This window comes from Setaria viridis, chromosome 3, assembly GCF_005286985.2.
Source record: "Setaria viridis chromosome 3, Setaria_viridis_v4.0, whole genome shotgun sequence".
NCBI classification, from domain to species: domain Eukaryota; kingdom Viridiplantae; phylum Streptophyta; class Magnoliopsida; order Poales; family Poaceae; genus Setaria; species Setaria viridis.
In genome coordinates this window covers 45,551,951-45,607,975 of record NC_048265.2, presented here as the reverse complement: position 1 = coordinate 45,607,975, position 56,025 = coordinate 45,551,951, and the positions used below count along the sequence as shown (strand labels likewise).

General features: G+C 45.7%; 1 protein-coding gene across 3 annotated transcripts; it reads right to left on the bottom strand.

Annotated features, from left to right (window-relative positions):
* Positions 1–22,093: 22,093 nt before the first annotated feature.
* LOC117849672 (uncharacterized) lies at positions 22,094–55,667 on the bottom strand. Of its 3 annotated transcripts, none has more exons than XM_034731311.2 (4): positions 55,496–55,667; positions 55,031–55,258; positions 23,049–24,591; positions 22,094–22,834 (listed from the first exon to the last, which is right to left on the bottom strand). In XM_034731311.2, exons 2-4 carry the CDS (start codon positions 55,249–55,251, stop codon positions 22,238–22,240), a joined length of 2,361 nt encoding a protein of 786 aa, XP_034587202.1. In that variant the 5' UTR covers positions 55,252–55,258; positions 55,496–55,667; the 3' UTR covers positions 22,094–22,237. The 3 variants fall into 3 exon arrangements, with proteins under 3 accessions (XP_034587202.1, XP_072148992.1, XP_072148993.1); XM_072292891.1 differs by having other exon boundaries at positions 55,031–55,399; positions 55,496–55,661; XM_072292892.1 differs by lacking the exon at positions 55,496–55,667 and adding an exon at positions 30,950–31,051 and having other exon boundaries at positions 55,031–55,172.
* Positions 55,668–56,025: the final 358 nt, after the last annotated feature.

Sequence of the window (56,025 nt, the reverse complement as noted above, 5' to 3'; positions counted from 1 at the left end):
TTACCTCAAAGAAAAGACCTTGTTAAACTGTCACTAGGTGATAGTTGGGTAACAGATATTCGAGCAGCGACACATTCAGTGAATCAGAGAAGTTTAGACAATTTTCTAGAATTTACATCAAAGGAACTGGTTGATGGGAATCCCATAGGGGAGGTATGCTCATCACAGGAAGGGATGAACATAGCAGAGGAAGGCTGTTCAACGAAGAAGATGAAGGGTAATTTTAAATTTCAAAAAGATCAAACAACTTACACAAACAATTCAATTACTTGGGTGGGAGAAACTGGTTTCATTCATGTGGGACCACACTCAGTGTTTCAATGTGCAAGTGGTTTAAGGCACCTCCTTAAAAATAGAGGGAAACTGAAAGGGCCGAGCATTCAATGCCTAGCCAGAACACAAGGAGGCGTCTGGGAAAGAAGTGGAAAACGGGCGCGGGACTCAGAGAGGAATAAAGGTAACGGTGTTCAGTACACAACCTTTGGCATCCCCACTAAATCACTTGAGTGGCATAGAAAGGAAGGAGAGTGTCAGGCAACAAAGGAAGATGCTAGAATGTTGAGGCGAGGATTTGGGGCAAGAGGAGCAGCAGGGGCCAGAGGAACCCATGGTGGCCGGGTAAATCGAGACCGACTACTAGAAGGGTTCCAAAGAGAAGGTCCAGGAGGGGGACGGCGGTTTGGAGACAGCCAGAGAAGAATCATGGAGCCCATAACAGGAGGAAGAGAAGGAATTGGTGGTGGATATGGAAGAAGCTTTGCAGCAAGGGATGGTTCTGGCATGGAAAGGAATAGAGAAGTTCAACAACAGGGATATGGGGAATGGAGAGGTGTGCAGGGGGGATCAAGAGAGGCTGTGGACCTGAGAGGAAGAGGAGGATGAAGTAGATGGCAGGAGCATCCACAAAGATTAGGGGTAGAGAAGATAGAGGGAAAAGGAAAAGAAGTGGAACATGAAGAAGCTGCAAAGAGGAAGATGCAAACAGATGAGGCTGAATAGAAAAAGGACCAATGGGAATGAAGAAATGGATATACAAATGGCAGAAGCAGAAGATGGAGAAGAAGAGAAGGGAAGAGGAACCAAGACAGGGATTAAGTGTTCAAGATGTACAAAGAGAGGGCATGTGGCTACTAGGTGCAATAATCCAATACATTGTGTTATCTGTAGTAGTGAGGATCATGTCAATCACAGATGTCCTCTATTAAAGCAGCCTAGACCAGTGGCACACGCCGTGGGGTATGCTGTACATGGTCTCGGTTTCTATCACATTCCTCACCCACCACTGCCAAAAAATAAAAAGGAATCCAAGAAAGCACTGATTAGAATTGGAGGAGGAGAGTTATCCAAGGAACAAGTGGTCTTACAACTACAAAGATTATATCCTGGAAAATGGAAATGGGAATTAGAAGAGAGTGAAGACAACACCTTCATTACTAATTTCCCTTCAAAAGCTGAGCTTCAGAGGGTAATAGCTTTTGGAGGGGCAGATGTGAGAGAAGATGGAGTGCAAACACGCGTGAGAATGGAATTTGAAACCTAGCAGGAGAGAGAGGAGGGTTTTCTCTTACCTAAAGTATGGGTAAGAGTATTTGGGCTGAGGAAATCATTAAGGGAATACATAAATTTGTGGGCAATTGGATCAATGCTAGGTTCTACACAAACTGTAGATATGGAGATGACAAGAGAGAATGAATTTGGAAGGATTTGTGTAGCAATCCTAAACCCCCTGCTTATTCCCCCACATCTGGATGTGGTGATAGGGGATCACTACTTTGAATTAGAGTTTGAAGTAGAAAGGAGGGGGATTGATGAGAATGGAAAGGAAACAAACTATGACTGGAAGGGAGATACAGAAGGAGAGGGAGAGGGAGAAGATAGGGAGGAGGATATGATGTAGGACGACCCAGATTTGAATAGGGAGTTAAAGAGAAGGAAAAACAACAGCATGTCCAAAGAGAGCGAAGGTAATAGGATAGAGGATGTGCATGAGGAGCAGGGCTGGGTCTAGAAGGAATCATTAAGAGATAAAATGCAAAGGATGAATGAGAGGGAGTTTAATCTGTTCTTGAAGGAGAAGGCCGAGGAAATAATGGATAGAGCAGTAGATAAAATGCTGGATGACTTATCAAACCAAGTTATGAATGACAAAAATGAAGATCAGGAGGGGGAAAGCAGTTGGGAAGAAGCAGGGGGATCAGACGACTTGAAGAAGATGGCTGCAATTCCTGAGGTCGTAATAACACCAACAAGGGCTAGTCCAAGATTGGCTAACTCAGGGGATGAGCACATCCTAGCCAAGATAGAGAAGATGGCAGCTCGAAAGAATTTAGAGCTCAATGAAGCTAACACTGAGACTGAACATTGCTTTCCATTTCTTTTGAATAATGCTATTAGTAGTGTTAGTCAATTAGGTGTTAGATTAGGAGAAAGTGAAAAGGAGATGGTAAGTGTGGTAAAAGACATTCTTATAGTAGAAAACAGATTGTTAGATCAACATATAGATTTTGATAATCAAAGTGAAAAGAATCTAGACAGTGATAGGGAGGATGAGGAGATAGAAGAAGTAGAAAGTGGAGAGATTCAGAATTTTTGTGGGGATCTGCTGGAAGAAGTCTTTGAGGAGGATAATAGCTACTTAGAATTTTATTCTAAGATTGAAAAACACAAGTCTTGTGCTAATTCACAAAAGAGAAAGACTTGTAAGATCAATTTTCCCAAAACTAATATTAGCATTGTTTCCAAATGAGAGGAATCTTCTGGAACAATAGAGGTCTAAGTGACTTGGCTAAAACAAGATTTCTCTCAGAAACATCTAAAGAGTAGAACTTAGCTTTCATTGCTCTTCTAGAGACAGGAAAAAGGGATTTTACCCAAGACACACTAAATAAGTTATGTGGGGGAAAAATTTCATATGGCATTGGACTGAACCGCATGGGAGATCAGGGGGTATCTTACTAGGAGTAGACCTGGACGAGTTAGACATAGGTAGTATTGATGAAGGAGATTTCTATGTGAAGCTCAGAGTAAGGACAAGAAAATACAATTTCCATTTCGTTCTGGTGGCTGTCTATGGGGCAGCACAACCAGAATTTAAGGAAGCCTTCCTTACTGAACTAGTTCATACTTGCAGTAAAGAAGGTTTACCCATCATGCTTAGGGGAGATTTTAATATCATAAGAAACCCAAGTGAAAAAAATAATGAAAGGTTTGAGGATAAATGGCCTTTTCTTTTTAATGCTATCATAGATAGCTTAAATTTAAAAGAGATACATATGTCAGGAAGGAAATATACATGAGATAATTCCTTAAAAACCCCAACATACGAGAGGCTGGACAGAATTTTGGTCAGCACGAAATGGGAAGAGAAATTTCCTTTAACCACGGTTGATGCCTTGAGTAGGGAAATTTCAGATCATACACCTCTGCTGCTTAATACTGGACAGGAAGGGGTAAATAGGAAGCAACCCATGTTCAAGTTTGAACTAGGATGACTGTTGAGAAAAGACTTCTTTGAGCTAGTATCTGATGTGTGGAGCAAGGAAAGAAAAGGGTCCACTCCCCTTCAGAAATGGCAAAACAAGATCAGAAGGCTAAGGCAATTCCTGAGAGGGTGGGCAAAAAATTTAAATGGGGAGTACAAAAAAGAAAAACAAGAACTACTTGCAAGGGAAAATGAATTAGATAAAAAGTTAGAATCACAACTGCTAAGCAAGCAAGAAAGTGATTTAAAGCAGTGCATTCAAGACAGACTAGTTCAGCTGCTGAGAGAAGAAGAAATAAAATGGTATCAAAGAGCTAAAAGAAACAAGATACTAAATGGAGATAACAATACTAAATATTTTCATATGTTAGCTAATGGAAAGGACATGAAAACCAGAATTTTTAGATTGGAACAGGAAGAGGCATCATAGAAGGGGATGATAACCTCAAAAAGTACATAACTAAGTATTATAAAGGCTTATTTGGGTCTGAATCAAGGAGTATCTGTTCTATGAATGAATCCTTGACAGAGGATATCCCTCAAGTAACAAAAGAAGAAAATGAAATCCTGATTGAAAAGTTCACAGAAAAGGAGGTCAGAGAAGCTATTTTCCAAATGAAGCATAACAAAGCTCCGGGGCCTCATGAATTCCCAGTGGAGTTCTACCAAGTATTCTGGAGTCTCATTAAAGATAACCTAATGGCCATGTTTGAAGAATTTTACAAAGGTAACCTACCACTATACATCTTAAATTTTGGGATAATAACTTTAATCCCAAAACTTAAGGAAGTGAAAATGATCCAACAGTATAGACCAATTTGCATCTTAAATGTCAGTTTGAAAATCTTCACAAAAGTGATGGCCAATAGATTTTCTTTGGTAGGTGATAAAGTCATTAGGCCATCACAGACTGCTTTCTTGCCAGGGAGGTATATTATGGAAGGGGTTATTATACTTCATGAGACCATACATGAACTGAGTAGGAAAAAATAGGATGGAATCATTCTTAAATTTGACTTTGAGAAAGCATATAACAAAGTTAATTGGCCTTTTCTTCAACAAGCATTAATAATGAAAGGGTTTTCAGCTAAATGGTGTAAATGGATAGAAAATATAGTGACGGGAGGAAGTGTGGGGGTAAAGGTAAATGCTAATGTAGGACATTTCTTCCAAACAAAAAAAGGACTTAGACAGGGAGACCCTTTATCTCCAGTGCTATTTAATGTAATAGCTAATATATTGGCTATGCTTATTGCCAGAGCAAAATATAACAACTAAATCAAAGGCCTAGTGCCTCATCTGGTAGATGGATGATTATCTATTCTCCAATATGCAGATGACACATACTCTTCATGGAAAATGACTTAGAGCAGGCCAGAAATCTGAAATTGGTACTATGTACCTTTGAAAAGTGGCCAGGCCTCAAAATTAACTTCCACAAGAGCGAATTGTAATTTTTTGGGAAGGCAAAAGATCAAGCAAAAAATTATGTGGACATCTTTGGATGCAAGGAAGGAGAATTACCATTCAAATACCTTGGAATCCCAATGATGCATCGTTGCATTACAAAGAAAGATTGGAAAATGATTGAAGAAAGATTCCAGAAAAAGCTATCAAGTTGGAAGGGCAAATTAATGTCAGTAGGAGGCAGGTTCGTGCTAATAAATTCTGTTCTCTCCAGTTTACCAATGTTTATGATGTCCTTTTTTAGAATACCTAAAGGAGTTCTGAAAAGACTGGACTATTATAGATCTAGATTTTTCTGGCAAAGTGATGAACACAAAAAGAAATATAGGTTGGTCAAATGGAGTATCCTCTGTGCACCAAAAAATGTAGGAGGTTTGGGTATATCCAATATGGAAGTTCTAGATAGATGCTTGCTAAGCAAGTGGTTATTTAAACTTCTAAATGAGGATGGGGTATGGCAAAAGCTTCTTAGAAGAAAATATCTAGTGAACAAGACCCTATCTCAAGTGACAAGGAAAAGGGGGGATTCACATTTTTGGGCCGGCCTCATGGAAATAAAAGACCAATTCTTGTCGATGGGTACTTTCGAGGTACACAATGGGAAAGAGGCCAGATTTTGGGAAGATGTTTGGATTGGAAAGACAACATTGAGGGAAAGATATACATCTTTGTATAACATAGCTAGAAGGAAGGATGATATTGTGGTCAAAATTTGTGGATCAGTCCCTCTGAATGTCTCTTTTAGAAGAGCATTAACAGGTCACAAATTAAATAAATGGCTAGAATTAGTGACAGAGATTGCTACTCATGGTATAGATGAACAGGAAAGATTTATATGGAATCTAAATAAAAACAAAGTTTTCATAGTAATGTCAATATACAGGGAGATAATGCAAGCCGAAGGAGTACCATCCATGTGTGTGACTTGGAAACTAAAACTACCACTAAAAATCAAAATCTTCTTATGGTATTTGAAAAAAAGGTGTGATTCTAACAAAGGACAACCTTGCTAAGAGGAGATGGTAAGGAAGCACCATGTGTTGCTTTTGTAATTCAGAAGAGATAGTGCAACACCTCTTCTTTGATTGTCATCTTACCAGATTCGTTTGGAGTACAGTATTCTTTTCGTTTGGAATTCAACTGCCTGTTAGTGTCTCTAACTTGCTGGGTTCTTGGACTAGAGGATATCCTCAAAAAATTACGAACCAGATGATTATAGGAGCTATTGCACTTTGCTGGGCATTATGGTTGAATAGAAACGATGTACTGTTCAAAGGCACGATCACTAACTCCTTTTTGCAAGTAATCTTCAGAGGGACATATTGGACAAGAACATGGGTAGTGCTATCAAAGGAGGAAGAGAAAATTGTTCTGAAGAAAAATTGCAGCAGGCTTGAAGTAACTGCTATGGAGTTCTTCAACAAGTATGGCTGGAACTTTAGGAGGTGAATTCTTCAATAGCTGCGCGTTAGCTTAGTTGGTGGAGAGTTGTATCAGAACTCTGAGTGCTGTTTGGAGGGTTGAAGGGTTTGCCAGTAGTTTGTTTTGGTGTGATCCTTAAGTCATTGCTCAAATGCTGAGCTTCTGTCAGGTCTTGAGTCATGGCGTAAATGTTGAGTTTCTGTCAGGTCTTGAGTCATAGCTTAAATGCTGAGTTTCTATCAGGTCTATGTAAGTTGGCTATAGGCATTCATTCGTGGTTAGCCGAGGCTGGATGATTTTATCCTTAATCTAAAAAACATGGCAGTGGCCCTCCATGGCCGGTAGCTCTCAAGAGGATTGGTGCCGAAGGGAGGCCGTTGGTGGTGCAGAGGACGGCTGGTGGTGCGAATTGCGGGCACACTGGCGGTGGCACAGATGGCTGGACGACGACGCCTGTGGTGAGGTAGGCCGAGCAGCTACCAACAATAGGCATGGCTGCTTGTCGGGTTGCTGCAGGCAAGGGTGGGATGGTGGCGGTGATGGTGCTCACCGGGATTAGCGCCTAGCAGCAACCTCAGCGCGCGCGTGCGGAGGAGGAGCCTGGGGTGGAGGGGCAATCGTGTAGCCAGAAAACAAGTGCTGCTCGAAGATCGTGCGACAGGAGAGGATGGGAGTGGAAAGGGAGAGGTGGAAAATCCCCTTTGTAAACGGGAGATGGAAGGGAATAAGGGGATTGAGAGAATAAATAAAGGGGAAAGGGGAATGGAATAGAGATCTGTTGGAGCAGTTTTTCTTTCCCTCGATTCACTTTATGGCTGAAAAGAGGATAAGGAAAGGGGAAGATTAATCTACTGGAGATGCTCTAACTATGGGTTGGCATACTCCCTTCGCCCAAAATGAAGTCATCCTAGGAATATTAAGACATATTAACAAGGAGGTAAAATGACCTCGATTGCCCATATTTATTAGTTATATTTAGTGCTAATTGAGTGTTGCATGACCACATGCACATCCACACATCCCAAATTGAGTATAATGACTCTTTTTCTAGGACAAATTTTGAATCGTAGAATAACTTGTTTTTGATGATGGAGGGAGTACACATGTTGCGATAAGTATAAATTTATCCTGACACCATTTTCACTAGCTAAAAGTTGCGATCAGCGTAACTCTATACCGACCGATGGTTGGTTGCTTAAACAACCTGTATTGACCACAACGAAGTTGCTATACTAGGGCTATAGTAGCATGGGTGTTGGTTCAGAGTTAGCTATTCACCAAACACTTAAAGAAAGCACACACAAATGGGAAATAGAACTCTCTTAGGGCTTGTATTTCTCCAAAAATGTGAACCCTTGTACAACAGGGATGCCTCCCCTTTTATTGGAAGACCAACCAACTTTTACATACCAAATTTACTCTCATTCAACCACTACGTTCTAGGAATATGCTGTACATTTTAATAAAGAAAGAGTCTTGATCCAACTTGTACACCCCAAACGGGTCACGCAATACACGCCACCAGGGTCACATTTGCAACCATTCACGTTGCGAATGTGACCCTATTCCTTCACACCTTTGCCCGGATGATCTTGAATGAGTCTTGTATTCTTGATTGCGAAGGTGCCCAGGACCTCCGCATCTCCCCTCCGGGTTCGCCCTGTACCTTCGCTCCACTCGACTGAAATCGCGCACCTACAACTACACAAAAACAAATGCCTTGTACCTTTGCTGACGACCCGTTAAAGCTAAGTAGCAATTAGACGACATTAAGGGCAGACGAGTGTTGGCGCTAGAAATCGGTCAACCGAATCCCAGCGACCGACACACGACCCGGGAGAATCTGCTTAGCTCCTATTCGGGTGAATGCCCTGGTGCGGTTCACGCGGCGTGCCAGCCAATCTGACCTGTTGATTGGCAACGGAGAATAAGTGTCAGGTCTAGAAATCACGATCGGCTAAATTTCCGATCTCGATAGAGTTTATCAGCGAATCGGCCGATTTACTGTAGTAATGAAATCGGCTATAAGGCAGCCTGATTTCTGTAGCCTTGTAGACAGGAGATTGCTAAAGTAATCGGTACAAAGCTATGATAACGACACTAGGAACAGATCTAATCGGCAACAGATAAATTTAATAGCAGAATAAGGAAAGAGCCGAGACTACCGATTCCTAGCTGGATAACTGGTGATAAAGACTAGAGAAACAGGTAAAACCTATGGATCTAGCAAATATCGATAACTAGTGAATAAATCTAAACGAAACAACAGTGATGCGCCCGAAGTTAAAGCTTAGATATTACTCGATAAGCGGAACTTACAGAATCGGCAGGAGATCAAGATGATGCAGCCATGCCAACCCGTACGAACTCGTGAAAAAGAGGAAAGTAACGGCGAAGTCGCTTGCTTGAAAGTAAGTATGAGGAAAAAGTAGTTTGTTGTATTGATTGGTTGATGATTACAGATTTGCAAAGGCAGCTATTTATAGCCCCGCTTAGATATCTTCTTAACCGACTAGAATTCTATCCCTAATTCAAACAGAAAACAAATATTTACAAGCACGATTCGTGCTAGGTTGGTTACTCCACGCTTCGTGGGCTGATTTCCACCTTACCCTTCTACTCCTTTCTAAGCCCGTACAGGCCCAGTTAGCCCATCCTCCTAATCGACCGATTCTTTATCGGCAAAAGGCTACCGATTGGGACTCTGGTATACTCGACCCGAAGCGAAACAGAAATCACCGGCCGATCTCACACTGTAGCACCATTTGGCCGATTCCCAACTGTACTTCTCCGATTCCCTCTCTTCTTGGCGCCGATTCTACTAGTGACGAAATCTGGCGTCAACACATGCCCCCCAGTTTCGGAGTAAAACATAGTCTTTTACTTTGAAATTCTTTATAACGTCCCCTCCGAAATGGCCGCAGTGAAAATATCCTTCCGTTTCGCGGTCTTCCAGCCGATCATTGCAATTTTTCGAAACGGGCGCCCACGGCAGCCACTACTCCCGAAAAACTCGAAGCGCTGGCGCGGTGAAAATTCCATTTTCCCCCCCCTTCAGGCATCCTTTAAATAGCGCTTCACCCGCACCTCATCTTCAAGCTCACGTCTCTTTTCCCAAGCTCGCGCCTTCTTCCTCCTTCAACATCTTTCCCTTGCCGCCGAAGCTTCCTAGCTCTACCTCCTGTTACTCTTCCCTCATCTCTTCCAATGGCGGCCCCTTCCGGCAGCTCTCCCGCACGCGACGCCCCAGAGGAAGCACCTCCGGTGGTGATGGCGACAACCGTCACTCCATCCACAGATGAAGGAGTCTCATCAGAGATCCCAATGGCGATCCCTATCGTGACCCCGTCGTCCGCATCCGCACCGGCGACCACACCGATCACTCAGAACTTCATCCCAGAGGTAAATACCGAATCTTCCCCTATCGGCAATATATTCACCTTAGATCTGTTTCTTACTTTTCTACACTCCCTTCCTTTTTTAGGTAGTTAGGCATCGAATTACCATTCACCTCATGGGAAGCCCCGGCCTTGTTTGTCTCGGTCCCATGGGAAACCCAGATCCAATAGATCTCATAAATTTGGAAACCGACCGGATACCCTTCAAACTGTCTGATATGAACTTAGATCATTGGTTGGGCACTTTTAGATCCTGGCCGAATGAAACCCCAGGTTGGAGGGAGTGGTACCAACGGGTGGCCGCTTCAAAAAGCGTCTCATGGGAAGAGCTCAAAATCGGCCAGTGCATCAACCTTTCATTATCTCAGATGGAAAAAAATGAGCCGTTGGTAATGGCGGCTTCTTATTTTTGGTCTGACGCACTTAATGCCTTCTTATTTGGACACAGTCCTATGACCCCAACACTGGCCGATGTGGTCCCGTTGACCGGCCTTGACATATCCTCCCCGGATACACCCTTCCACCTTTTAGCCACAACGTCACATCGACTGGATACAAGGGGAATCGGCGGGTGGAAGGGCTTCATCAGAAGTAATAAGAGAACCGGGACCGTTGAGAACAGGGAGCACACAGCTTTCCTGATGATGTGGCTAGAAAAGCACTTCTTTTGCGGAAGAGCTACCGGCCCGACAACTAATACCCAGGCCTTAGCCGAAGCATTGTCCAGGGGAAACCTTATCCCCCTTGGGAAACATCTGTTAGGGGCCACGTACCATATGCTCCATCAAATCGGCATAAGACTATCCAAGGGAGAGCCGATCGGCAATCAAGGCGGGCCTTGGTGGTTTGTCAATCTATGGTTGAACCTTTACATGAGCAGAATCACCCAGCAGCCGGTGGACCGCATGACGTTCCCCAATATCGAATCGGCGGAGGACCCTACCGAACGCCGCCGATGCATGTCCTTTGGCGAAGCAGCGTCAGCTTTTCCAGGTTGCGCGTATTCTGCTACAAAGGTAGCCGAGTACTTTCGATGCTTCTACAATGGATTTAATGAAGATGCAACCATTTGGTTTCCGTATCAGCGAGACGACCCAGTCTTTGAACTCCCCACTTGCTTCGATTCGGCTTCCGGCCGATTTGATGAAGATTTCTATGAAGAGTTGATCAAGCCAGGACTCCTACCAGCCAACTTCTTCTCGGGGAAGGATGCCCCTACGTACGAATTCTACAATCCCTCTGCTGCAGCACGTCAATTTGGCATGGGTCAGCTGCCGATTCAAGTGTACTTTGCTGGCCGAATCAAGTTTAGAGATGAGCTCACATCTGGCCTGGATTACAGTCGGTTGCGAGACCGCGTTCCGGACTCCAGTACAATTAACTTGAACGACTGGCTAGTAGCTCCATTTGCTGTCCAGCCGTTCAAACTCTGGTGGGCCGATTGGAAGCAATTTCTCTTCTGCAACTCAGCATCGGCATACTGCAATCTTCTGGACTCGGCCAACATCGACCCGAATGCCGAGGTACTTTACTTAGCCGATTTTTATTCCTCTTAACATGATTGAGTACTAATGTTTTTATTATTTCTTCAGGCTGAGAATCGGATCCCTCCAACACACAGCCGCAGCGGACGGCTAATAGAGAGTCATCCATATACTACTTATCCCCTTATCGGTTATGACGCTGCGTCTGTTGGCGTGATTGCTGGCCGATCAAAACAAGTTCATAAGAGGACCACTAAGAAGACCAGTCGCCGAGTCCGGGCTCATACGGAATCGGCGGATCCTCCTGTGCGCGTATCGGCAGAAACTTCGACCGCACCACCTTCTCAGGTCATTCAAGGTGCCGATACTCAAGCCATCACGCAAGCTGGGGCGGCCGCCGTGTCGTTATTGTTGGAAGCCATACAGGTAAACCCGAGTTTTATTGCCTCCGATTGTTATTTTGATATTAACCCTTCTTTAACCTTAAACTGCACAGAGCACCCCTGTGGAAATACAACAATCGGCAGCAGCTCGACCGGCCATCGTCGCGCCCCCACTTCCATTCGTTGAGGTATAGTACTCATCTTACCAATTTCTTTTGGATATTTACGTAATGTACTTGTTCAAACCTCTAACACAGGCCATTGGCACACCAAGCGCTCCTCGACCGCCGATTTCTTCTCAGGGAGCTGGTCCAAGCACCGCGCCGATTATTGTGGAGTCTTCTTCATCCGATGAACCCATGGCGCAGGCCCCTGAGCAAGGCATGACGGCTTCACAAGTGCAGCATGAGGAAATTCGCTTCAAGATGGTAAGTTTCTATTTCGGCTTCTTATCTAGCCGATCTGCTCTTACTCCCCGCTGATTCACCCTCTCTCTCTATTTTCTTCAGGAACAAGACACTCCCGACAACAGCCTCTTTTCCTTCGCGGTCGCCTTTTCTGACGACGAAGAGGTTGCCTCTCGTCAAGTTGCCTTGAGCTCCGTTCCTGATGACGTCCGAGCCAAACTTTCCAGCATCCGATCCCTCCTTCAAGGGGACATTGGCCGACTAGTAGAAGACGCTTCACCGATTCGGCAGCTCTTCAATGACGTCAGCGGACGAGTACCTGAGGAAGCGGAGGAGGCCTTAGCACCGGCGGCCTTCATCGAGTCCATGAGGATCCCAGTCTTCAGGGCCCTTCGTCATATGGCCGATCGTGCTAAGCTGGCCAAGACTCGTGAAGAGGAAGATGCGTTCAAGCGTCAAGCTCAAGAGGCCCATCGGCGCATCCATGTTCTGGAAGACTCCCGCCCGGCAATTATCGGTGAGATAGACCGCCTTAAGCGTTGAAGGGCGGAGCTTGCCAAGGAGATGGAGCAAGTGACCAAAGCAATCAGCGCCGAAGAGAAAAAACTTCAAGAGCTACCTTCTGTTATTGCCGATCTGACACGGGAGAGGCAGCGTTTTGCTCACGAGGCCCTAAGACTCCACCGCAGCGCATCGGAGGTCCCTGGATCAGCAGACGAAGACCAGCGGGTCCTTGATTCTGCCGATCAGATCCGGCGTCGGGCGATCACAGCTATCGATACTCTTCTGGGTAATCTGTAAAACACTGATCGTTTTGTACGGACATTTACTATCTTTTTTGACCGCCCTTTCTATTTACTGCTTTCCTTATTTCCGATGGGACGTAGCCTTACCAAATTTCCACGCATCTCTTTCCCATAAATACCGGCCTAGGCATTTCCTCCCGATAGTAACGTTTTGGCTTTCGGTTTTACTCTTTCTTTCCTCTCATCGGTGCGACTTCCTGTCATGGCTTCGTCAGCGTCTTCTTCTTCTGTCAACCAGGTGAAGTCTTGACCTCGACTCCCTTTCTTTTTAGATCTTAGGAAGGGAACCCCCCTTCTTAACTCCTTTTTTGTTTTAGCCTCAACGTCTTAGTCCCGAGCTCGTGCGTGCCATTGAGCTTATCCATTCTGAGGACCCACTGACGCCGGAGGACCAGAAGCTGATCATGGCTCATCGAGAGGAGCTTCGAGATCACGTCACCGCGGAGGCTCGTGTGGTCTTGGACTTTGTGGAGAGCAACGGTCACCGGCGATCTCCAATCGACAGGAGTCATCCGCTTCCTCCGCGAGTCGTCCTTGAGGACGCGGCGGCAGGGACTTCGCGCCCGATCATGGATCGGAGCCACCCTCTCCTGCGTCAAGTTGAAGCGGAGGCTTCAATGAAAGAAATAGAAGAAGAATACCTCCGTCTTATGATAGAATTAGGTCGGGCTGAGAGGGAGCGCAAGAAGAAGAATAATTAGTTATTGTATTTTTTGTTCTAAGGGCGACTAATGTTTTGTCGGCCATGTAACTCATCGTCCGTACCGAATGAATGCAATCGGCCGATCCGGTCGACTATGTGTTTGAACCGATTTGTATCGGTTACGCGTTTGAACCGATTTATATCGGCTATGTGTGGTCGTATCATGGTTATTTTCCTACGCTCCGACCCATATACTGGGGTAGTATCTTTTTAAGTATCTTCCATTTAGAGCTCTAGTGAATTCCTCTCCTTCTATTGTTTCCAAAATGTAAGCATTTCCTGGAGCGCATTTACCGATTTTATACGGCCCTTCCCAGGTAGGGGACCATTTTCCGAATTTAGGATCTTTCGACCCAATCGGCAACACTAACTTCCATACTAAGTCCCCAGGGGAGAATTGCTTGACTTTGACCTTCTTATCGTACCACCTGGCTACTTTCGTTTTGTTTTCTTCGATACTTATCAGAGCTCTCAATCATTGGCCAGCCAAATTGTCAAGTTCCCTTTTCATAAGTGATGAGTAGTCATCGGCCGTTAGCTGATCCTGGAGCGTGATACGCCTCGATCCCGCCCTTGACTCCCACGGCAGTACCGCATCGTGACCGTACACCAATTGGTAGGGAGATAACTTGGTAGCCCCATGACAAGCCATCCGGTACGCCCATAAGGCCTCTGTTAAACATAGATGCCACTTCTTCGGTTGTTCCTCGACTTTTCTTTTGATCAATTTGATTATCCGTTTATTGGAGGATTCCGCCTGACCATTGGCTTGGGCGTAGTATGGAGAAGAATTTAACAATTTGATTCCCATATCGGTCGCAAATTCCTCAAATTCCCCTGATGTGAACATTGTTCCTTGGTCGGTTGTTATAGTCTGAGGGATACCGAATCGGTAGACGATGTGATCTCTTACGAAATCGGCCATGATAGCCGATGTCACGGCTCTCAACGGGACTGCTTCTACCCATTTAGTAAAGTAGTCAGTAGCCACCAGAATAAATTTGTGCCCTTTGCTTGATGGTGGGTAAATTTGGCCGATAAGGTCTATTCCCCATCCCCTGAACGGCCATGGCTTAATGATGGGATTCATGGCCGATGCGGGTGCCCGCTCGACATTTCCAAACTTTTGACACTCCTGACAACCCTTATAATATTTGAAACAGTCTTCAAGGATCGTTGGCCAGTAGTACCCATTATTCCTGATCATCCACTTCATCTTATGTGCCGACTGGTGTGCTCCACATACCCCTTCATGGATTTCTCCCATCAGAGTCTTGGCCTCCTCCGTCCCAAGGCACTTGAGAAGGACTCTGTCGATCGTTCGGTAGAACAGGTCATCTTCGAGTAGTACGTACTTGGTGGCATGAAAACGTACTCGTCGCTCCACCTTTTTCGACGGATCCTTCAGGTAGTCGGCAATTTCTTTACGCCAATCATCGGCCGTGAGTTCTAGAGCCATAGCGCCTGGAATCGGCCGATACCCAGATGCATGCTGGGCGAGTTTGTTGGCGTCTTCGTTGCGGTCTCTTGGGATGTGCTCGATTACTGCCGATCGGAATTCTTTTAAAAGTTGTAAGCAATCTTCGTAATAAATTCTTAATACGTCATCTTTGCATTCGGACCTTCCGGTCAGTTGATCCACAACAAGCATAGAATCTCCGAAGACTTCAACGGAATCGGCCTTGACTTCCCTTAATAGTTGTAGGCCTTTTAATACAGCTCGGTACTCCGCTTGATTGTTAGTAGCGGCGGTTTCTATCGGCAGAGAAAAATCACAGCTTGCCCCCCGAGGCGATATGAGAACGATGCCGATTCCTGACCCGGCCCCACATGATGACCCGTCGAAATATAATGTCCACGGTGCCAGTTCTATGAGGGCAATCTCCGGTCCGCAGTGCTGGGCGACGAAATCGGCCATGACTTGACCTTTGACGGCTTTGGCCGATTCATACCGCAGGTCAAACTCTGATAAAGCTAGGATCCATTTGCCGATTCGACCTTTCAATATCGGCAGTGATAGCATGTATTTTACTACGTCGTCTTTGCACACGACTACACATTCTGCCGACAGTAGATAGTGCCTGAGTTTGGTACATGAGAAGTAAAGGCATAGGCACAGACGCTCCACCGGAGGATATCTTGTTTCAGCATCCAGAAGTCTTCTACTGACATAATAAATTACCCGCTCCTTGTTTCAAACTCCTGGACTAGAGCCGATCCAATAGCCTTGCCATCGGCTGACAAGTATAGTTTAAACGGTTTACCAGCTTGAGGGGGAACTAACACTGGTGGTGAGACCAAGTATTGCTTGATATCTTCCAAAGCTTTGCGCTGCTCTTCTCCCCATATAAATTCTTGGTCTGGCTTTAGCTTCAGAAGCGGCGTGAACGCCTAAATCCATCCGGATAGATTAGATATAAATCTTCTGATGAAGTTCACCTTGCCGATTAGAGACTGTAGTTCGGTCTTGTTCTGTGGGGCTACGACTTTGTTGATGGCCGCTATGGTCTTCCGATTGATCTCTATGCCTCGTTCGTGTACCATGAACCCTAAGAACTGTCCGGCGGATACGCCGAAAGCACATTTGTTGGGATTCATCTTAAGACCGTGTTTTTTGGTACACTCTAGCACTTTTCGCAAATCGGCCAGATGTTCCTCGTGACCTTTAGACTTGACCACGACATCATCGATGTAAATTTCTACCAGAAGGCCAATGAGTTTGTGGAATATGTAATTCATAGCTCTCTAATATGTAGCGCCAGTGTTCTTCAAACCGAAAGTCATTACCACCCACTCGAACAAACCAAGGTGGCCTGGACATCTGAAGGCCGTTTTGGGTATATCCTCTTCGGCCATCAGTATTTGATTGTACCCGGCGTTTCCGTCCATGAAGCTAATGATTTTATGCCCCGCGGCAGCGTCGATCAGTACATCGGCCGTTGGCATGGGGTAACCATCCATCGGTGTGGCCTGATTAAGATTCCTGAAATCAACGCAAACACGTAGCTTCCCATTTTTCTTGTATACTGGTACGATGTTAGAAATCCACTCGGCATAACGACATTGCCGAATAAATTTTGCTTCGATTAGCCGAGTTATTTCGGCTTTTATGTCTGGTAGAATTTTAGGATTGCAGCGTCGTGCGGGTTGTTGGTACGGCCGATACCCTGGTTTTATGGGTAGCCGATGTTCAACGATGGATCGGTCTAAACCGGGCATCTCGTGGTACTCCCAATCAAAACAATCCTTAAATTCCTTTAACAAATTTGTCAATTTACACTTGTATTCTGGATCTAAATTTGCGCTAATATAAGTCAGCCTTGGTTTGGTACCATCACCTAAGTCTATCATCTCTAATGAATCGACCGATGTGAACACGTGCCCTAACTTCCCATCTTCTCGGGCGAACTGATCCATCTACTCTGAGTCTTCGGAGCCGACTGCTCGGATCGGCTGTAGGCCAAAATCGGTGACCTTCAGGAAATCGGTCTCCCATACTCTGCCGGATATGCACCTGACAGTTTCGCAGCTCCACTGCTGCGTGTCGGCTGTCGCGATGCTGTATGCGGAATCGGCTTTGACTACCTCGATGTTATCACCGACCCATTGTACGAGACATTGATGCATTGTTGACGGAATACAACAATTTGCATGTATCCAATCCCGGCCGAGCAGCATGTTGTAGGATCCCTTGCCATTAATAATAAAGAAGGTGGTAGGAAGGGTCTTACTGCCGATGGTGAGGTCGACGCAGAGAGCACCGCGAGCGGTTGACACGTTACCCTCGAAGTCCTTGACCATCATGTCCGTCTTGGTCAAGTCGTCGTCGCTTTTCCCAAGCCTCCGGAGTACGGCGTATGGCATAATGTTGACTGCAGCTCCTCCGTCTACCATCAGTCTAGTGAGGGGGTGGTCGTCAACATGCCCTTTAAGGAACAGCGCCTTCATATGTTGTCGTTCGTCGTCTTCGGGCTTTTCGAACGTGGCCATCATTGGCTCCAAAGCCAACTGTGCCGTTTGTTCTTCTATCGCCGATATATCCTGTTGATCGGTGGGAGTCATGAATTCCATCGGCAGTATGAAAACCATGCCGATCTCGGCTGCCGATTCGTCACCCGCCGATTCGTCGTCTCCTTTATCGTTTCTTTTGGGGCGCCACACCCGGGGCCTTCCTTCCTTCTTGTCCGTCGCGCTTTCTTCTTCTTGCTGTTCCCATTGGCGGAGACGTTGGATTCTCCGTTTTTGAGACTTGGTCAATCCGTCGGGATACCACCTGGGGTTTATTGGTCTTCCCCCTGACCTGGCGCGTTCCCACTCCGGTTCGCGTCCTAACGGGTTTTCATCTGTCACCCGAGCATCAGCCATCTCTTTGAGCCGGCTGTGATCGCTGGCTTTGTTGTCCGATTGGTCGTGCCGATCAGTCCTGCCCCCCTGCCTATCATGGCGTCTATCTTCCGACCGATCATATCGGTCACTTCTGCCCCCAGCCGATCACGCACGGGAGGGCGCTGGTCATCTTGGTTGCGCCAATTCCTGCTGATCGGTTCTGGCCTTCCGTCTCTGGAACGAGACCTGTCAAACGGCCGATTGCCACGATAAGGACCGTTGCATTCTGGGCAAGTATCGGCCGAAGGTAGCCTGAGGTTATTTTCCCAACAATGAATGAAGAACGGGCATCTCCAGTGTTCTTCGTGCCGACGCATTGCTTCTTCTCGGGACCTTGAGCGTTCATGCTGACGTTGGTACTTCTGGAGCAGGAACTGGGAAGTAATGCGTGGTCCTTCTGACTCACCATCGTCATCCTCTATCCGTCGCTTCCCCTTGACATCTTCAGGCGTAGCTTGATTTCTGGGATCGACAGTGCCACTCTTTTTGGCCGAATCGGACGTCAGTAATTTTTTTTGGAGTGAATTCTTCCCCGTATCAACCATGTTGGTAGGAAAGGGGTGTTGGTCAATCTTCATTGGCTTGGCCGATTTTACCGGCACTTCAAATTTAAGTCTGCCTTGCTCAATGGCCGATTTTATCAGCTGCCTGAAGATCTTGCACTCGTTGGTGTCATGGGATGTGGCATTGTGCCACTTGCAATACTTCATCTTTTTTAACTGTTCGGCAGAAGGTATTGTATGGTACGGCGAGAGTTTAATCTGCCCTTCCTGGAGGAGAAGGTCGAAGATTTTATCGGCCTTAGTTGTGTCAAAACCGAACACTTCCGGATCCTTCTTGCCGAATGGGCATGATATTGGCTTTTTTTCCCTTGATCCATTCCGCAAGTCCGACTTCAACATCCTCTTCATCCTCCAATTCTTCCAGGAATGCCACTTTCTTTTGGAAACTCCTCCGCGGATCGAAAGGACGTATCTCCTGTCTAGACAATCGGTGGACAATCTGGCTCAGGCTCTCGAACTCCTGCGAAGCATATTTTTCTTTGATGTGGGGCAGAAGGCCTTGGAAAGCTATATCGGCTAATTGTGCATCGGTTAGAGCCAGGGAGTAGCACTTGTTTCTGATCTCCCGAAACCTCTGTATATACGAGGATATCGGCTCATCACTTCTTTGCCTTAGGCTGGTCAAATCGGACAGCTTCATCTCATGCACCCCGGCATAGAAGTATTTGTGGAACTGTCTCTCTAAATCGGCCCATGTAATAATCGAGTTTGGCGGTAATGTCGTGAACCATTGAAAGGCCGAACCAGACAGAGATGACGAGAACAACCGTACCCGCAGGGCGTCTTGCGTAGCTGCTTCTCCGCATTGGATGATGAATCTATTCACATGCTCTACGGTCGAAGTATCATCCATCCCCGAAAATTTGGTAAAATCGGGAACTTTATACCGATGGGGGAACGGCAATAAGTCATATGTAGACGGGTAGGGTGTTCTGTAAGTATAAGTTTGCACTTTCGGCTTCAAGCCGAATTGTTCTTGCATTACCTCCACAATACGTGCCGACCAATCTGGCTGTTGTTGGTGAATTATCGGCTGAGGTATCGGCACATGCTGGTAAATCGGAGGCTGAATAAATGGAGGCTGATTGAAAGGTGGTATCTGAGTGTAAGCTGGCGGTGTAGTAAAGGTTGGCTGTTTGAATGAACCACTCGTTTCATCATATAGCATGATCTCTGCTATCTTGTTGACCTCCGGAGCGACAGGCTGGTATGGTGGTATGGTCGGCCGAATGGCCGCCTGGAAGGATGCCTGGAATGGAGGGTTTCCTTGACTGGCCGATTGATTCAGACCGGCCGTGGCTAAAGTTGCCCCCCAGGGTGATGGGCTAACTGGAGGGAATGGTGCAGAGGACAGTTGAACGGAGCCATATCCTATAGGAGCTGATGATGAGGAGGCACCTGATCCCCCGATAGAGAATTGAATCGGCTGCGAAGCCGAATTTGGATAAGTCTGATTTGGTGGAATCGGCTGAAAATATGTCGGTCCCCTGTACCCTTGAGGTACCCCGCCAACGAAGGAGTTGACAACAGCGTTGTGCACCATGTTGGAAAGTACCAGGGATTGATCAATGAAGGTGTGATGATTAGACTGTTGAATCATATCGGACATTTTGTTCGAATCCTCAGAAATCGTGATCTGGCGGGGAGCAGGGAATGGAGTCTTTTTGATGGTCTCCCCGCTTCTGGAGCGACTGAAAGACTTCAGGCAAGCTTTCCGGAACTGAGCCGTATACTTGTCCAGCTCTTCCTTCTGGTCGTCCTTCAGATCTGCTTCCGTCACCTCGATGACGTTATCTTCGGAGACTTCAGCAGCTTTCGACATGATGGCGGTTGTATTGGTCCCACCGGGCGTGCCAAAAGTGTGTTGGCGCTAGAAATCGGTCAACCGAATCCCAGCGACCGACACACGACCCGGGAGAATCTGCTTAGCTCCTGTTCGGGTGAATGCCCTGGTGCGGTTCACGCGGCGTGCCAGCCAATCTGACCTGTTGATTGGCAAGGAAGAATACGTGTCAGGTCTAGAAATCACGATCGGCTAAATTTCCGATCTCGATAGAGTTTATCAGCGAATCGGCCGATTTACTGTAGTAATGAAATCGGCTATAAGGCAGCCTGATTTCTGTAGCCTTGTAGACAGGAGATTGCTAAAGTAATCAGTACAAAGCTATGATAACGACACTAGGAACAGATCTAATCGGCAACAGATAAATTTAATAGCAGAATAAGGAAAGAGCCGAGACTACCGATTCCTAGCTGGATAACTGGTGATAAAGACTAGAGAAACAGGTAAAACCTATGGATCTAGCAAATATCGATAACTAGTGAATAAATCTAAACGAAACAACAGCGATGCGCCCGAAGTTAAAGCTTAGATATTACTCGATAAGCGAAACTTACAGAATCGGCCGGAGATCAAGATGATGCAGCCCTGCCAACCCGTACGAACTCGTGAAAAAGAGGAAAGTAACGGCGAAGTCGCCTGCTTGAAAGTAAGTATGAGGAAAAAGTAGTTTGTTGTATTGATTGGTTGATGATTACAGATTTGTAAAGGCAGCTATTTATAGCCCCGCTTAGATATCTTCTTAACCGACTAGAATTCTATCCCTAATTCAAACAGAAAACAAATATTTACAAGCACGATTCGTGCTAGGTTGGTTACTCCACGCTTCGTGGGCTGATTTCCACCTTACCCTTCTACTCCTTTCTAAGCCCGTACAGGCCCAGTTAGCCCATCCTCCTAATCGACCGATTCTTTATCGGCAAAAGGCTACCGATTGGGACTCTGGTATACTCGACCCGAAGCGAAACAGAAATCACCGGCCGATCTCACACTGTAGCACCATTTGGCCGATTCCCAACTGTACTTCTCCGATTCCCTCTCTTCTTGGCGCCGATTCTACTAGTGACGAAATCTGACGTCAACAACGAGGCTAAAGTTTAATCCGATAGGCTTCGCGGCAGTTCCATTCCTAAATAGCAACTTGCGAGGGTGACGATCAAAAACCTTGATCCGCATCCCCAACAATGAGTCCTCACAACGAATAATGTATTGGTAAGAGCATATCCACTATCACTACTGGGGAGAAAAGTTAATTGATGATCTGGATAAAAAAATCTGAAAACAGGGTGCTCTCAGGATCAAGAGTTAAATTTAAAACAATATCTTAATGAACGATTTGGTTTTTTGAGAAAAAACTTTTTATCTCTTTTATGCAGACTGTTTTAAGGAGAGCATATTGGCTGCGATTTTGGTCCCTGTTACAGTTTGAGGATATAAGGGAGACTATTCCTTTAGCAAGCAAGGCGTTGGAGGTCGTCGCCTTGGACTTTTTGCCAACAATAAATGGAGAAGCAATAATAGACTTTGCTTTTGATTTCTTCCTACCATTTGCGTACTATACCTTTTCTATCTGTAATCAGCCTGTGAGCTGAGAGTATTGTTAAACCTTGATTGTGTGCGGCGGAATATTATCCTTTTCTAAAAATGTCCCATGCATAGAACTCACGAAAGTTTGTTGCACCAATTTCAAAACATCTACACTACCACGAGTGTATCTAGCAACATGCCACCCTGAACACATCCAAGCAACTCATGCACGTCAATACATCATTACTCTACATCACAAATGTCATTACTAATAATTTTTTCATCACACATGATCTTAGATCTTGTATTCAGAATGTTGATCAATAGCACAATGTATGTCAGGATTTGTAGTCCTAACCAAATGTAATGCTCAATTCTTGAGATCAGAGAGGAGAGGCCTCATGGTGTTCTTTAGTCCGAAATCAGTTCCAGCAAAAAGCATGCAGCTTTCAAGGTTAGACATGATTTCAGAAGCATTAGACACTGACAGCACAAATTCCTTGTTTCTGAAGTGTTGGGCATACTGGTGGCGCTGCATCATGGGTTCAACAATCCGGCAACAAAGCTTCACAATTCTCAGACTCTCAGCTGTTTCCTGACAGTTGTCTTCAACTATCGCCTTCATCTTTGCGACAAATGCAGCAGGTCCTACGCCTACCTTTTGGATAGCATCATCGAAATCATCTGCACTGATCAGTTTGTCTCTTATAACCAGAGCAAGGGATAAAAATGCTTCCCGCATTAACTTTGTAGTGGTGGTCTCGTCCTCGTTTCCTCCATCAGATGGCTTGTTTCGTTCTGCTGTTGAAGAAGTTTCTTGGATCTCTGTGCCGTCTTCTTGTGTATCATTGTTATGGTTCTCTTCGAGGTTTCCTGGTGCAGAATTTTGCTGGTTTTCCTCGTCTCTTGGTGGTGAAACTCCGTTTTCAGGTGCTACTCTTTTGGTAGACAGTATTTCTGCGAGGACCTGCAGCAGCAATGCTACTTAATTGGCTTCAAGGAATAGTAATTGGAGTGAAATTCAAACCGCTACACACACGAGGTACTGATAAATGAGGGAATAAACAGATGTTTGTGTTAATATGCTTGCCTGTATTATTCTTTACTTTTTTTTTAAGAAAAATGTCTACTGCTGTGCTGCCAATGTATTTTGGATTATATTGATAGTCTTGCACACTCACCTTTGGCAGTAACGTTTCCTTGATCCATTGTTTGTCCAAATCACAGTAATCGCACATGTTCTCCAGGATTTGTGCTGCTATTGCTCTGTATGTGGTGTTCTTAGCATCAAGTATCACACTGAGACGATCCATGATGTCGTTTTGTATAGTCATTATGAGGGCAGAGTTACATTCAATCTTGGTTGACAGGAGCACCAGTGTTCTCCCAGCCATTGCTTTGCGAGGTTTTAGCTCCGCGACGGGTTCTTCGCCTTCTCCATCTGCAAGGAAGATCTGCAACTGCTTCTTGATGAGCTTTCCTTTGGTTTCGTTGCCGAGGTTGATCGGCAGATCCAGTGCCAGCTGTGTGAGGATCCCCATGGCTCCGATCTGCAGCTCTTCATCAAAATGTTGGAGAATGCTCTCGAGGTTGCTCATTGATTGCTTGTTAGTGCAGATCTCCCGGCGCAGCCTTCTGCTGGTCTTCCCTGTAGTCTGGAGGAGCTTGTACAATACCTTCAAGGATCTGCTTACGACGTCGGCCCAGTTGATGTTGTTGCTTATATCTTTCATCAAGTTGGCAGAAGAGAGGGGTGCCATGACCTTGCGGAGAAGGCCGGGGGTGCTGCACATGCACCTGCAGTTGTGGTCGTCGAACGCGAGCCCTTCAAGGATGGCCAGGCCTTGCAGGATCAGCTGGTTGGGCCCTCCTCCGCGGCTGCTGCCACCTTTATCTTGTTTGTTCGTGAGCAGCAGAGTTGTTTCCTCCTGGAGCAGGGAGGATATGCACTCGATCGCGCCGGGGAACTGGGCGAGATGGATGTCGCCGGCGAGATGCGCGACGACGCGAGCGGCGGCCTCTCTCATCTCCCTGGCCCCGTACGATTGTCTCCACCCTAGCGCGTCGATGAGCTTCTGGATCCTGGGCCTAAAGGGAAGAAGCTGCGTCCTGATGTCTGCCCCCTGCGTGACGAAGGCGTCGAGGAACCTCAAGCCTGAGAGCATGTCGTCTTCCCATGATCCCGAGTCCAGCGAGTCGACGGCGAAGTCGCGTAGCCTCCTACCACGGATGGATGCAGGCTCCCGCCAGCATCTGGCTCGAGTGTCGGAGAGGTACCTGAAAAGATAGCTGCGGCACCATTGCTCATCTGGTAGACCGAGGTTTCGACGGTATGCGCGGAGCGACCTCGCAGCCGAGCAATCAAATAGTGGCCATGAGATCCATAACACGTAGAGCCCGCCTTGGAGGAGGACGAGGGAATAGAAGATATCCAGCGCTGGCATCAGGTTCCCGTCGCTGCTGGCATCTTCACCGTAGTCACGCTGCGCTATGCGCCACAGTGCGAATGCGATGCAGGCGACGGGCCCGCTGTACCCGAAGAGGTACGCGGTGACGCAGCTCATGGCCTGGAACGGCAATATTATGGTTCCAATGTAGAGAAACCAGAAGGCTCCGTCAACACTCCAAGTTGTTCCACGTAGTCTGGCAGCCAAGGAAACGATATTTTCGGCCAACATGGAAACAAAATTGGGGACCAGGTGCTCGGCCAAGTCGTTGAAGATTCTGCATGCCCATATCATGAAAAATTAAATGCACGGTAAAAGCATCTCCGACTGTGCCACGTCAACTATTACTAGTTAAATATATTTTTCCTGCATAGGGGAGGGAGAAAGAGAGAGACATGGAGTAATGTATGTATCCTTTTAACTTTTCTAGATTCTTAGTTTTCGCTACCCTCTGCTTCCAAATTATATACCGCTAAGAGCAACATCTATAGAGAGATGCCATGACACCTTTCTACCCCTCTGCTTCCAAATTATATATTGTTTTAACTTTTTTCTAATTCTTAGCTTTTGCTATGATCTAGAAATAATGTATGTCTAGATGCCTAGCAAAAGTTATGAATATAGAAAAACCAAAATGATCTACAATTTGGTACGGATGGAGTACGGTTAACGATGCAAGGGTGTATTCAATGGAGTTTTTAAGTCAGTTGATTAATGGCTTATTTTGGCAGGGCTTATGCAACTAGCTAATGAAGCCCCGCCAAATTGGAAATAAAAAGGCATAACTTAAGAAGCACACCGGACTAAAGAAGTCAGAAAAAGTGACTTCCCGTTTTTCCTACCTCCCCAAGCATTCAATACCCTGCAAATTATCCACTTTGCTACTATAAGGCCAGTCTTAGTGAGAGTTTCATACAAAGTTTTATCAGTGTTAATTTCTATACCACATCAGCAATTTTGCTAACTTGGCAATGTCTTTATGAGGAGAGAGTATGGAGTTTCATGAAATGAGAGAGGAGTTTCATGAAATAAGTTTCATCCTCATGAAACCCAGTAGCCACTGTTACCAAGTTTATAGTCTAGCTAACTGCGCAATGAAATTGTGCATTGAGATTGGCCTAAGAAGTCGTTTTGCAACTTTCTGAAGGATTTTTGCTCCACTAAAAAAGTTGCTTTACAAGACATTACTACACAAATCGTTTGTAGGTGTGGGCAAAAACGGATTTGCAGGGCACATTCCAGATCCGCCCTGCTTTTCATAGCTACAAATGGCCATTTGTAGGGGTGGTCCTCACCCACTCCTACAAATCAATTAAAAAATAAAAAAACCACTGGGCCCGCCATTGAGCCATAGCCCCACCTATCTAGGCTGTCGCAGGCCTGCGCTGCTATGCCATCCGCTGTGGGGCCATGCGCCACCATCTTCCGCACCCCAGGTCGCACCCCTGCCTCTGCGCCGGAGGACCACGCACCCCCAGCCTCCAAGCCGTTGGCTGTGCACCGGAGGGCCGCATTGCTGGCCTTCACACCGTACCACCTGTCGGCCTCCCCCTACTGGCCGTGCAGAGATAGAGAGGAGGGAGACAGAGGGGAAAAAAAAGAGAACAGGAGAGAAGGGAGAAGGGATAATTAAGGAGTGGAAGGGTGAGGGAGAGAGAGAGGGGGGGGTATGTGTGGACTATGGTTGCTGCTGCCTATGCATGCATGTGATGCTCTGTAGGGGATGGATGGCCCAATGGTCCGCCTCTGAAAGTGGATTTTCCGAGCAGGTCAAGGTAGGGCTGGATAACGAGTAAGCTCAGCTTGGCTTGGTTCGGCTCGTGCCAGCTTGTATCTTAACAAGCTGGCTAGGCTTGGCTTGTTAAGGTAACGAGCTAAAAGCTGAGCTCGGCTCAGCTCATTAAAAGCTCAAGCTGGCTCGAGCCTACTCACGAGCTAGGTCACCAATATGTATGCAAAAGAAGAAACATAGTAAATCTGACCGCAAGTTGAATCTTTATATTAATAAAGTAAGCAAAACTACTACCCTCAAATGCGGGCATACTAATGGGTGCGTGCGCTAGGAGCCCAAACAACCAACAGTTCCCGTTCACGACAACTGCTTCACTCCCCTAAACTTTCCATTTTGAGATAGTTCCGATTCCCTCAACTTTCTAGTTTTGAAATATCATAACTTGCATATAACTTTTACTTATAACTTGTTACTGATAAAATTCTTACGGATTAATTTGTAAGCACAAGATTTATAACATACAATTTATACATATAACCTTTACATACAACTTTTAAAGGACAATTTTGATTTTCTATTTTTAGAAAGTTATAGCCTATACACAAAACTTATCATATAACCTTTTTTCTGACAACTTGTTATGTGATAATTTGCAGCATAATTTTTATGACATACACAACTTATGTGTATAACGTTTGCCACAACTTCTATGAGAACATTGTTAGACATCTTATGCACATAATTTGTACACAAACTATTTTTATATTAATATGAATGGCATGAAAAAATGACATACACAACTTATGCGTATAACCTTTGCCACGACTTCTATGAGAATGTTGTTAGACATCTTGTGCAGGTAATTTGTACACAAATGATTTCTATATTAGTATGTATGGTATGAAAAAAATAATTGGATAGGAAATGGAAATATAAAAAAAAGGAAAGAAGACACATCAAGAAACATCCATACCACCAAGGTGCTAAAGAGATCATCGAAAGGCAATTGACACAAGCTTAGAGAGTGACTAGTGCTAGGATAGTCCTAGAGTGAGTGAGTGCAAGGTGTTGCTACCTTGTGTGTGGTTCTAGGAGTGAACCTACCTTGTAAGCTTGGTGCGCTGGTGCCTTGAGAACTTAGTAGCTCGCCGTCAAGTCTTTGACCCTCCAGCTTAATGTGGAGCGATGACGGCGACCGTGTGTGGGGGACGAGGAGACAACTTCCTTCATGGAGAAGCTCCACAGTGGAGACGCGTCAAGGTGATCGAAAGAGAGGGAGTGGTGAGCCTTGCCTTCGTGGCAATCTTCTCATTCAGCTTGGCGAGAACCTTAGTAGCGAGCCTAAGACCTTGACCGGGAGCATATGCTTGGTGGAGCTCCAACGTGGACTAGGTGTGGCATTTACCTACTGATACCATGGGATAAATCGTCGTGCCATGTATGCACCGTTCCTAACACACTCCTTGACGACGTTTTCATATTTCTTACTTGCAACTTGAATGCTTTTACTTTCTAGAGTAGTATCTTGTTAGGATTGGCTATAGGTTGCAAAACTCTTTGGGTGGGAAGTTAGACTAGATCAACCATAGATGCACATCTAGATAGTATGATCTAGTTTGTGTTTTGATGCTTTGTAGTGGAAGCTGTAGTTTAAAGTTTTAAGTTTGCCTAATTCACCCCCTCCCCTTCTTAGGCCACGAGCAGCGATTCCTTTCAAGGATCTAGCGGTGGCACAACAACGAAGCAAAGGAGTCCTATTTGGGCCTTGGGCCTTGGAAATTGCCAACCTTATTAGCATGTCGAGATTTCCTCGAGCTCGTTAAGCTTGCGAGCGGAAGCCAAGCCAACTCGAACCCGCTTGTTGTATACTAACGAGCTAAATTGTCTATTCAAGCTTGCTCGTTACCATAAAGAGCCGAACAGAGTTAGCTACGAGCCGAGCGAGCTAACTAGCCATGAGTCTTTTATCCAACCCTAGTCATGGGGGTGACCCACCTATGAAAATAAATCCACCAGAGGTTGAGGAAGAGAACAAGCTTTAGTTGATGCCAGCCACGTCGACGTGGACATGGCGCCATGCAACAGCATAAAGGCGCCACACTATGTAGATTGTTTTAGTCTTTTTAGATAAATAGTTTGTACTATGAATCTAGACATGACCTATATCTAGGTCCATAACAAAAGCTATATATATCTAGAAAAGCCAAAACGGTCCACTTCCTTTTCTGGCCCGACCTGCCTCCACTGTTACCTCTTGTTCACACGCGCGCACACGACCCAGCTGCCAACCCAGCCCACTGCAGCCTCCCGACGCCGTCGTCTTCCTACTCCATCACCCCTGCTCGCATGTGATGTCGCCACTGCACGTCCGTTGCACCTGCTCCGCGAGCTCGCCTCTCCAGCCCTTCACCATGCGCCGCCATTGCCCATACCTCCTCCATTCCCTGCGCCCGCTAGTACCACCCCTCCAGCCCAGAACCCTATCATCCCTACACCCCCGTACATGCAGCGGCGTATGCCACCGGCAAACCCCCGCCTTCATCTCCTCACCGGCCAGATATACTCCCCGACCAAGTGTGTCGCATGTACCAAGCATTCACCGCCCTAGCTCACCCCCGCCAAAGTTCCTCCCCTGCCCCTATCCCATCCTCACCAGCCGAGACACGCGTCGCCACGGCTACCACGCCATTAGCAACCACCCCGGCTGGATGAGCTCCAATGAGCTCATCCGAGCCCTGTCACAGCTCCGCCATCCTATAAAAGGCCCCCACACCCCTCCTCGCCTCCTCACCACCGCTCCTCCACCTCAATCCACCTTGCCAGCTTTAGGAATGGCACCGCGCCGCCTCCACCGGCCACCATGCTCTATCCACTAGAGCTGGGTCAGGTCAAAGTTGAGAGCGTCGTGCGGCCCTAGCTAGTCCCTCCCTGCACTGTAGTGGCACCCCACTGGCCGCTCCCTACTAGCCCCGCCTTCGCCGCTAAACCCTACCGCTACCACACGCCGTCGACCCCTTCCAGCCGTGGTGCTGCCCACGCGCGCTCAAGGTGCCATCTGTTGATGCTCGTTATTGACAAACTTTTAGTGCTATTTAACTAGTGTTTTCATGCTTAATCTTATACTAACCTACCACTTGGCACCTGAAATAACCCCATTATTGCATGTGTTGTATTTTGGAGTATATTGCATTATGACAGGAAATACGACATAATCAAGGGGGCTTGCATAAAGAGATTAATGGATATGTGGACATGGGTCATCGAGGGAAGCCAACACAAGGAAGAAGAGGACTAGAAGGGCCAACAAGGGCCCAGGCCGATCGGCCTTGGACCCTTTGGGCTGATCAGCTTGGCCCATTCTAGGACCTAGTCGACCTCCCGTTTCTTCAGCGTGAAGTCTATGATGATGTCTAGAGTTTTTTCACCAACATTGACCTATGAAGCGTCCCCACATAAGTAGAGACTAAATGTGATCCAATTATCAGTCCCAGGAGGCTGATAACACATTTATTCAACAGATAGTTCAGAAACCGTACAACTCCCGAAGGAGCGGGCGGGCAAGCCACACCCAAAGCAAGACTAAAGCGATAACAATACAAATCCAAGTTGCAGTCCAGTCGGACTCCGGGCTGCAATCGGAACTAAGCGTCAGCGGAAGCATCCTGCAAAAGGGCCAACACCGCAGGCAGCGTTGGGTGCAGACGCAACCTCCTACTCGAAGTCCTCGGCGACGAAGTCCGGATCCTCCTCTGAAGTAACAACACAAGGGTGAGTACAAAAGTACTCAGCAAGTCCAACCCCATCTACGGAGAGGGATACAACAAGAATATGCATAAGAATCATCAAGGATGAAGCTATGGTTTATTTGCAATAAAGCTGAATTTTAGACATATGCAGGGTTTCATTTTAAAGAAGTTTCATGGAAACAATTTAATAAACGATATATCAAGTGGGGTTGATCCTACACAAAGGATCCAAGTTTTATCGCTACCGGACTCCCCGTCCGCCGTAGCGCACGGCACAACTGCCGGACACTTCCAAAATTCCACACACCCACACACGCAGCACATACCAGTCATCCCACAAAAACTAGTTGTGTGACCGAGCCGTAACTCGTCCAATGCCGTGGACACAGCTACCCGGATAGGTTTTAACTCTGCAGAGGTTGTACACTTTTCCCACAAGTAGGGTACCGTATCGCGATCACCTTAGTGACGGTACGGATCCTAACAAAGCCATTACCCACCTTAGCCAACACTGACTAGTCAACATGGAAGCACCCAAGGGGTTAGCAACCCATCCACGAGGCCGAAACCGGGACCTAAGTCACCAAGAGCTTAGTCCTTTTCCAAGGGCTCCCGTTGCTCACCAGCACACCTGAAGCCTAGCAGTTTAGCTAGTGGGGTTTATGCTAAGCCGTTGCCCATACAACGGTCGAGTGGTTGTACGATGATGGAATCAGGCAGGATGACACATCAACTCGGTCCTTAGTCATGACAAGATGGATATCTCCCACTCTGCTCAACCACTAAGGTACGAGCCCAACAACCCGGCATTCCACACAAGAAACGCCCATCCATCTCATCCACCACCTCTCTTTACACCCGAAAACCCAACTCCTCAATTAAACACACTCACACATTTATTTTCCGAATAAACAGATGTAGTCATAATTGAATTTGGATAATGAGTTCCTAAGCGTTCTAGCAATATTTATCATCTAAACAGAGTAACTCATATTTAGAGATAAATATGGGACGACAAGGAATAATCATAACAATCAAGGGGTGGCTATCCAACCATGTCTTGCGATAAAACAATATGCATTTTATAAAACAGGCTAATAGGTTGTGTCTGAAAAACTGGGTATTAAATATGCATCAAAGGGTGAGATTGGACTTGCCGTTCTCAAAACCTTCCGGGAGCTCCTGCTCGCGGTACTGGTCCTCGGGCTCGGGCTCGTGGTCGAACTCCTTCTCGCGCTCCTCCTCGGGTACTCCGCGATCTACGGCACACACAAACGAGCACACAATAAATAAAAAGGAAAAAGATTTTACCCATTGAGCTCCGAACAGGAAATATGAACGGAAAATAGGTAGGAAGGGTATTTTCATGAAATTTTGATATGCCTTGGCGGAAATATATGAGAGGAGGCCGTGGTCGAATTTGGGATGGATTGGAGGAAATTTGGCGCATGAAATGACGGGTTAAAGGAGTATTAGGGGCTTTAAAAAGAGGTTTAGGACTAAACCGCGAGAGCAGGGGCCTATCTGTAATTATTCTTGGAATGGTGGGAGGACTTGTTCGCAAATAAGGGAAACTGGTGGGTTGGATCGCGAGGAGAGGGATTTACCCCTTTCTTCTTCCTGGAGACAACAGGAGGTAGAGGAAGGGATGGCCGTCGGCGTTCTGGTGGTGGTGGTGGAGGAAGGCAAGGTGCTCGTGGTGAGGGTGTGGAGGTGCAGGGCTCGGCTCCCCCCCTTTTATAGGCGGCGCACGGGCGGGCGAGGGCCGAGGCAATGATGGCGGCCGGACCTTTGGCCGGTGGCGTGCCGGGGTGGTGAAGCTCGTGGACGGCGTGGCGGCGTGGTCGAGGAGGGCACAGGAGCGGCGACCGGCGACCGGCGACACGACGCGACGCACCGGGCCAAGCACTAGACGCCAAGGAGCGGGCGGGCGTGGCGCGGCGCGTGGGCGCGGGCGCGCGGCCCGACGCGGCACGGCCAGCGCGCGTGCGCGCCCCGAGCGCCTAGGCGCGCGTGCCAGCAGGAGGTGGGGGTGCCAGGCGCCAGGCGCAAGTGGGAGGTGGCAGGGAAAAGAAAGGAGAGAGAGAAGGAAGGGAAAGGGAGAGGAGGAAGAAAGAGAAGGAAAAAGGAGAAGGGAAAGAAAAAGGGGAAAAAGAAAGAAGGAAGAGAAGGGAGAAAAGGGGGGGGGAAAGATAGCGAAAATTGCGGGATTCGACTGCGCGCGGTGATGGACTTGACGGGCACGCGGCGAAAATTACGGGGAGCGGAAAAAGAGAGTTGACGAGCCGGGGCCAGGACGGCGGGTCCGACGGAAGGGGAAAAGATTTGATGGAGCTCGGCGGTCGAAAAAAAATTTTTGGAAAGCATTTTTAACGAGTGATTTAACTGGGTGTATTTTTACAGGTGTTACAACCTAGAGCCACCGCCTATGGGAGACTAGAAATACCCCCTCATGAACTTCAAGGAAGAGAGAGTTGGGGAGAGAGGAGAAAACACCACGTAAACACCATCCACCGCCACCACGAGGAAAAAGTGAGAGAAGATTGGATCTATGAGAAGCCATGCGAGGCGGAGCACCAAAGGAGGAAGGAACCTCCCAAGCTGATCGGCCTGGACATCTGGGCCTGTTCGTCATCATTTTTAGTCCAGTTGATCTACAGGGTGATCTTTACCTAGAATTCTGTCAACATGTGTAAGATCATGGGGTAAAGTCTCTATTTGTCCTCGGGGTTGCATGGAGATCTTGATTTGTAATCGTTGAACCTCTTCGTTCAAGATCTATTTATTATTTATCATATCTTGATGATGCTCTTTCATTTAATGGCTAGCCAGTGCTACTTTGGGTTGCTTATTTGCTTACCTAGAATGATCATCAAGCCATGTTCTTATCGTTCAATATTTGAGTACCCTCATGTTGTGACAACGTGCGAGAGGGAAAGTGTTGGGCATGGTTCACATCCACTCACAAAAACACTTAGATCCAGTTCTTTCATGCATGGTGATTAAATCTACAAGTGATCCTAGATCCCTAGGACAAACGTTTTAGCTATATTGTTTACATTCATACTCTCTATCTACTTTAATCTAAGTCACTAGTTCTTTTATTAGATCAATCTTATCATATACAAAGAATCTTCAGTTACATAGATTAGTGCTTAGTTAAGTGTGCAAATCCACTTATTCCACGGATTGATAAACCTTCGGGGATTACTCTAAGGGAAGAGCTACAACTGATCCGTACACTTGCGGTTCATAAATTGACGTGCTAACTACTGTGAACAAGCTTTTCTAGCGCAATTGATGGGGAACAAGTTAGTTTTTCTTAACTTTGTATTAAGTTTTGTTAACCTCTAACATCTAACTTTTTCTCTAGAAAAGAAAAACTTTGTTTTTGTTTTTTATGTGTCTAGATGGCTCTAATCAATCACTACAAGGAGGAAGGAGAAAAGTCGCTAAGGGACTATGCAATTCCATTAACCGATCCATTCGACATGCTGAAATCTGACTCAGTGCTTGCAGGCAAGGAGTACATCTTGGATAAAGAAATAATTGACATGGCTGGAAGCAATCCTTTCCAAGGAGTGGAGACTGATAATCCATATAGACGCATTGAGCGATTCACGATGCTATATAACACGCTACAACAAGAAGGAATTCCGCCAGCTTGGTTCAGGTGGAATCTATTCCCATTTTCACTTGCAGGTAAAGTGAGACGATAATATGCAGAAGCTTCTTTCAACACGAAGGGGAATTGGGAGACACTAATGATAAAGTTTTGTGAGAAATTTTTCTCTGTTAGCAAACTTTAGAACCTTCGAAAGGAAGTGATCATGTTTGTGCAAGGAGAAGATGAAGGAATAGATCAAGGTTGGGATAGATTCAATAGCCTACTTGAACAAGGACCTAAGGTTGGATTCTCAGGTGATGTGTTGTTGCATACATTTTATTTTTCACTAACCCAAAAATTCTAGGAATTTGTTCAAACGTGTGCAGGAGGAGACCTTATGGTAAAGAAACTGAGGGAGACTGCTCAACTTCTACAAAAAATTAGCAGAGGAGCAGCCGTAAACAGAGAATGGGATAACTATCAATCTGGGGCTCGAGAGCAAGGAAATCAAGGACATATACTTGCTGGAATTTTCAGAAAAGAACTTTAGAAGGATGAGAAGGAAGAACCTGTGGTGCAAAAAGAAGAAGAACCAGCACACATAAAGGAGGAACCCACCCGGTGCATCAAAGACGACAAACCAGAAACATTAGAACGTCGAAGCTTGCCGAATGCAAAACCCCTATGGGAGTTTAAACAAATGGATTGGATTCCTATCAATTTTAGCAAGATAGTTGATAAACATAGGCCATATCCAAATCAAAAGGTGTTAACCAGCGCCATAGAGACTGATTTTTCACCAGAGAGACACACTTGGTACGTGCTTGACAAAGAAATAGCTAGAGAAATCATTCAAAAACTTTTCAGCGAAGAAGAAATAGACCCATAATACGTTGCTGAAGTAAAGAGAGTCATGGGAGTAAAACCTGAAGCATCACCTTTCACCAACCTAGCGCAGGTATATGAATTGGGATTAATCAAGACGAGGGAGCACATTTGCCTACACCGCATATCGACTACATGACCATTGGGAAGATTATCGACAAAGCACTCTGCGATATCGGAGCACATGTAAGTGTGATGTCTTCGAAACTTTATGATAAACTTTTTAGTAAGACTTTGCAACTTGCTCCGACACCAATTAAATTGATCATGGGAGATGGTAGAACAACCAAACCTTTGGGTGTGCTTAGAGATCTAAAAGTTAATATCTCAAATAAATCTATACCAACTAATTTCTTTGTTATTGATGCTTGCCATGATAAACATGATGATGTAATCCTTGGTAGATATTTTCTTAAGCTGGTAAATGCTGTGCTTGATGCGGGAGAAGGCAAAGTAATAATTATCTTGATGGTGCTAAATATACTTATGATTTTCTACCTGCATCTCGGAAAAATTTGCATCTATCTCCTGATAATGAGGTAGAAAGTGTATGCTTTACTAAAAGTTTCAGGGATATTTTACTAAGAGCAATGGAAAATAATGAGGATGACCAAGACTTTCAATTGGGAGAAGCAACTGAATCATTGTCACCTCAATACGGAACTTTGGAGGAAAGAAAATTTGAAGATATTGGCGAATTGGTGCAACAAGAACCAGAAGCACCAGCTGTTGAGCAGAAGTCGTTACCCAAGGGATTAAAATATGAATATTTGGGGAATAACAAGACGTATCTAGTCATTGTTAGCAATGACTTAATCAAATAAGAAACTGAGAAGTTGCTGAATTTATTGAGAAGACATCAAAAAGTGATTGGGTACATGATCAAAGACTTAGAAGGAATTAGTCAAGCCTTATGCACTCATCGGATACAGTTAGAAGATCAACATAAGCTAGTTGTGGATGGCCAGAGAAGACTAAGCCACGCTATGCGCGATATAGTAAAGAAGGAGGTGATCACATAGTGAATGGGTAAGCCCAGTGCATTACGTACCAAAGAAAGGAGGACTTACTATCATGACAAATGAGAAGAATGAGTTGATCCCTCAGAGGATGGTGATAGGGTGGACGAAGTGTATCACCTACCAAAAGTTGAACAAGGCAACTAGGAAGGATCACTTCCCTTTACCTTTAATTGATGAAATGCTCGAAAGGTTAGCAAAGCATTCTCACTTTTGCTATCTTGATGGATATGTTGGGTTCTTTCAGATTCCTATACACCCAAATGATCAGCATAAGACCACGTTCACTTGTCCATATGGAACTTTCGCTTATAGAAGGATGCCTTTTGGATTGTGCAGTGCACCTGCATCTTTTCCATGCTACATGATGGCTATATTTTCGGATTTCATTAAAGATATCATGGAGGTATTTATGGATGATTTTTCAGTTCATGGTACAAGTTTCGACAACTATATGGAAAATCTTGATAAAGTTCTTAAGCGATGTGGATAAGTTGATTTAGTCCTAAATTGGGAGAAGTGCCACTTTATAGTGAAACAAGGAATAATACTTGGGCATGTCATCTCAGAAATAGGGATAGAAGTTGATAAAGCAAAAATCAAAACCGTAAAAAAGTTGCCTCCGCCTACAGATATCAAGTCATTGAGAAACTTTCTTGGACACGCTGGATTTTATACGAGATTCATTAAGGATTTTTCGAAGATCACCAAACCATTGACACAGCTCCTGCAAAAAGATGTGAATTTCAAGTTTGATGAAGACTGCTTCCAAGCTTTCACAACTTTAAAACAATCGCTCATCAGTGCGCCCATCATTCAACCTCTAGATTGGAATCTACCTTTCGAAATAATGTGCGATGCAAGTGATTATGCTATTGGGGCAGTCCTTGGACAAAGAAAAGAAGGGAAGGTACACACAATTTACTATGCTAGCAAGACTTTAAATGAGGCTCAAATAAATTATACAACTACGGAGAAAGAATTGCTTGCAGTAGTGTTCACTTATGAAAAATTCAGATCTTATATTGTGAACTCCAAGGTGATTGTGTACACCGACCACGCTGCCATTCAATATCTTTTGTCCAAGAAAGATGCTAAACCATGTCTGATTCATTGGATATTGCTGCTACAAGAATTTGTTGCAGAGATCAGAGATAAAAAAGGGATCAGAAAATGTGGTGGCTGACCATTTGTCAAGAATGTATCAACCAGATGATGGAAAAGAGGTATTGAAGATCGAATGAGGGATGATCATCTATATAGAATCCTTGACAAGGATACTTGGATGAATGATATTATTAGAGCAATAAAAAGAGCTCCCTTGAATCACTTACACAGGAATGAAAGGAGAAAAGTGGTTGCTGAAAGCAAGAAATACTATTGGTCTACACCTTACCTATATAGATATGGAGCGGACGGAGTATAAATAAGATGCATCCCAAGAGAAGAAAGGAAAGCGGTACTTCAAAAATGTCATTCATCAGAATACAGAGGACATAATGGACATTTCAGAATTCAAGCAAAAGTCTGGCCAAGCGGATTTTATTGGCCTGAGATGCAAAGAGATTTGTTGCTACTTGCTCGGAATGCCAAAGAATAGGAAATATTTCAGCTAGAAATTCCATGCCGTTGAACTACAATCTACAAGTAGATTTATTTGACGTTTGGGGTATATGTTTCATGGGACAATTCTTAAACTCACATGGATTTGAGCACATCTTGATGGAGGATCACATTTTACGGGAAAAGATTAGGGCAAATATCTATCAAAATTGGGGATTGAACATAGACTATCTACAGCCTATCATCCTCAAACAAATGGACAAGTGGACACTTCTAATAAACAACTGAAGAATATCCTGAAAAAGATGGTGATCAAAGGAGGGAAGGATTGGTCAAAGAAGCTAGATGGAGCATTATGGGCATACAGGGACAGCTCACAAAACACCTATAGGTTTGACCCCGTATCAATTCGCCTATGGAAAAACATGCCACCTTCTCATTGAACTCGAACATAAAGCTTATTGGGCTATAAAGGAAATGAATCTTGATGTTGATACTACAAGAGTAAAAAGAATATCCTGAAGAATTCAGATAAGTGAATTAGAAGAGACGAGGCTTAAAGCTTACCACAGTGCAAGAATTTATAAGGAAAGAATAAAGAGGTGGTTCGATAAAAGGCTTCACAAGAAATGATTCAAAGAAGGACACAAAGTGTCACTGTTCAACTCTAGGGTTCAAACTCTTTAGTAAAGGAAAATTGATGAGCAAGTGGGACAGACCATACGTGGTTCATTCTGTATCACCTACTGGAGCAGTAACAATTATGAACGTCAAAGGTGATCAATATGTTGTGAATGGATAGCGACTAAAGGTATTCTTGCAACCTGACGTCGTGCCTATCAATTATATTGACATTTATACCATAGAGGAATAACGACCATGTCAAGCCTGACGACACTAAAATAGGTACCTTGTACATACTCTATCTTACATTTTGGTATTTTCTTTCAAATTTTTGTGTGGGACTCAAAAATTAGATATATTTTTAGACGTCTGCGCTACCACAAAAAAGTGGAGGGTAGAGGGGTCAAAAACCCCCTAGGCTGATCAGCCCAAAGACCCCTAGGACGATCGGCCTGGGAGGTTTTCACCTCCGAATCGGTTCCCCCTTTCCCATCTTTGGTAATGATAGAATATGGAAGTGAATTTTTGCAGGAAGGGGTGAGGAAGCTTTTGGAAATGTGTGGATCCTTGACCAAGACTTCAAAAGTATATAATGAGGCCAATTGGAGCTCAAGTTTCACATCTATACAAGCAATTCAGATCCACCCAAAGCAAAAAAAGTGCAATGGTGACATCTAGGAGCTCGGGAGATGAGAGGGGGCAGCAACTGGCAAAGGAGGAGGCCAGGCCGATCGTCTTGACCTCCCTAGTCCGATCGGCACCACCCCCTCCCTTGGCCGCTACCTTCGCCCTTCACGTGGAAGCTAAGAGGTGTGAGTTGGGTCCCAAAACTCTGCCAAGGACCACTCGTAATGCTCACATCAGCGTTGGAGGCAAAGAACCATTTGGAAAACTCACGGATCACAAGTTCAGTGTCCTCTCGAGCGATCATGAAGCACCGAAGAAGAAGAAGGAGGCCGTCGTCACTCCCACAAGGCGTTCAGTAAGGCTCCTTGGGATCAAGCACAAGAGCTATGTGGAGAAGACGCCTGAGTACTTGCCGGCTGACTATGGAGGTGATAGCAACCTGGATGACGATAGGAGCCCCGAATCGTGGGGTACTGCAGGCCGTGACGACAAAGAAGATGCCAACACGTACTGGGATTGGGCTGATGAGATGAAATAAAGCAAGGAGGAAGAGGAACACTGTCAAGACAAGGGCAAAGAGAAGGATCTAGAATACGACGGGCTAGAACTAGAGGAGCATGATTGTATGTGTTGTACCGCTTGCAGGAAGAACATCCACTACCTCTTTGACGCTCTCATGGAGGCCTTGCAAGCTCTGGATCAGAAGGTTGAAGACAGTGATCACCATCAAGAGGACGACTTCAAATCCTTGCAGAGGAACATGAGGAAGCTCTTCGGGATGCACGACAATATGAGGAAGAATAGAGCTAATGGCGAAGGAAGCAACAACTGTCCTGTGTGCAAGCAGTGCGAGCAGCGTCACTAGTGCATTTACGAGCGTCTCTCCCTTTGTACTCCATTCGGTTACGATGAGGTCATTGTAGATTTTAAGCGTGGGGGGTTCCCGATCACTGCTCGTAAGGAGTTTTTGGATCTAGTTTGGTCGATTCAAGTAATGTGAGAGTCTAAATTAGTGTTTTTATTTCAATCAAAAGTAGATAAAGTAGTAGTCTTCTTAAGCTTCTAGGAAGACTTAGGCCTAGATCGCTACTTTAGCGTCTTTGTGAGAAGAAGCATGAATAAAATCGAGGATCGTACGAGTGTTTTTAGTGTCTACCTTTGCTTGCTTGTCTTTTATTTTATCTTTACAACTTTGGATCACAAGCACTATCTTGAATTCTAAATCTTAGTTGTGAAGTTTAGTAATTGATTTGTTTATGCAATACCCATGCTTTATGATGATCAAGTGCTTTGGTTTTGATTATGCTTTATGGGTAAGGCTTAAATTGGAGGTGATTTAAAATTTTATTGCTTATCTAAAGCCTCTACAAAAACAAGATTGATCAAGTTTTCTACCAGGTTGAGAGTTTTGCCTATCCTATGCAATGCCTAAAAAAATTTATTCATACCGCCATAAGCAAGAAGTGACGTTTTGAATTGAGTTAGGATCACTCTCTCTTGATTTGTTTTAATTCCGAGCATTGGTCATATCCTTTGCTATCTCTGATTTCTAGCCTCATCAATATTCAGTAATAAGAGTTCTTCACTCGAACAATAATATTTTCTATTGAATTGCTTAACCCGAATCAAATATTTTTCAATTTTATTACCTATTCCTTGAACACAACTCAATATTTGAAGATCTATTCTGTTTCTGGTCGACATTTATGAAAAATAAGGAAAGATACAAGAAAAGAAAGTTTCACCGGAAAGTTGAGCCAGAGGGGAGGAAAGGAGAGGGGTCTCCTTGCCTCAATTTTCACACAGCAAATTCCTAGAAGGCCTCTGGAAGGATCAAAAACTAATTTTTATGGTGTGGTGTTCAGAGGAGGTTCGGATAAGAGATTAAGAATAAAGAAAGAAGGAAGGAAGGAAGGAAGGAAAGAAGAGTATTGAGAAAGAGAAAAGGAAATAACTGAAGAAAAAGAAATAAAGGAGGAGTTTTTACTGTCATGAAGATCAAGAGAGGTGCAAAGAAAAGATGAACTTGTTTATGGAACAAATTTTCATTCCAACCATGTGCAATCCGACGATGAGGACATCGCTTGTGCCTCAGAGTCACTATTTTATTTGCCTTTGCACATGTCCACCATTCTATATCTTCTCATCCTTGAAAACCTCACATTATATGAATATTCTTATGATCAATGGCTCGGAAGGTAGGCAACCGCTAGAGAGTTTTCATAATTCGATAATATAAGTGTTGATTCTAGCTAGTCTTACCCAAGCTCCACCATATATTTGAGTGATTTTTGAGAGATGAGAGCTTGCAAATAAGTAGGATAGCCACCATTCATTTGAGCAACATGTAAGCACCTGGTAAAGAATTCTTGTTTCAATTTTGTTGCAGGGAGATTGTTTTATGATGAAAGAAAAACCCTTCGAAGAAAGTCAGAAAGTAAGTGAAGATGATTTTTGAAGTTACTTGGTCTTAATAATAGCTATGGGGAATCTTTGCTTAGATAAATCTTTGAACACTCATACTTTGATTATCTTTGTTGCTCCTCTGGTCTGTTGTTTGAAGGCTAGGTACTTGACTCACTTACTCAGGTTTAGCTTAAGATCTTTGTTCAACCCTGCTGGAGAAGTTTATAGTCGCCTTACTTGCTCGAGGACAAGCAAGAGCTAAGCGTGGGAGGATTGTTGATGTTTGTTATTGACACACTTTTAGTGTTATTTAACTAGTGTGTTCATGCTTAATCGTATACTAACCCACCACTTGGCACATGAAATAACCCCATTATTGTATGTGTTGTATTTTGGAGTATGTTGCATTATGATAGGAAATATGACATAATCAAGGGGGTTTGCATAAAGAGCTTAATGGATATTTGGACATGAGTCGTCGAGGGAAGCCAGCACGAGGAAGGAGAGGACCAGAAGGGCCAGGAAGGGTCTAGGCCGATCGGCCTGGGACCCTTTGGGCTGATTGGCCTGGCCCATTCCAGGGCCCGGTCGACCTCTTGTTTCTTTAGCGTGAAGTCTACGATAATGTCTAGGATTTTTTTCACCAACATTGACCTAGATCCGCCGCCTATGGGAGAATATAAATACCCCCTCATGAACTTCAAGAAAGAGAGAGTTGGAGAGAGAGAGAGAGAGGGAGGGGAAAACACCACGTAAACACCATCCACCACCGCTACAAGAAGGAAAAATGGAGAGAAGATTGGATCTATGAGAAGCAATGTGAAGCGGAGCACCATAGGAAGAAGGAACCTCCCAAGTCAATCGGCTTGGAGGTGCCCAGGCCGATCGGCCAAGGGCTTTTTTGCTCCCGTTCGTCGCCATCTTCGGTCCAGTTGATCTAAAGGGCGATCTTTACCCAGAATCATGGGAGTAAAGTCTCTGTTTGTCCTCGGGGTTGTATGGAGATCTTGATTTGTAATTGTTGAATCTCTTGTTTAAGATCTATTTGTTATTTATCATATCTTGATTATGCTCTTTCAGTTAATGTCTAGCCAGCGCTACTTTGGGTTGGTTATTTGCTTACCTTGAATGATCATCAAGTTGTGTTCTTATCGTTCAATATTTGAGTACCCTCGTGTAGTGACAACGTGTGAGAGGGAAAGTGTTGGGCATAGTTCACATCCACTCACAATAACACTTAGATCCAGTTCTTTCATGCATGGTGATTACATCTACAAGTGATTCTAGATCCCTAGGGCAAGCGTTTTTATCTATCTTGTTTACATTCATACCCTCTATCTGCTTTAATCTAAATCACTAGTTCTTTTGTTAGATCAATCTTATAATATACCAAGAACCTTCAGTTACATAGATTAGTGCTTAGTTAAGCATGCAAATCCACTTGTTCCACGGATTGATAAACCTTGGGGAATTACTCTAAGGCAAGAGCTACAACTGATCCATACACTTGCGATTCATTAATTGATGTATCAACTACCATCAACACTATCCTGCTCTTATCCACGCTCTTGCTCGAGATCCTCACCCTATCTAACCCCTCCTCCTTTTCCGACCGTGTCGCCGCGTAGCTCCGATGAGCCACTAGCTTCCTGCCGGCCATCCTCCAGCATCCACTCCATCCTCCCTAGACTCGCCACATCCTCCTCTTTCCCCTAGGATACTCCTTGTCCCAACCCAAGACCTACTTTGCTAGGCGTAGCTTACTCTAGCGAGCTGCCCTGCCTCCTGAGGTCGTCCAGCAACCCCTGTCGAGCGTCCCCGCCATAGCCTTCCCCTCCGTAGACCCTGTCCACATGAACCGCAGGCCCATAAGCCGTTCTGGCCCATGCGTTCAAGGCCATGGTCCACAGCACATTACCACCATGCGGTCCCTACCCGCGGGCCTACTTGTTTGTCTCAGTTTTCTCTCTCCCTTATTTTTGCTATAGCCACCCACGTTTTTGCACCCCAAATTTCACTTCTCCATGATAATAATTCCCAAAATTCAACAAAAATACTATAAACAATTCTAAACCCATCCATACATTGTTTGCCCAAATCTCATACCCATGACCCCTAGAATAAATCTCCACCCTTTTCTAAAATAGGAAAAGCATAAATAAGTTCTAGAAAAATTCTAGAAAAATACCGAAGCTCACCTAGGCTTAATTTCACCCTTTTAACCCATGTTTGATGTATTGCAATGCTTGTTTGATTGTTCGCTTACATATAACTACAATTATGTAGAATACGATGAAACCGGGGCCAAATTTGATGACTCGGATTACGAAGAGGAAATTCTAAACAACCAAGACCTTAAAGCAGGCAAGTCCCACGAATTATAATTCTTTTATCCCTAGTTTCTTTAAATAAAATAAACCAAGACAATAAAGGAATCTTTCCTGAAAACTGTGCATGGAAATTGTTTTCTCTATTAATTTTACCTAACTGATCCTACTTATCTTAAACCCTCCTTGATGTTACCATTACACCATTATAAACCTAGGATGTAGTAGAAATGCCTAGGAACCATATTTCAAGTTACTCAAAAATTATAGAAAAGCGTGAGTACTTTCATAAAATGGGATAAAAACAACTGCAGACTCTAGCAATGAGATAAGGCTAGACCTGAGAGTAAGAGGGTAGCTTTGGAGGACAGGGTGTTATAAGTGGTAACGGAGCCAACCCTCGTGGTTACGCTTACGGGTTAGTGTGCAGGCATATGGCACATGACGCGTGTTAGTACTGGAGGGGACACATGGCATGGCATATGGCACCAGTACTGGACGTATGGTCGTGTGCTAAGAGGGGAACGTTCCTGGATATTTGCCCAGGTGTGAGTGAGTTGGACCGATGAGGACATCGTTTCCTTGAGGGAGGTGTGTGTGACATCCAGCCCAAATTTGGATGGCTCAGTAGTGGCCCATGATCGTAGCTACGCATATTTAGTACCACCTTGCTAGTTGAGAAAAGGTGGAGCTAACTTATAGCCATTTGTCCACCAACCATAGCACCTCCGGGTTAACCATTTTACACAAAGCGGGGAAGAAAGTGTAAGTAGGGTGCTATATGTACGCATGCCTGCTCCTCTGAAGGGCTGGGCGGTGTGGCTTTGGAGAATGGGGTATTGCAAGGTTCGGAGGACATGTTGAAAGTATATGATGCATCTTTTCCCGGGATGATGTCCACAAGTGGACAAAGTATGAGCCTGTTTAGACCCCAGTCATATCCGTAGATGGAGCTAGGGAATGTTGTTTTGGGATAGACGCTGGTGGTCATGAGTCTCATTGGTCAGTACCGCCTTCGTACAAGGTATGGGCTGATTGAACATGTGGGTAAAGTGTACAACCTCTGCAGAGTCATAAATCTATCTGATAGTCGAGGCTCATGGTCAAGAGCTCACATAGTCAAAGCTCCAATTGATTAGTCAAGACAATGTTTCTATTAAAACCCTGTGCCTCGGATTTGACCTGAGGAGTTCTTTTGAATGAGACAAACGCTGGCTCAGGAAATCCCTGATGGATCCTGATGCTATTAAAATCAAGGGATTGGTAAATAGGTAGAATTCCCCTCCAGGATCAACAACTTGCAAATAAACGTTCTCCTTCTTCATTCAAAAGCTAAAACTACACACAACTTGCATAAAACTAGCTTTCAGTCAAACCCTTAAACTAGAAGCCAATCCATAAAAAACTAGCTTAAGATAAAACTACGGCAGTGGGATTTGCTGAGTACCCATTATGAGTACTCACCCTTGTTTTCTTAATTTCTTACACCAGAGGAAGGGATAGTTGGTGAACAAGATCAGGATCTTGAAGATCAACCTTAGGAGCCAAGTTGCTTGTAGGCTTGGAGACACTGCGTAGACCACCGCTATATAGCTATATTTGGGGCTACATCCACCCTTGTACTAGTAGTGTTACCCCTCTTTTGTAACATTATGTAAATTATCAATAAAAATTGTACGAAGTATGGATGTGATGCTTCCTGTAATGTCGTATCATTTACTGATTTAGGGAATGATGCGGACACTTGCGGTCCGCCTGGTGCTGCTTGCTCGCTTTCCTCTCTTTGCTTCCAACTCAGTTCTCCTCCTGAGCTTTTCCCCTTTCATGCTTGCTAAAGGCAACCAAAATTCAATCTCTTCACTGAGTCTTGCTGCAATCATCGTCAGCTTCCCATTTTAACACTCTCCAACAGTTTCTTGCCCACGTCCTCTCGACTCTCGTCATGGACAAAGTGCCAGTTTTTTTGGCCTTTAGGATGCGTAGGATTCTCTGCTTGGGCAGTAATTTCTTGGCCGGCTGCTTGGACAAAGTGCGGATGCAGCATCGCCGGCCAAACTAGAGAGCAGGGACATGCCCTGGTGCTCGGGTCTCGCAGCGGTGCTAGCACGGGAATTGGACTCCAGCAACGGGGGCAGCACTCCAGTGGCCACCGCATGGAAGTAGGCCGGCCACGGCCACGCTCGCCCCGGCGTTCGCCACATCGGCACTCCTCTCTAGAAGGTATGGCCACCGTCGCTTTCCGGTGTCATCAGCCTTGGATGCTCGCCCACGATGCACCGGCCTCGGCTCTCTACTCTCCCACCTCTCCGGCCTCCCATTCCAGGTCATGGTGCAGACATGCAAGACGCCGAGGTGGTGCGCGTCTGGGATTTTGGGCACGAGCAACGGCTTGCACATCTGCGTCCGACGCTGGCACACACGAGGCACAAAACACTAACAACAGCGTCCGCGTGGGGCCTCAAGCTCGCCGTACTGTAGCACGACAAGATCTGCTCCCATATGAGGTTGAGGACTAGAGGAGGATGGGCTCTGCGCCATGGGTCCGGTGTGGCGGTCAGACGGTGGGAAGAGAGGATGTGCGGTGGATTATGTAACGGTAGAGTTTAACGGACTAAACGGTAGTGGCATAGAGGGGATGAAAAATTAGAATTGATGGCACTGAAGGGATGAATTAAATTTTGATGGCACACAATGGACTAGTTATATCTGGGATGGCATACAGGGAATTTTCTCCCATAATAACAACCTTTATAGATAGCTGATGCCACATCTTTATATATGGCAATATCAGACATACAACGTGTACCAATAAGGCAACAATCAGCATTTAGAGTTTATAATAAAATTCGGTACCATTAGCTTTATGTTTGGTGATGATTCTATTGTCACTAAAATAATATTTTGAAAATTGGGGTTGCCCTAATACCTACTCATATGAGGACCTACACCTAGGACACCAACTCTCTCTAGAGTCGGTCAGCCCTTTTAATTTCTAGTTACTTAGTGTGATGGGTCCTTTCGACGGTAGAGTCGCCTTCTCACTTCCGGGTGGCAGAGCCTACCAACAGATGAAGCTGACTTCTGGGTGGCAGAACCAACCTATGATGAAGTCCAGACCCTTGTGATCCCAAGTGACAGAGCCAATCTTCAATGGATCACAACTTATGCATTAAGTACTTAGAAACTATATGGGCCAACTGGTAGACTAACACTTATAAAAAACAGAACTTTATTACAACACAATAATATTACACAAGAGTGTACAACACCCTCTCTTTAGTGGTTAGCCTAGCACTCACCCTTTACTTCTACCATACTCCACTCATCTACCATGCTCATGGTTGAATGGCATGGCAAGGAAGAGGGCCTCTATTTACAGGCCAAGGGAGTTCATAGGATGATGACATGTGTTCCCTTCTAGAGTTTTCACTAGACAAATATCTATGTTCTACACTATTCTAATTGTTTCATGGAAACAACATCTAGTGCCTTCATAGAAAATATCATGGATCATGAGTTGTGGGGAAGGCTCTAGAAGTTTGTATTGCTTTCCTTTAACACTCCCCCTCAATGCAAACTTCTCTCCAGAGTTGTCTTGCAGACCATGCCGAGTGCCTCCCGAAACTTCTAAAACTTTGCCTTGTTCAGACCTTTTGTGAAGATGTCGGCAATCTGCTCATTAGTCTTTGTAAGCACCATCTCAATCTCTCCCTCAAGGTCCTTTACTCTTATGTAGTGGTAACAAACTTCTATGTGCTTGGTTCTTGCATGAAAAACTAGATTTTCTGCTAGGCATATAGAGGATAAGTTGTCATAGAAAATCCTTACTCGGTAGTCCACAGGTTGATAAAGATCCTCCATCAATTGATTGAGCCATGCATTCTCTTGTGCTGCCATTGCCGTTGATCGATACTCAGCTTCAGTACTAGATAATGCTGTCGGATTTATAGGCTTGGCAATCCACCAAGGGATTACCCAAGTGGTTGATTTGTAGGTGAGGGGGATTGCGAAACCAAGAACTCGAAGGTGATCGTGAGATCACGAAGGGACACGAGGGTTTTAGATAGGTTCAGGCCTCCGGAGAGTAATACCCTACGTCATGTATGCTTGGTGGCTTGTGTTGCTTAATGGTTCTAATTGGATACCCTCAAGAGGTGCCCTTGGCTGCCTTATATAGGTTGATGACCAAGAGTTACAAGTTGGTTTGAATTTAATCTACTCAGTAATTACATAGAAAGTAATCTGAGTCGGACTAAAATACGCGTTCCACAATATCCGAGCAGATTTGGACTATCTTATTCCTTAACATGTACTCTAAGTAACATCATGTCCTCGGCACGCATGCCGTGGTCGGGCGGGCCCACTTGTTAGGTCCGGCTAGTATCCTAGTCGGTAGGGACCCATGGGGTACCCATATCCCTCAATCTCCCGAGCGATGTGTATGCGAATAGGAACTTGAGGTCATCATAGCGAAGTTTGAAATCAAGTCAGCTGGAGCGATGATAGAGTCATGGTAACAGAGAGGCTACGCAGTGATCAAAAAAGAAGAAAATCTGAGCAAACGTAGAGCCAACACGTAGAGCGAAGATGAGTGCTGAGTTGATGGATGCTGGCATCCAGCAGGTCGAAGTGAAGGTTACGGATGGCGTCGCAAGACGCACTCCGTAGAAGTAGTCCTCGAGCATTGAAGTGATTAGGATAATCGGTACAATGGTCAAAAAAGAAAAAAGTTGTCCCCTAGTGCTCGAGCATAGGGATAGGCGCAGCCACGGAGGCCCGCTAACCAAAAATATGCGGCCAAATCCCTGGAGATAAGGACTAGTGCAATGATACGTAAGCGACAAAGATGCCTGCTCACGGGAGTACTGCACCATCTAAGCAACTTCACGGGAGTACTGCCCATCAGTACTTGAAGATCAGACCGAGCATCACGTGAACACTGTAGAGCCGAATCGGTATGGAAGAGCATTGTCGTGAACCCTCACGAGCCCACTGTAGCGCCTTGGCGGTATACTGGCCATCCTGCTATAAATAGACCACCATTCATCACAAGAACCATGGCCCAAATAATAGCACTCATAGGTTGGAAGCTTGTAGTCTTTGATAGGAGTAGCACCCGCCCAGAAACCTGATGCCAGAGAATTCTCATGAGGAAAACCAAGGTGCTCCTTCCCTTCATAGTCTCTTCGATGAAGTTGGGAGGTAACGATGCTATAAGAATCCTCGTGAGGAGGCTGTATCATGCACCCCGCCACTTTGTCCAGCACACCGCTAGGGGAAGTGTGTCGCGCAGCTTTCTTGTATTGTGCTTTTTTCTTTTTCTGCATTGTAGCTTCTTACTTTAGGATGTCAGCTATCTCAGAGCTATTCATAGGCATTTGTAATATGTACTGCTAGAAATTTCTCCAGGGAATATGATTGTAGCTGAATAAAAAATATGCCCCTACATCCAAATGTGGGGATTTATAATGCCACAGGGGCACACCGGCCAAAATTAGGCGCCCAGCCCCAAAGGTCAAGGACTAATGGAGCCACAAAGGCATGCCGACTAGAATTAGGTGTCCAGCCCCCAAGGATGAGGACTAGCGGAGCTAAGGAGGTATGCTGACTAGAATTAGGCGCCCAGCCCCCAAGGACGAGGACTAGCGGAGCCATGGAGGCACGCCGACTAGAATTAGACGCCCAGCCCCCGAGGATGAAGACTGACAGAGCTGTGGAGGCATGCCGACCAGAATTAGGTGCCCAGCCCCTGAGGATGAGGACTAGCGAAGCCGTGGAGGCACGCCGACTAAAATTAGGCGTCCAACCCCCAAGGACAAGTACTGGTGGAGCTGTGGAGGCACGCCTAACAGAATTAGTTGCCCAGCCCCCGAGGATGAGGACTGGTGGAGCCATGGAGGCACACTGACTAGAATTAGGCGCCTAGCCCTTGAGGACGAGGACTGGTGAAGCCGTGGACCGAGGATGAGCATTGGCGAAGCCGTGGAGGCACGCTGACCAGAATTAGGTGCTCAGCCCCCGAGGATGAGGAATGGCGGAGCCGTGGAGGCACGCTAACCAGAATTAGACGCCCAGCCCCCAAGGACGAGGACTGGCAGAGTAATGGAGGCACGCCAACCAGAATTAGGTGCTTAGCCCTCGAGGACGAGGACTGGTGGAGCCGTGGAGGGACACTGTTAAAAGCGCAACGGAAAACCCACAGATTCCGTCCCACGCACACTGTGCTAATGGAAAAACCTGTAGATTTCGCCTGGCACGTTGCACCACAATAATGGGAGGCCCGAAATTTCCGTCCGTAGATTACGTCCTCATCCTCTCCAAAGCGCGAGGGGTCACAGAGCCGTTTCACTTCTATCTTTAAACACTCACAGCGCTATCGCCACAGTCCACTGATTACTTTGCTGCTGCACTCGCAAAACCCTAGGCCACGCCGTCGCAATCCCCATTCTGCTCGCGCACACTCCACCGCCGCCACCTGAGCCGCTGTGCCGCCACCGCCCGAGCCCGTGCCACCGTATGCACATCAAAACCCTAGCCACCATTAGATCTAAATCTCAAGTTGAGGAGCTCAAACAAATGGCGCAAGCAAACATCCCAGAGCTATCTTCCATCTGGATCAAGTCCATGATGACTCAAGAGCACATCCAGGCCCTCATTGACTAGGGCCTCCTCGGGCTGCAGGCGCTGCTAGATTGGAAGCCCACCGTCGGCCAGGATTTCCTGTCGGAGGATACGGCGAAGATGGTGGTCTTTGTGCCATTCTTCGAGCGTGGGTTCGGGATTCCGTGTGGAGATTTCTTCCGGGGCCTTCTGTTCTACTACCCAATCAAGCTGGTACATCTCAATACCAACTCAATTTTAGACATTGCAGTCTTCATTCACTTGTGCGAGGCATATTTTGGTATTCCTCTGCATTTTGATCTCTGGAGATACCTGTATCATCTGAAGCCCGTGTCAAGTAAGGGGAAATAGGCACGGGTTGTTGGGGGTTTTGGATTCTCGCTGCGGCCCAAGAAAGTACAAGAATATTTTAATTTGTAGCTGAAGGAGTCCAACAAAGGTTGGCATAAGGAGTGGTTCATCATTGCCAATCAGCAGCCCGAGTTGCCGCCACGCATAGGGTATGGGCTAGTGGCAATGCATGAGTGGTCAAACCAACCGACCTCGAAAGAACAGGTCCAGGTGAATGAGCTGCTGGTGAAGATTGCCGACTTAAAAGCACGAGGACTGATAGATGGGGCCATTAGTGTCAACTTCTATAAGAGGCTGACGCAACCGATCAAACACCGAGTGCACCCGGCATATGAATACTCGGGGCTAGAAGATCTGACCCGGGGGGTCCAGCGCAAGGTGCACAAGGCGGAGATCATCAACAGGGTGGCCGAGTTCTAAGGGGGCTGAATCAGTGACAGGAACTACCCCAAAGCTTACTCATTGAAGAGGCCGCCATCCAACCCAGTAAGATTGTCATCAGCATTGATTTCATGTACTGCATATATATTTGTGATGTTTCTAAATAAAGTAGCAAATTGACCAGGATGACGTATTTATATACTTTTCTCCGGTGCCACTACCTGAAGGAGTCGATGCAAGACAACCCAAGATCTGCCCATCGACGAGCCCGTTGCATCGCTCGCTGACCTTTAGTGGGAAACTGACTCCTCCATTGGGTCGGATGTGGGCGTGACGGAAGAGGTCAGCCAGGCCCAAGGTGCTGAGCTGTTTGGGCGATAGACACAGCAAACCGTGCACAAAGAGGCCATCTCCAAGGTGCTGCAGCCGAGAGGGAAGAGGAGAAAGATGGCCAGGAAGAAGAAAGAGAAGGCCGCCCTGAGCACAGTTGCCCCAGCTAGGTCAGCTAGCGATTCGGACAAGGAGTTTGACACACCGAGCTTGGTCATGACAAAAAAGAAGTCGGAGCTCCAGGAGACCACCGCGGCTGACGCAGCGTGCGTCAAGGAGGCATTGAAGGCAAAGATCCGTGGCGCACCCAGTGAAGATGCATCAGCGCCGCCTCCACCATTGCGCCCTAGAACCGAGTGAAGAAGAAGAGCACCCTATAAGTGCCACCTACTTATGCTGTCCAAGTTGCAATCATGGTTGCCAACTAACTTGTGTGAATTGCTTGTTGTGCCGGCGATGCAGGACCGCCGTGCTGTCCGATGACGGTGGTGTGTAGCTGACTAGCTGCTCGACCTAGACCGAGGCGACCAACAGTCGCACCGTGGAAATGTCCCCACCCTCGGAGGCTGGAGTCGATAAGGAGGGTCGCATCAAGGAAGTCATGCTGACTCTAGCGCCGCAACGTGATGAAGCAACCTCTGAAGTTGCAGATATTGCCCCGGTCGACCCCGAGGTCGAGAAGGTAGCTGGTCAGAGGGTCAAAGCCAAGCCTCAATGGGAGGAGTTTCCCAGGGATGACCCGCCGCTGGAGAGGTCCTCCGAGGTCATCTGATGGACACCAGTCTTCCAAGAGCTCTTGGCTTTGTTTGGGGAATCCTCTTTATCTTCACTTGGGGTTGGTGCCTGCTCCTTCTCTTCTTGGATTTCTTCAGGAACCTCCTCAAAATCATGTGATTCCAGTAGCTCAACATTCTTAGGTAACCACCATGCTAAGGTTTCATCAAATACCACATTTCTTGAGGTGTGGCACTTTCCTGTGGTTGGATCGCAGCACCTCCAACCTTTCCGTGCATCATCATAGCCAACAAAGATGCACCGAATTGCTTTCTTCTCAAACTAACTCCTTAGGTGATCAGGCACAAATGCATAGCAAACACAGCCAAATACTTTGAGATGGCTGACCACCAGCTTCACCTTCCATAGCAACTCATGTGGTGACTTGAATCCCATCTTGGGTTGAGGTAGCCTATTAATTACATAGACTGTTGTCCTTATACACTTAGCCTAGAACCTTGTAGGTACGTTATTGGCATGGAGCATACTTCGACAAGTCTCCTCAAGATGGTGATTCTTGCGCTCCGTTACTCCATTTTGTAGTGGAGTATTAGGACAAGTTAATTGCCTTCTTATTTTGTGCTCCTTAAGATAGACAGTGAACTCATTTGACAAATACTTTCTCCCATTATTAGTTTAGAGGCACTTAATTTTCATGTTGAGTTCATCTTCTATCTTCTCCTTAAACTCCTTAAACTTTGTGAAAGCTTTAGACTTCTCTTTCATAAAGTAAACCCAAACGTACCTTGAGAAGACGTCAATGCAAGTCACCATGTACCTCATCCCTCCAATAAATATTTGCTTGACTAGGCCGAAAACATCCGAGTGTATGAGCTCCAATGGCATCTTGGACCAATGTTTCGATTCCTTGTATGGCAATTGATGAGCCTTGCCGTACTGACAACCAGCACAAACCGTGTCTGTCCGGATGTCCACTTGAGGAAGCCCTTTTAGTACTTGCTTCTGGATCATCTCCTTCATCTTACTGTAGTTAACATATCCAAGATGCACATGCCAAAGATCACTAGTCTCATTCCTCCGAGTTTTGTCCACATAAGTAGATTCAGCGAAGAGGACAAAGACCGATTGTCTCCTCCTTCCTTCCATGATGGGTGTGCCAATCACCTTCAATTTCCTAAAAATTGCCACACCTCCTAACCCAAAGAGCACGTATTTTCCTTCTGCTATCAACTGAGGAACTAACAACAGATTCTTCTTCAAGCTAGGAACATGATAAACCTTATCGAGTTGGAGTTGCTGAGGACCATACCTTGGAATGACCGCCTTCCCAACATGAGAGATGGATAATCTTGAGTTGTCTGCCATAAGCACAACTCTCCTTCCCTTTTAGTCGGTTATTCCCTCCAACTTTTTGTCATCACCCGTCATGTGGTTGGAGCACCTAGAATCGATGATCCAATCCTCCTTGTAGTTAACTGTTGGATCAGTTGTTGCTGCAAAATGCAGGTGCCTCCATGTCCTCCTCCAACTCATCTTCTTCAACGTCCTGAGAAAACCTAGCTTCAACATCCCACTCTTATTCCCTAGTGTATGCCTCCTTTTTCTCTCATGTGGTGGTGGCCACATTCCCTTCAAAACTCTTCTTATTCCCTTCAAAGTGCCTCCTTGGAAATCGGTATTCTCGAGCAAAGTGACCCTTCTTACCACAATTGAAGCATCCATCCTTTCTTGGTTGTTGTTGCTAGTTTTCTCGTCCATGGGCTCCCCCTGAAGAGCTACTTTTCTCCTTTGGGTGATGCTTTCCACCTTCTATCCACCTTGGTTTCGGCCTTCCTTGCCCCAAGATGGTCCCTTCTTTTTTCTTGTGAAGAGAGCCTCCTCTTCTTCCTTCACAGTAATGCCTCCCATCATCTTGGCCAACTCCTCCTGATTAGCCAACAAATTTTCTAGCTCCACCAATTAAGATTGAGTAGGCCATCCACTCCTGCGGCTATAAACCCTTGATATTCGGGTCTAAGGCCATTCATGATGATACTCCTCGTACGGGCCTCACCAACCTTCTCATCTGGTGCAAGCTCGGATATCTCTCGATAGATGGATTTTACTTTTGTGAAATATTGACTAATAGTCAAAGTTCCTTGAGAGATACCTAACAACTCCTTTTCTAAGAGTTGGAGGTGTGCTTCATTTGGGGTCATAGACATAGCCAATTGTCTCCTCCTTCCTTTGGGGTCTCCGCATCTCAGATGTACTCCAGTAGGTCCTCCTTAATAGTTTTCTTCAGCATGAACATAGCCTTACCAACTTTGATGCGCCATTTCCACAAGGCATTGGCTCCCTCCTTCTTCGAAGAACTATCACCACTCTCCTTTGGTGGAGGCACTGTTTCGGCACCCGCAACAACCTCCCATTGGTCTTGACCTTGTAGGTATGACTCCATGTAGGTCTTCCAATAGCAATAGTTATGGCTATTGAGTTTCTTAATTCCACCACTTGTGCTAGCAAGATCTGCCATGGTAACTGACGTCCGGCGTCAAGTTAGCTTTCTTAGTCCCGGACCAATGAGCTTCACATTCCCAGACTGTGCACCGGCAGAGTCTCTACTTAGCGCCTCGGTATTGCACCAAACACAACAAGCACCCTGTGCTTACTAGAGAGCCTCCTCCAGATGATCCCAGACCACCAAGCTCTAATACCAATTGTTGTAAATTGAGGTGGCCCTAATACCCACTAATCTGAGGACCTACACCTAGGACACCAACTCACTCTGAAGTCGGTCAGCCCCTTTTAATTTCTAGTTACTTAATGCGACGAGTCCTTTTGACGGCAGAGCTGCCTTCTCATTTCCGTGTGGCATAGCCTACCAACAGATGAAGTTGGCTTCCGGGTGGCAGAACCAACCTATGATGAAGTCCAGACCCTTGTGATCCCAGGTGACAAAGCTAACCTTCGATGGATCACAACTTATGCACTAAGTACTTAGAAACTATATGGCCCAACCGGGAGACTAACACTTATAAGAAACAAAACTTTATTACAACACAACAATATTACACAAGAGTGTACAACACCCTCTCTTTAGTGGCTAGTCTTGCACTCACCCTTTACATCTACCATACTCCACTCATCTACTATGCTCATGGTTGAATGGTATGGCAAGGAAGGGACCTCTATTTATAGGCCAAGGGAGTTCATAGGATGATGACATATGTCCCCTTCTAGAGTTTTCAGTAGACAAATATCTATATTCTGCACTATTCTAATTTCTTCATGGCAACAATATCTAATACCTTCATGGAAAATATCATGGATCATGAGTTTTGAGGAAGGCTTTAGAAGTTTGTATTGCTTTCCTTCAACATAATAAAAGAGAAATAAAGCATTGTATAGTATTCTTGAAGACTTGTTCATCACACTGTACCATTGCTTGCTCCCTCTATCGCAAATTATAAATTGAGGCCTCCAATACTAAGATTATAAGTCGCCCATCATATAATGTTTGTAGTGACAAAATTATAGCCATATGAAAGTACTTTAAAAAAAATCCAATGATATTCTTTTCTGTAAGATAAAGTTTTCATTGCACAAGATGAATTGTAGGTCAAAATATTTTTTCAATGTTTGAATTATGAATTGTGTTCGCGCCATATATTATTTTACATGTGGCGGAGCTAGGGAGTATTACGTAACACTTGTGTAGAATATTTAATGATTATGTAGACAACAGATATGAAGATACGGAAATATAGGACATTCACTGACCTGGCTGCCTGAATCATACTAATGACTGTGATAGACCAGAAATCCTTCTTCTGCAGCACGGTGACAAAGGCACCCAGGAGGACTACGGTCGACCACGAAAGCGCTAGGTAGCCTAAGCCTGTCACCGCCATTAGAAGGAACGTCGTACCAGTCACGACCTTGAAAATAACCTGATCCGGCCTCAAGGCAGTCCTCCGTTCTCCTCTGGCGCCGCCGGCCATCCTCGATCTATTTGTATGAAGGCTACAACGGGATCAGAGAAAGGCTTTGGCTGGTGTCCTTTCTGAGGGCATGAAGACCACTGAAGTGAATGGCCATCGGCCGCTACCTCCCGGAACAGGAGGGAAGCAAGTCCATCCTCGAGCGAAACTGGAAGCTCAGAAAGTACATCAGCGCGCCCCAACCGAAATTTGAAGCATGTGAGCAATATGAAATGTATAAATGCCAAACTAGTTTCTTTTTTACCTTCTCTTCTTCCCGCTTGTCTCCCTCTCCCTCTCCCGAACCAGCAGAGGCAGCAGCCGTGGTGAGGATAAGCAGCGGGGCGCGTGACGCCACAGCCCCTCTCCCTCTGTCTGAACCAGCAACTGCCTCTGCTTATCGCCAAGGAAGGATTCTCTGTCAAAAAGGAAAAGGAAAAAAGACAAAGGAAAAGCAACTAGTCCAGTCGGTCTCAATTTTATTGGACAAGACACACTGGCACGGCACACTCCTGACCATTAATATTTACAGGCAACTTTGCTTTACGCAGCTTTATATATGTCTCAACACATCATGTGAGCAGGAAACTTCCCCATGTGATCCCGTTGCCCAGTGGGGGAGCTGGGGGCCCGGAGCTTGTGGACCTCCAGCTCCGGCTCCCCCGAGGTGGCAGCGGGCAGGGCTGCTGCCAAGTGGGCCCTACTGCGGCCGTGTGGGAGCCTTGCTGCCTCCGGGTTTCGGTGCTCCGTGACGGCACGGGGGGATATGGCTGCTCTGCCCATCGATGACAGCGA

Coding starts and splice junctions, on each gene's coding strand:
- LOC117849672 (XM_034731311.2), bottom strand. CDS start 55,251: ATGGCCGGCGGCGCCAGAGGAGAACGGAGGACTGCCTTGAGGCCGGAT. Junction 24,592..55,030: donor AGTATGATTCAGGCAGCCAG/GTCAGTGAATGT, acceptor ATGGGCATGCAG/AATCTTCAACGACTTGGCCG. Junction 22,835..23,048: donor AGGAAACGTTACTGCCAAAG/GTGAGTGTGCAA, acceptor TTGCTGCTGCAG/GTCCTCGCAGAAATACTGTC.